This window comes from Hemiscyllium ocellatum, unplaced genomic scaffold, assembly GCF_020745735.1.
Source record: "Hemiscyllium ocellatum isolate sHemOce1 unplaced genomic scaffold, sHemOce1.pat.X.cur. scaffold_444_pat_ctg1, whole genome shotgun sequence".
Lineage (NCBI taxonomy): Eukaryota > Metazoa > Chordata > Chondrichthyes > Orectolobiformes > Hemiscylliidae > Hemiscyllium > Hemiscyllium ocellatum.
The window spans coordinates 351809-423897 of NW_026869060.1; the positions used below are offsets into that span (position 1 = coordinate 351809).

General features: G+C 44.8%; 2 long non-coding RNA genes across 2 annotated transcripts; both read right to left on the bottom strand.

The window, feature by feature from the left end:
- Nucleotides 1-4948: 4948 nt before the first annotated feature.
- LOC132813709 (uncharacterized) lies at nucleotides 4949-39401 on the bottom strand. Its single transcript, XR_009644142.1, has 4 exons — nucleotides 39298-39401; nucleotides 34997-35131; nucleotides 6945-7079; nucleotides 4949-5039 (listed from the first exon to the last, which is right to left on the bottom strand). It is a non-coding gene; the product is annotated as an uncharacterized LOC132813709 (long non-coding RNA).
- Nucleotides 39398-49414, bottom strand: LOC132813710 (uncharacterized). The gene is made up of 3 exons (XR_009644143.1): nucleotides 49352-49414; nucleotides 45309-45437; nucleotides 39398-39486 (listed from the first exon to the last, which is right to left on the bottom strand). It is a non-coding gene; the product is annotated as an uncharacterized LOC132813710 (long non-coding RNA).
- Between the last annotated feature and the right edge of the window lie 22675 nt (nucleotides 49415-72089).

The following is a 72089-nucleotide window of genomic DNA, read 5'->3' on the forward strand; positions in this document are numbered from 1 at the left end:
CTCAATTTTTCCAAGTGTGGTCTCACCAGGATGCTATAAAGATGCAGTAAAACCTCGCTGTTCTAAAATCAATCCCCTTGCTAAGGAAAGCCAACACAAATAATGCTTTTTAACAACCCTATCAATGTGTGAGGCAACTTTGAGGGATCTATGGACATGGACCCCTTAATCTCTCTGATCCTCCACACTGCCAAGTGTTGTGCCCTTTCACACTGTATTCTGTATTCAATTCCACCTTCTAGAATAAATCACTTCACACTTTTCCAGCTTGAACACCATTTGAGATTTCCAGCCCAGCTCTGTGTCCTGTCAATGTCCCATTGCAACCTACAACAGCCCTCCACATTACCCACCACCCACCACCAGATATGGCAAATTAACGAACCCACTCTCCAACATCCACATACAAGTCATTTATAAAAATCACAGAGAGCAGCGTCCCAAAGCCGACTGTTACAGACCCCACTGGTCACTGAGCTCCAGGCTCAATACTGTCCATCTGCTGCCATACTCTGTCTTCTCTGGCCATCCAAGCATGTATCCAGACAGATAGATTTCCCTGTATCCCATGCCTCCTTATTTTCTGAATGAGCTTCAACATATTCTGCCATATCTTCAAAGAAATCAATAAGGGTTGTGATGCATGACCTGCCCCTCACAAACCCCTGCTGACTGTCTAAAATTTAACTAAGATTTTCCAATCAGTCTGTCAGAGTCCTCTCCAATAATCTGCACACCACAGACATTAGACCAAATCTGCAATTCCCAGGATTCTACCTCCGTAACATCCCGACTCTACAAATCTTCCCTCCTCTGCCATGTTCCAAAAAGGGCACTGAGGGTGGTGGGGTTACAGAGATCTGGAAGAATATAAGGACAGGAGTTTTGCAGACCGTAGGAGGGTTGCAGTGCAAAAGGAGAATTCAGTAATTGTGTGGTTACATGGTAATGAACGCATTTGAGGAGGGGAGGGAGGAGGAGATTGTAGCGAATTGAAAGCTTTCAAAGTTAAGGTGTTTTATTAGGACTGCAAGAGGTTACTGAGTTGGGGAAGGTTTAAGTACTGGTGGATAATACAGAAAATGTCGTTTTGATTGCAATTTCAGGAAGAGATGCAGGAAGCTGGAGAGTATGGGGTCTGAACGAGGTTACACAAATGAGAAGAGTTGTCAGGGTGGAGGTGTTTACAGAGACAGCAATGGTCTGATCTGAAGCAGAGGAGCCAGATTGGGAGGGATGTGGGGACTGCAGGTGGTTGACAGGGAGGGAGGACCATAGGCGCACAGGAGGTTGCAGAAATGTGGAGAGCTGTAGGGCCTGCAGGAGTTCATGGAGATGAGGAGGTTGGGAGGATGGATCAGTTTACAAGGATAAGGATAGTGGAGGACAGTGCTGGTTTATACTGACAGGTACTATTATTAGGAATGGAGCAGATTACAGAGATAATGTAGTTTCTAGGCTGGAAGAAAAAAAAACACACATATGGAGGGTAGTCGTGACTGAACAGGTGGAGAGATGTCGAAATTCTTAGGTTCTGGTGTTATTTTAGACATGGAGGATGTGGAATCGGACAGATTTTTCCTGGAGATGAGAACAGCAATTTTGATGGAGACAGTTACACAGAAAAAGGAGCATTAGTAATCTCCTCCATTTGGCCTAAGTGGGCAAGTGTTGTAGGGGAGGTTATCGTTAACACAGATAGGTGTAAGAGTTGGAGAAGTTTATGCAGATGAGTAGATGGTGAAAATACTGGAAAAGCTTACACTGACAGGGTAGGTGATAGTGATGAGAGCATGTTACACAGACCGCAGTTCCTTTAGGAACTGAATTGGAACAGTCACAGGGCCTGGAGTGGGTTCAACAGATCGATGTGTGGCATAGACCTGATAGGGTCTCCACAGATTGATTCTGTCTTTAGGGCCGGAAGAGGTTCGGTAGATACGGAAACCTTAAACCCAATGTAAACCATCTTCAATTGCCAGATCAGAGCCTCAATATCCGTCATCAGCCAGGGATCCCTAAACCTGCCATTTTCCTTTAACCCTAACAGGTACATACTGACCGTGGATTTTCAGTATCACACTTTTAAAAGCCTCCCATTTTCCAGTCGTTTCTTTTCCTTCAAACAGACTCACCCACTCAACTCTGCTAGATCCTGCTTCATGGCCCCAAAACTGCCAGTGTTTCAGCATAGCTCCTTAACTGTGGACCTCTCCTATCATTTTCTGTAGTTATGTTAAAACTAACACAGTTGCGGTCACTGGACCCAAAGTGCCCCTCCGACTGACACTTCAGTCACTTGCTCATCTTGTTTTCTCAGGGATGCTCAATGTTGCGCCCAACTGAATAGAGTAGGACAGCCTATATATTGGTCAAGGAAACTTTCTTGACCCATTTGACAAATTGTTACCCATATGGTATTCTGAGGTCCCAAGTAAATCCAGGGAAATTAAAACCTCCAATCAATGCTACTCTCTTATTACTTATTCCAACACCTATCTACAATCTCTCTACACATCTGCACTTCTCATACCCGCTGACTATTTGTGAGTCTGTAATACAGTCCCAACAAAGTGACCACCCCTTCTTTCTAACTCCCAACCATATGGCCTCATTTGATTACTCTTTAGGAGTATCCTCTCTGAGCACTGTTGTTATGCTCTCATTTATCAAAAGCGCACTCCCCCTCCTCAATTACTTGTCTTTCTGTCACACTTGTACCTTCTGTATCCTGGAACACTGAGCTGTTATTCCTGCCCTTCTCTCAGCCATGTTTCTGTTATGGCTATAACATCCCAGTCCCCAGAGCCAATCCATGCTCTGAGCTCGTCTGCCTTACCAGTCAGGCCTCATGAAATAAATGTACTTTAAACCAGAAGTCTTTTCCCTCCCTTGACTGTGCCCCTGGATATCCTGAATAGGAAACGTGCTCTCGGTGGCTGGTGGATTTTCCTCTGACTGGCTGATGGTCTCTTTATTTTCATAATCCCCATTGTCCAGGTCACTTCTACCTCAGAAAGACCCCAATGATCCAAGACGTAAAAACCCTTCCCCCTCCACCAGCTCCTCAGGCACTCATCCATCCGACTCGTCTTTTTATTTCCATATTCACTACGAGCGGCACTGGGAGTAATCTGGGGCTCACTACCTTTGTAGTCCTGCTTTTTACCTTCTTACCTAACTCCTAATACTCACTTGATCAGATCCCATCCAACTGTATCTAGTCATGTGTACTGATGTGCACAATTACCACTGGTTGCTTGCCCTGTCCCTGGAGAAAGTGGCAAAACCTGACCTCCCTTTGGGAACAAGGCAGGGAAAGGGACTGAGGTGTAAGTTGGGAAGCACTTTGACAAAGTGACCACAACTGTATTAATTTGAAAACAGTTATGGAAAATGACAGGCCTGATCCACAAGTGAAAGACCAAAATTGGTCTGCTCCAATCCAGACGGTATTGGGCAAGAACTTTTAGCAGTTGATTGTGGAGAGTATTTGCAGGTAAATGGACCTCAGGCAGGTGGGAAACTATCAAAAGAAAGATAAAATGAGAGTTCAGTGTGAGGATATTTCTGTTAGTGCGAAGGACAATGCTGATTACAAGAAGGAAATTCTGGATGATTGGGGTATTGAGGTTCTGGTCAAGATAAAGGCGTCCATGTCATATATGGCCAGCTGGATTCCTCAAAGAACATTGTGGGTTCAGTAATACACTGAAGAGGGAGAGCAGGAGGGCAAGCAGGAGACCTGAGAAACCTTTGGCTGATAATGCTGAGGCAAATCCAAAGGAATTCGACATGAATACTAACGAGAGACGATTAACTAGAGACAGAATATGTCCCTTGAAGATCAATGGGATAATCCATTGTGAACCACAGGAGATGGTGAGATTCTTGACGAAAAATTCACATCAGAACTTAAAGACTGGGGAAGTCAGGGAAATGAAGTCTTCAAAAGACTCCGCATAACAAAACGGGAGGTGCTGGAAATTTTAAAACGCCTAAAAAAAGTCAAATTCCTGAGCTAATCATGTATATCTGAGGACACTGGGGAAACTCTGGAAGAATTGTCCCTTAAAGAGATATTTATATCAGTGACAGCCACGGGTGATGAGCTGGAAGCCTGGAGGGTGTTCACGTTGTGCCATTTATTTAAAACTTTTGCGAGGGAACTCAAGGCACCTAAAGACCAATTGGCTTGATGTTAGTGGTGCGTACGGTGTTGGAGGGGCTCTGAGGGACAGTAGTTACATGCATTTCGAACGGCGAAGGTTGATTAGGGACAGTTGACACAAAGTACACAAGTAGAGTCTCACAAACTTGCCTGAGTTTGTTGTAGAGGTGACTAAGAAGATAGAAGAAGACAGAACAGGAGACTGTGTCTATACTGACCACAGCAAGGCATTGGACAGGGTTTAGCGTGGAACACTGTTTAGTAAGGTTAGATCACATGGTTCAGGGAGAACTAGCCAACTGATACAACATTGGCTTGACAATAGGAACAGAGTGGTGGAGAGCGTTGTTGTGCAGACTGGGGGCCTATGACCAGCAGTGTGCCATAAGGAACAGTGCTGGGTCCACTGTTATGCATCATTTACAGAAAACATTTCAGTAAGAGCATAGGAGTCATTGTTAGTCAGTTTGTTGATAAACGTCCGGATAGAACACGGGTTATAGTGGTCAGGGAATACAGTTCTTGAAGGGGATCTCGAACAACTGAGCCAGTGGCCAAGGATGACCGATGGAGCTGAATTCAGGTGATGGATTCTGTCAAGACAAACCAGGGAGGACTAACACAGTTAATAGTCGGGCCCTGGGCAGTGCTGTCGAACATAGATAGACCAAGAATGCAGTTCCTTGCATGGTGCATCACAGTGGACAAGGTGGGGAAAGTGGAATTTGGCACACTTGCCCTCATGGGTCAGAGAATTGAATACATACGTTGGCACATCATGGTACGGCTGTACAAGGCATTGCTGGGTCCCCAGTTGGAGTACTGTGGAGAATTCTGATCATCCTGCTTTAGGAAGCATTTCCGGAAACTGTAAATAGAGCAAGGATTGACGAAGATGTTACTGATACAGGAGGGTTTTAGAGAAACGGAGAAGCCGATAAAGCTGGAAAGCAAAATGGGATGAGATAGCTTTGGCAGATAAGGTTAAGGAGATTGCAAAAAATTCTACAGCACACAAGTACAAAAACGCAACTAGAGAGACAATAGGCCCTGCAAAGATCAATAAGGCCGTCCATGTGTGGAAACCACAGGAGATGGGTAAGACCCTAAATGAACATTTTGTCAGAAATTACTGCAGACAAGTCAGTTAAAGAGACAGTGATGGCTTGAAAAGAGTTCCCATTATAGAAGAGGTAGTGCTGGAGGTCTTCAAACACAAAGGTAGAGAATGCCTTAAGTCCTGAATAAGTGTATCCCAGAACATTGTGATAAGTAGTGGCAGGGACAAGAGCAGACTATTTGTATCATTGTCCTTCGATGATACAAGTCGCAGGACGATGATTAAAAACACGAGGGATACAGGTAAGTGATTAGCCAGGGCAGTGGAGTCCATAACTAGATTGAATTGAAGTACAGAAAGGGGGAGGTGTTAGCAATTCTGCAAAGTCTAAAAATAGATAAATCTATTGGCCGGATGGGATTTATCCTCGGATTCTCTGGGAAGCCACGAAGGAGATTGCCAAGCCTTTGATTTTGATCTTTTTGTCATCATTGTTTACAGGAATAGTGCTAGAAGGCTGGAGGATAGCAAATGTTGTCCTTAGATTAGATTACATCCAGTATGGAAATAGACCCTTCGGCCCAACAAGTCCACACTCACCACATCTGATGAGATTTATTAGAAAGTTACCTGGTACGGAGGAAAGGTCTTATGAGAAAGGCTGAGGGACTTTAAGCTGTTTTTGTTCAAAAGAATGTGTTTGAAGTCAATTAATAGAGACATATAAGATAATCAGCAGGTGAGATGGGTTGGACAGTGAAAGCCTTTTCTCTTGGGTGGCGATGTCTACCAGGAGGGGAGATAGCTTTAAATTTAGTTGATGCTAATATTAATAAATAGATATGGGACGGATGCCAGAGGTAGGTTCTTTTTTCAGAATAGTCGGGGCATGGAATGCATTGCCTGCAACAGTGGTAGACTCGCCAATTTTAAGGGCATTTAAACGGTCGTTGGATAGGCATATGGACATGAATTTGAATAGTGTTGGCTACTTGGGCTTCAGATTGGTTCCACAGGTTGGTGCAAAATCGAAGGCCGAAGGGCCTGCATTGCGCTGTCATGTTCTGTGTGCTAGTGGGCATAAATATGAGATGGGAGAGAAGCACTTAAAAGAGATTTTAGGAGAAAATTTTCTACACAGACGATGGTGCAGTTATGGAATGAGCTTCCAGGGGAAGTGGTAGAGAAAAGTACAATTACAACATTAAAATACATTTGGGCAGGTACTTGGGAGGAGAAGGTTTGAAGGGATCCGGTCAAATACAGGAAACGTGACTTGTTCATGGACTCTGGTCAGCATGGACTAGTTGGATTGAAGGATTGTGCTGCATGCCTCTGTCTCCAGTTATTGGAGGAGGAGACTACTAAGATAAGGCATGTTGTCGACACTGAAGCAAGTTACAGCGATAGGATGGTAGTCTGGAATGCAGTACATTTCAAATATATCGAGGGACTATTGAGATAGGAGGAGGTTACAGAGATATAAACTGTTATAGGAGTTACAAATTATTGAAGACACTGGTACAAGACATGCCATAGATAGTGATGCAGAGTAGTGAGTCTTAGTACAACAGAACTTAGAATGGGCGGTGATTGAGCCTGGGGTGTGTGAACTGTGCTCACCCTCCAGCACTGTATCAGTGACATATATTGTCTGCCGATGTTTGGAGCCCTCTCGTTGCTCTCTGCTCTGTGCACTGTGAGTGATCTTACCTCACTGCAGGATTTATTGAAGGCTGCAGATCTCCCTCTCTTTTGTCTCTCTGGCTGACCAACTATCTTCAATGTGATGATGGACGAGACACCCAGCAGCTGGGAAGTTAATCGAGTCTGAACCTTCCTGAGTACCTACACGAGACAGGAATAGGCAGAATGGGAATTGTGCTGCCTCGTCTTTCTTCAGAAGAGTGAAACAGACAGAGACAGAGACAGAGTCAGAGACAGACAGAAAGCAAGATCCTAAGTGATATCACCAGAGTGCTGGGAGATATCAGGATCACACAACTGTGTTGGATTGACAGGTTTTGCTTCATGATGCACTGGTATAACCGATCAGGAATGAGCAACCTGTGAGCAGGTGAAGTGATGGCCTCGTGGTATTATTGCTGGAGCATGTATCCCAAACCTCAGCTAATGTTCGGGTGATACAGGCTGGAATCCCAGCATCAACAATGGTGGAATTTGAAATCACTAATTTTAAAAAATAGTAATTAACAATCGACAAGTAAGTATGAGACCATTGCTGATGACCAAAAAACCCAAACACTTGCCCTTTCGAGAAGGACATCTGCCCATCCTCACCTGATCTGCACGACATACCCACAGCAAAGTGTTTGCCTCTCACTGACCCGCTGAACTGGCTGAGAAAGATATTCAGCTCAAGGGCAGCTCCGGCTGGGCAAGAAAGGTTGGTCAGCCAGAGATACTTCATCCCATGCCTGATTTTAAATATAATCCTTTTGGATGGCCCCACTGGAACGGTGCTGGACCATTGTCCTGGCCGATCATGTCGGTAGGTTAATGGCCAAGGGTTTAAACTGCCAGAGAGGATGCAGGGACAGCGTTCAGGTGAAAGGAACTTTCCGAATCTAAAGGGAAAATGTGACACACGAAAACAGCATGGGGATCTGGCTGAAGATAAGCAAAAAGGAACAGGATGGGACAGAGTTTAAGTAAAATTGTACGTCAGTGAATAGATTTGTGACAATAAATTAAGGAAAGGAATACTTTTAATTGAATGGACAAAGTCGATGCAATAAGGTGGATTTGTGACAGAGATAAAGAGATTTAGACACCAGGGAAATATGGATACAGTGTGAACAAAAATATTCAGTGGTTTACAACCTTGCCGATACTCGGGCAAAATGTGTAATGCTAACAATAATGGATAACGAAGACATCACAAAGAAAGCATTTGGCATCAGAGCATGAAGTCGAGTCAGTCTGAATGTAAATTCTGGCTACTACTTGCCAAGGACACAAGCAGCAGAACAATTTTAGCCAACGAACTTTATTCCATTGCTCATCACTGTATTACACAGGAACTCATTGGATTTTAATAAAGGCATTGTGATAATTTTGGAAAACTTCAATATTTGTATAATCTGGACCAATCACACGGAGAACATTGATATTGGAAGAGGAGTTCGGTTATTTTTTTTTCAGTGTTTCGCTGTGCAACAGGCTAGGGATGTAACTATGTCAGAGCGACCGTGTGATGAACTTAGTGAATGTGTAACGTCACCGGGAGATCCTTCGGGAAATTGTGATAACGTACAGCTAAATACACAAAATGTTTTAAAGTGAATCACAGAAAGGACGAGCTGCAACTAGAAACAAAAATAGCCAATTACATGAATTTGAGAGGAGAACTGACCAAGGTAAACAGCCTAAACAGACTGAAATATGTGTTTGTAAATGGACAGTGGAAAAACATTTCAAGGAACAGTATAAAACACTCAACAGAAGGACATTCCATTGAAACAGTAAAACCCTCAGCAAGAAATCCCCACTGGTCCCTCACTCAGGACAAAAGGGATCATACTAGATTATGAGGCTGAGAAGATCAGCACAAAATACTTAAAATCTTGAAGTGAGAGAGTGCTTTAGGAGTAAATGTTAAATGGATTGCAAAGGGTCTGGTAGCAGGAGGAGGGCAGTGGAAGGGGAATCATTGTCAGGGTTTAATGACACGATAGGAACTGGGAGAGGTGAAGGTGGGAGGTGGTGAGAGTGTTATAGAGAGTGGTCAGGTCTAGAATGGTGTTACAAAACCAGTACGGATTGCTGCAGCTGGACTTGTTTCCAGAGGTACGGAAGTGCATAGGTCTTTTTATTTATTCATTCGTTGGATGTAGTTGTCACTGCCTGGACGAACATTCTTTGACCCGACTGCTAATTACCTAGAGGTAGCTCAGAGTCAGCCATATTGCTGTAGGTCTGGATCAGATTCCTAAAAGGAGGTAAGTGAACCAAATGAGTTCTTCTTACTGAACAACAATATTTTTATGATAGCCTCACCAATGTATTTTACAGATGCACCATTACATGCCAACTCTTACTCTCAATGCTCTCCCCAATGAAGGTAAACATCCCAAATGTCTGGTTCACCAGCCTGTCTACCTGTGACAACACATTCAAAGAACTGTGTACCTGCATCCCTCGGTCTCTGACTGACAACACCACCCAGGGCCCAAACATTAACTGTACAGGTCCCACCCTGGTTTGTTTCACCAAAATAGAACACTTCACATTTATCTAATTAAACTCCATCTGCTATTCTTCAGCCCACTATCCCAGCAGTACTGTTCATCATGTTGTAATATATACGATCTTCTCCACGAACCACTTTACCTCCAATGTCAGTGTCACCCAAGAAGCTTACTTACCAGGAAACCAATATTCCATCCAAACCATTTATCCAAATGACAAACAACAGGGGACCCACTACACCGCTGGTCACATGCCTCCAGTCAGAAACACATGTCTCCCATCACCCGCTGTCTCCTACCATCAAGCCAATTTTGAATCCAGTTCACTAGCTCCTCCTGAATGCCATATCATTTTACACTGATCTGAGTTTATCACCCAGCTTATCATACAGAACATTGAACGCAGAACAGTTCAGCCCAACACCCTTCGGCCATGATTTCATGCCAACCTTTTATCCAACTATAAGATCAAAATTACCTACATACCCTTCATTTTACTATTATCCATGTGTCTGTCCAAGAGTCTATTAAATGTCCCGAATGTGTCTAATTTTACTACCACCATTGGCAGTCCATCCAACCACCTACCATTCTCTATCCTCTTATCCATCCTCCATTCACCTTAAAATTATGCCGCCTTGTTACAGCCATTTATTCCATAAGAGGAAAAGTCTCTGACTATTCACTCTCTGTGTGCCTATCATCATTTTGTTCACCTCTACAGGGTTGCCCCACCCCCTTCTTCACTTCAATGAAAAAAGCCTTAGCTCCCTCAAACTTTCTTCATGAGAAATGTTCTCCATTCCAAGCAGCACCCTGGTAAATTTCTTGTGTACCCTCTCTGAAACTTGCACATCCTTCCTGTAAACAGGGGGCCGGAACTGAACACAATATTTCCAAGTGTGGTCTCACTAGGAGGCTATTAAGATGCACTAAAACCTCACTGCTCTTAAAATCTATCCCCTTGCTAAGGAAAGCCAACACAATATATGCCTTTTTAACAACCCTACCAACGTACGTGGCAACTTGAGGATCTATGGACATAGACCCCATGGTCTCTCTGTTCCTCCACACTGCCAAGTATTCTGCCTTTTAACCCTGAATTCTGTATTAAAATTCAATCTTCCAGAATGAATCACTTCACACTTTTCCAGATTTAACTCCATCTGCAACTTCCAGGCCAGCTGTGTCCTGTCAATGTCCCTATGCAATCTACAATAGCCCTCCACATTACCCACCACTCCAACAATCTTCATATGATTAGCAAACTTACATAAAACATAGAAAAATACAGCGCAGTACAGGCCCTTTGGCCCTCGTTGTTGCGCTGATCCAAGCCCACCTAACCCACACTCGTCCACTATCCTCCATATGCCTATCCAATGCCCGTTTAAATGCCCAGAAAGAGGGAGAATCCACCACTGCTACTGGCAGGGCATTCCATGAACTCACAACTCGCTGAGTAAAGAATCTACCCCTAACATCTGTCCTATACCTACTACCTCTTAATTTAAACCTATGCCCCCTTGTAATAGTTGACTCCATACGTGGAAAAAGGTTCTCATGGTCAACCCTATCTAAACCCCTAATCATCTTATACACCTCTATCAAGTCACCCCTAAACCTTCTTTTCTCCAATGAAAACAGCCCCAAGTGCCTCAGCCTTTCCTCATATGATCTTCCTACCATACCAGGCAACATCCTGTAAACCTCCTCTGCACCCGTTCCAATGCCTCCACATCCTTCCTATCGTATGGCGACCAAAACTGCACACAATACTCCAGATGCGGCCGCACCAGAGTCTTATACAACTGCAACATGACCTCAGGACTCCGGAACTCAATTCCTCTACCAATAAAAGCCAGTACGCTATATGCCTTCTTCACAGCACTATTTACCTGGCTGGCAACTTTCAGAGATCTGTGTACATGGACACCAAGATCCCTCTGCTCATCCACACTACCAAGTATCTGATCATTAGCCCAGTACCCCATCTTCTTGTTACTCTTACCAAAGTGAATCACTTCACACTTAGCTACATTGAACTCCATTTGCCACCTTTCTGCCCAGCTCTGCAGGCTGATCTATATCCCGCTGTAACCTGCCACATCCTTCCTCACTGTCAACAACTCCACCGACTTTCGTATCATTCACAAACTTGCTCACCCAACCTTCTAGCCCCTCCTCCAGGTCATTTATAAAAATGACAAACAGTAATGGTCCCAAAACAGATCCTTGCGGAACACCGCTAGTAACTACACTCCAAGATGAAACTTTACCATCAACTACTACCCTCTGTCGTCTTCCAGCCAGCTAATTCCTAATCCAAACCTCCAACGCACCCTCAATGCCATAACGCCATATTTTTTGCAGTAGCCTACCATGGGAACCTTATCAAATGCCTTACTAAAATCCATATACACCACATCTACTGCTTTACCCTCATCCACCTCCTTAGTCACCTTCTCAAAGAATTCAATAAGGTTTGTGAGGCACGACCTGCCCTTCACAAAACCATGCTGACTATCCTTGATCACATTATTCCTATCCAGATGTTCATAAATTCTATCCCTTACAATTCTCTCTAAGACTTGCCCACAACAGAAGTGAGACTCACCGGACTATAGTTACTAAGGTTATCCCTACTCCCCTTCTTGAACAAGGAACCACATTTGCTATCCTCCAGTCTTCTGGCACTATTCCTGTAGACAACGAGGACATAAAAATCAAGGCCAATGACTCTGCAATCTCCTCCCTTGCTTCCCAGAGAATCCTAGGATAAATGCCATCAGGCCCAAGGGACTTTTCACCCTTTCCAGAATTTCCAACACCTCTTCCCTACATACCTCAAAGCCATCCATTCTAATTGTGACTCAATATTCACTTCGGCAACAATGCCCTGTTCCTGAGTGAATACTGACGAAAAAGTATTCATTCAGTATCTCCCCAATCTCTTCAGCCTCCACACGCAACTTCTCATTACTATCCTTGACTGGACCTATTCCTACCCTAGTCATTCTTTTATTCCTGACATACCTATAGAAAGCCTTTGGGTTTTCCCTAATCCTACCAACTCAGGACTTTTCATGTCCCCTCCTTGCTGCTCTTAGCTCTCTTTAGATCCTTCCTGGCTACCTTATAACTCTCAATTTCCCCAACTGAACCTTCACGCCTCATCTTTACATAGGCCGCCCTCTTCCCTTTAACCAGGTAACCAATTCCATATTAAACCACAGCTCCCTCACATGACCCTTTCCTCCCTGCCTGACAGGTACATACTTATCAAGGCCACTCAATAGTTGCTCCTTGAACAAGCTCCATATATCGATTGCACCTTTCTCTTGAAGCCTATTTTTCCATCCTAAGTCATGCCTCACCGCACATAATTTCCCTGCCCCCCAGCTATAACTCTTGCCCTGCAGTGCACACTTATCCCTCTCCATCACCAGATTAACAGTCACCGAATTGTGATCACTGTCCCCAAAGTGCTCACCTACCTCCAATTCTAACACCTGGCCTGGTTCGTTACCCAGAACCAAATCCAGTATGGCCTCACCTCTTACTAACCCACTCTCCAAACTCCACATCCAAGTCATTTATAAAAATCACAGAGAGCAGAGTCCCAGAGCCGACTGTTACAGAACACCACTGGTCACTGAGCTCCAGACTCAATACTGTCCACCTGCTGCCACCCTCTGTCTTCTCTGGGCCATCCAATCCTGTAACCAGACAGACAGATTTCCCTGTATCCCATGCCTCCTTATTTTCTGAATGAGCCATCAACGTATTCGCTCATATCCTCAAATAATTCAATAAGATTTGTGAGGCATGACCTGCCCCTCACAAACCTGTGCTGACTGTCTCTAATGAAACGATAGTTTTCCAAGTAGTCATAAATCCTGTCTTTAGAGTCTTTGCCAATAATCTGCAACCCACAGACATTAGACTAAATCTGTAATTCCCAGGATTGTACCTCTGTAACATGGCCCGGACTCTACAAAACATCCCTCCTCTGCCAGGTTCCCCAGAAGGGCACTGGAGGCTGGTGGGGGTTACAGAGACAGGGAGGGATATCAGGACAAAAGGATTTTGCAGACATTAGGAGGGTTGCAGTGCCAAAAGGTGACTTCAGTGATTGTGAGGTTTCATGGTGATGAAGGTAGTTGAGGAGGGAGGGAGGGAGATTGTAGGGAATTAAGAGGTTTCACAGTTTAGGTGCTTTGTTAGGGCTGCAAGTGGTTACTGAGTTGGGGAGGTTTAAGCACTGGTGGATATTACATAAACATGTGGTTTTAGTTGCAATGCAGGAAGAGGATTCAGGAAGCTGGAGAGTATGGGTCTGAACGAGGTTACACAAATGAGAAGAGTTGTCAGGGGTGGAGGTGTTTACAGAGACAGCAATGGTCTGATTTGGAGCAGAGGACCCAGATTGGGAGAGATGTGGGGACTGAAGGTGGTTTCACAGGGAGGGAGGACCATAGGCCCACAGGAGGTTACAGAAATGTGGAGAGCTGTAGGGCTGACGGGTTCAAGGAGTTGGGAATGCTGGCAGGGATAGAGAAGTTTACCAGGATAAGGATGTTTGTACGACAGGGCTGGATCACACAGACAGGGACTGTTTTAGGGAACTGAGCAGATTACAGAGATAAAGAGGTTTGTAACATCTGGCGGAACAAACAGAGATATGGAGGTCATCGTGACTGAAGATGTTTATAGATATAGGAAGGCTTAGGTTCTGGGGGTTAAGGAGGGTGTGGAATCTGGATTCGTTTTTCAGAGATTGGGGGTAGCAAGTTTGGTTGGAGACAGTATCACAGATAAGGGAGTATTACACAAACAGGAGGAAGTTCCTGCGGTAGGGAGGGTTCGAGTGGAGAGTGATGTTTACACAGATAGGGGTGTAAGAGCTGGAGAAGGTTATGGAGATGCGTAACTGGATGGAGATACAGGAGGAGCTTACATTGACACGGTGGGTGATAGTGACGGGAGAATGTTACATAGTTAATGAGTCTTGTAGGAAAGGACCGGGTGAAACACAGGCATTGGAGTGGGATCTACAGATCGGGAGTGTTGCAGGGACCTGAGAGGATAACACAGATAGGGATGCTGGTAGGGACTCCACAGACTGATGGCATTTTAGGGACTGGAAGAGGTTTTGTACACAGGGAGGGCTGTAAGACTGCAGGAGCTTATGGAGAATTGAAGATTTGGAGCAGTTCACAGAGGGAGGGTTCTCCGACAGGAGTAGGTCACAGATAGTGAGGGTTGTGTTGCCTGAGTAAGTTAAAGAGAGGGGAGTTTTCGGGTCCAGAAGAGATTACACTGACAGGGACAGTTGAAGAGAATGAAGCAAAAATGCCTGGAGAAGGTTACACAGATAGGGAGGTGAGTAGGGACTGAAGGTGAATACACAAACATGGAGGGTTATATTGTTAGACGGAGCTTAGAAGGATAGGGACTGGTGTCGGGATTTACACAGATAGGAAGGTTGTGTTTTTGGAGAAGGTTACAATGACACAGACAGTGGGAGGGAGTGTTAATGGACTACAGAAGAGCTCAGAGAGAATGAATTCTGGGAGTGGAATAGATTACAGACACAGAGATGGCTGGCGGGTTGAAGAGAGCTTCTCCAGATCCTCAGTGCTGTAAGGCTGGAGGGAGGTTACAATAATAAGGGTTTCCTACACTTAATGACGTTTTTGATATAGAGAAAGTCTCAGAACGGGACTGTCAAAAGGAGGTACACACAGTCCAGATGGGTTTACAGTGATATAAATGTTTTTTGGGGGGGGGTGGGGGGGGGTTCAGGATGGAACAGTGATTGGGAGTGATGTAACCAATGACAACAGTTATAAGGATTGTTCTAAAAGCAGGAAGAGGTGGCAGTCATATCGATCATGGTAAGGACTGGAGAAGCTGACATCGCCAAGGAGTGTTTTAGAGACTGTTGGAGATTACACATATAAGGAGAGTATTGGGGATGAGGCAAGGTTCAAGAGACAGGGATGGTTGACAGGACTGGACAATAACCTGAATAGAATCTCCACAGTGTGGAAAAAGGCCATTTGGCCCAACAAGCCCACACCAACCCTCTAAAGAGATCCTAACCAGACCCATCCCTCTCCCTGTCCATTAAACCCTGCATTTCTCATGATGAACTCACCTAAAGCACACTTTCCTGAATACTACGGTCAATTTATGACCGACAATCACGTATCGTGCAAATGTCGAGCTATGGCAGGAAACTAAAGCACCCGGAAGAAACCTACACAGTCAGCGGGGAGAACATGCAAAGTCCACACAGACAATCGGCCAAGGCTGGAATTAAAGCCAGGTTCCAGGCACAGTGAGGCTGATTATACAGAGCACTGCAGAGATTGGACTAGGTCACAAAGTTCACAAGGTTTATTGGAACAGGAAGAGAATATAGTCAGGGACAGGATAAGGTTCCATAGATGGTGTCCATGAGAGGGACTGGAGGAGGTGAACGCAATAGGGAGGGTTGTGGATTCTCTCTACAATTAGAGTTAGGGACAGTTGGGGAGACTGGATGAAGTTAGTCATACTCAGAGTTGTACACATTGGGTGAGGTTACTGAGTTAGCAAGGATTCTTTGGACTGGCTGAGGTTATCGACAGAGGCAGTTGTGAGAATGAGAGTTGTTACAACAACTGAGAGGATATTTCAGGTACATGGATGGTTTTAGTGGCTGCAGGATGTTCGAGAGCTAGGAAGGCTAGTACTGACTGGAGGTGGTCAAAGGTACGGAACATTGTAGTGTTGGGAGTTAGTCACAGAGACAGAGAAGATTGAAGAGAGAGAGAGAGGGGCATGGTTACAGATCTCGGGAGCGGTCAGGAAGCTTCAGAACATTACATAATGGGAGGGTTGGTAGGAAACGCTGTACAAACAGTGAGGTGAATTGGATGATGGAAGGTTAGAGATAATGAGGTGCTGTAGGACAGGATGGAGGACTGCTGTTGGGATTGGAAAAGGTTACAGCAACGTGATTGGGCTTAGTGCTGGACAAGATGACAGACATAAGTATTTTTAGAGTGTTTCGGTGATAGTAGTCCTAACACTAGCTTTCAAAGTCATTTTGGTAAAATAAGGATAGGGCAGAAGTGAAGACGCCAAATTTGTGGAAGCCCCATCATCATTAGAATATTACTGTCACTGGGCATTATCACTACCACGAGACAGGATCTGGCAAACACAGACCGGGAGGAACTTTTTGCTGTTGGGTTCACACTCAGAAACAGGAAGTATGTTAAATTGATACAGGGAGAATTCAAGGCCAGTGTGTTCTGCGAAGAGTGAATGACAAAGGCAGTAACTCCAGTGAATACTGGTCAAGCGATATCCTGAGCTTGATGAAGGAAATACAAGGCGATGAAAACAGGCAAAGACCGACCAACATATAGATAGTGCAAGGCAATCCTTAAAATGACGGGCAAATAATGGGCATGAAATATCCTTGGCAGATACTGTTAAGGAGAGGCCACAGGGAATTTAATGAGTACAGTTCGAGGAAGAGGATTCCCAGGTAAACAGCGAGGCTTGTTAGAAACCAAAGGGCCAATCTGTAATGGAGCCAGTGGAAATCGGTGAGAACTTCAATGAATACTTCCCATCTGTATTCACACAGGAGAAAGACATTGTCACCGGGGATTTCAGTTGGGACGGTGAGGTTCGAGAACAAGAAAAGATGAATAAGGAGGAGGTATTAAATGTTTTCACAGGCATAAAGGTGGAGAAATCCCCAGTGCCTCATGAAATGTATCCCAGGCTGCTATGGGAGGTAAGGGAGAGATTGTTGGGCCCCTGGTGGATATATATAAAACTTCGCTGGCCACAGGTGAAGTGTTGAATGACTGGAGGGTCGCTAATGTGGTTCTTTTGTTCAAGAAGGGCAGCAGGGATAGGCCAGGTAATTACAGAGCAGATAGTCTGACAGCAGAGGGAGGGAAATTATTGGAATGAATTTTGAGGATGAATCAACACTTCCAAAGGCAAGGATCACCTCTGCAGCAGCATCACAGATTTGGAAGAGTGAGATACTGTCTGAGGAATTCAGTTCAGTTTTTTTTGAAATGGTGTCGAAAAATATTGATGAGGGCAGTGCAGATGATGTGGTTTACATGGACTTGAATAAGGCCTTTGACAAGGTCCCTCGTGGAAGGCTGGTCCAAATGTAAAGAGCCAATGGGATCCAAGGCAAGTTGGTAATGTGGATTAAAAAAAACAGTGGATAGACTTCTCGTGTTTGGAATTCTTTCATCAGTGGGTGCACCACAGGGATCTGCGCAGGAAGCATTGCTGGTTATTTTGTGGAATAATAACTCCGATGTAAAAACAGAAGGAATCATTAGTAGGTTTGCAGATGACATGAAAGGTGAGGGATGGTCTCAGGGTGCAGTCAGATATCAATCAGATGATAAACTGAGCAGAGTAATGGCAGATGGAGTTTACTTCTGATCACTGTGAGGTAATGCACTGTGGGAAGTCTCATAAGTGAACGATATACATCATGAATAGTAGGTCCTCCTGGAGTACTGAGGAACACAGGGACATTGGTGAACAAGTTTCTGGACGTCTGAAGGTGTCAGCATAAGTGGACCTGAACTGGGAGCAGGAGCGGGACCCATATCCTGGTGGGGCGATTGTTAGAGCTGCTTGAGAGGATATAATCTGATCTGGCAGGATGTTGCAACTTAAACAGTTGGAAGGCCAGAAAGAAGATTGAGGTTGGTGCACAAGTTAAAGAGAGCAATTTCAGCAGACAAGGCAGGCACGAATCTAGCAAGAAATGGGGGAGGGGTGGAAACTGATGATTAACCTGCATTTACTTCAACGCAAGGGACCTGATAGCTAAGGAGAATGACCTCACGGCATGGATTGGAACATGGGACTGGGAGATTATAGTTACTACAGAAACACAACTGAGGGAGGTTGAGGACTGGCAGCTCATTGTTTCAAGTTGGAGATGCTACAGGAAGCTTCGAAGGGGAGGCAAGAGAGGACGTGTGGTGGTGGGTTTTGATTGCATGAATCATCCCAGTAGTACTTAGAGAGGATATTCCGATGTTATCACCCAGTGAACCTATGTTTGTGGAACTGAGAAATAAGAATGGGTCATCACTCTGACACGATTGTCCCACTGACCCCGAATAATCCGTGGCAGAGTGAAGAATAAATATATCAGGAGATCTCAAATATCAATCATAATAATAGGACTGTTATGGTTGGGGTTTTCAAATCTTCCAAATCTAGACTGGGACTGTCAGTGTTCAGTGTTTGCAAGGGAGGAATTTGGTAATTGTGTTCCAGAAACTCCCAATTAATATGAAAATGGTCTGAAAAGAGAAAGGGGCAAAACCTGACCTTCCCTTGGGTATTAAGGTCGGGAAAGGGACTGAGGTGTGAGTGGGAAAGCATTTTGCCAAAGTGACCACAATTCTATTAATTTGAAAACAGCTTCGGAAAGGACAGGCCTGGTCCACAGGTTCAAGTCATAAAATGGGGCCTGACCAATCTTGATCGTGTTAGCCAGGAACGTTCAAAAGGTGATTGGGGAGTCTATTTGCAGGGAAAGGGAAGTCTGGCAAGTGCGAATATTTCAAGATTGAGACAAATTGAGCGATCACCACCAGCAGGTTCCTGTTTGTGTGCAACTCAATGCTGACAGCATTAGGAGACACTGGCTGTCTATTGAGGGTCTGGTCAAGGAATAGAGGCTACGTGTCAGGTACAGCCAGCTGGATCAAGGGAACCTCTGAGGATCACAGGGGCTGTAGGAATATACTTGGGTGGAAATCAGGAATGCAGAAAGGGTACATGAAATAGCCTTGGCAGATAATGAGAATAAGAATCCAAAAGTGATTGTATTAATATATTGAGTAAAAGAAAACTCGAGACAAAATATTGCTCCTTAAAGATCAATGAGGGCATGGATGTGTGGAACAGCAGGATATGGCTAAGACATTAAACACATTTTTTACTCCAGAACTTACTGTGGACAAAAACTGGGGAACTCAGGGAATAAGAGTAATACTTTAGTCCATATTTGGAGTTCGCTGCAATTCCAGTATCCCCAAGATAGGAAGGATGTTGTGCAATTTGAATGTGTTCAGAAAAAAATCACAAGATGTTGACAGGGTTGTTGCTGAATAAGTTGTGGTTATTTTCTCCGGAGCGTCGGAGACTGAGGGGTGACCTGACAGAGGTTTATAGAAACATGAGGGGCATGGATTGGGTAAACATTCAAGGTCTTTGCCCAAGGGTTGGGAAGTCCAAAACTAGAGGGCAGAGGTTTAAGGTTAGAGGGGAAAGGAATAAAAAGGGACAGCCTTTTCATGCACATGGCGATGTGTGTATGGAATGGGCTTAGAGAGAAAGTAGCAGATATTGATACTATGACAACTTTTAAGAGATATCTGGATGGGTTTATGAATAATAAGGGTTTAGAGGTACATGGGCCAAGCGCTGTAAAATGAGATGGATGTACTTACATCTTCTGGTCAGCATGGGCGAGTTGGACTGAAGAGTCTGTTACTATCCTGTACATCTCTATGCCTTGAAAAGAGGGCATGTTATAGAAGAGGTGGTGCTGGAGGTTTTAAAACACAAATTTATGGAAAGCCCCAGGACCTGATTAAGTGTATCACAGGACATTGTGTGATGGCAGGGAATAAATTGTGAAGCCCCGAGCAAAGATATTTGTACCACTGACAGCCCTGTGTGATGGGCTGGAAGGCTGGAGGGTGGCATTGTCAGCAGTGAAGGAGGTTTTTTGAGATTACAAAGGGATCTTGATGAAATGGGTGAATGGGCTGAAAAACTGTAGATGGAATTCAATCTGAATAAATGCAAGGTAAAATAAACAATTGCAGAGCTTATACAATTAATGTTAGGGCCTCGATTAGTGTTTTAGAGCAGAGGGACCTCTGGGTTCAGGTACATAATTCTTGAAGTTTGCATCACAGGATGGATAAGACAGTGCTTGGCATGCCTGACTATTGCTCAGTCCATTGAGTGTAGGATTTGGGACGTCATGTTGAGATTGCACAGACATTGGTGAGGCCTGTTCTGCAATACTCTGCCCAGTTCTGGTCGCCCAGTTATAGGGAGGATATTATTAAGCTGCAGGGGATTCGGAAAAGATTAACCAGGGCGTTGTTGATATGGAAGGCTTGAGTTCTGAAAAATGATTGGATTGGGTGAGTCTTTTTTTTTTACAGGAGTCTGGATGTTGAGACGTGATGTTATAAAAGTTTATTTTAAAAAATGAGTTTTTTAGATCGATTAAATGGTAATTGTCTTTTCTGTAGGATGGGGGAGTCTCAAAAGGAGAGACCACAATTTAAAGTTTAGAAGAGTGAGATGTTCAAAAAAAAGGCATGGGGGCAAATTGTTACACAGAGGGTGTTTTGATTGTGGAATGAACTTCCTGAGGAAGGGTGGATGTGGGTACAATTACAACGGTTAAAAGACAGAGATACTAAACGAGTATTTTTCATCAGATTTTACTGTGGAAAAGGATATGGAAGATATAGAATGGATGGTGACACCTTGCAAAATGTCCATATTACAGACGAGCAAGTGTTGGATGTCTTGAAATGCATAAAGGTGGATAAATTCCCACTTCCTGATCAGGTGTAATCGAGAACTCTGTGGGAAGTTAGAGAAGTGATTACTGGACCTCTTGCTGAGATATTTGTATCATAGATTGTCATAGGTGAGACGCCGGAAGACTGTAAGTTTGCAAACGTGGTGCCACTTTTTAAGAAGAGTGGAAAGGAAAGCCAGGGAATTGCAGAGCAGTGAGCCTGACCTCGGTGGTGGGCAAGCTGTTTGGAGGGAATCCTGAGGGAGAGGATGTACATATATTTGGAAAGGCAAGGACTGATTAGGGATAGTCAACATGGCTTTATGCATGTTTCACAAACTTGATTGAGTTTTTTGAAGAAGTAACAAAGAGGATTGATGAGGGCTGAGCGGTAGATGTGATCTATATGGACTTCAGTAAAACGTTCGATAAGATTCCCCATGGGAGACTGATTCGCATGGTTCGATCTCATGGAACACAGGGAGAACTAGCCATTTAGATACAGAGGTAAAAACAATGACTGCAGATGCTGGAAACTAGATTCTGGATTAGTGTTGCAGGAGGAGCACAGCAGTTCTGGCAACATCCAAAGTGCAGCAAAGTCGACGTTTCGGGCAAAAGGCCCTTCATCAGGAATAAAGGCAGTGAGCCTGCAGCGTGGAGGGACTCCCTGAGATTCTTGCAGAGAGAGAGGAAAACTTCTTCAAGGCAGGCATCCTTGCAAGAGGATTCGCAGTCCGTTAAAATCAATGAGGTAAAAACAATGACTGCAGATGCTGGAAACCAGATTCCGGATTAGTGGTGCTGGAAGAGCACACAGCTTCCATGTCTTTCTCCACAGTAAATCCGAACACAAAATATTTGTTCAGTATCTCCCCCATCAGCAGTGATTCCACACAGACAGCCGCATTGACCTTTCAGGGCCCGATTCTCTCCCGAGCTCATTTTTAGCCCTTGTTGAAACTTATCGAAATTTCAAATATCCCTCTACTGCAACTAGCCTTCCCTACCCTTATCTATTCTGCATTTATGGTCACACCAAAATGCAGAATCCAACAGATTTAAAATATTCCCTTTTTCTAAAATCATGTGTCTCCCATTGTTTCTAAGCATCCAGTTATCATTTGTTGTCATATCCTTTAAAACACATTCCAGCACGTTCCCGACTTACTGTCAGGCTAACACTATTTGGTTTCAGATTGACAGCAGAAAGGGGTGAGGGAGTTCTTGTTTATCAATCTGAAAAATGTAGCTTACGGATCAGCAGGTAATAGAGAAGGCAAATCAAATGGTGGCACTTGTTACAGAGGGAATGTCTGAAAATAGGGAGGTCTTGGTAAAATGATGCAAGGTACAAGTCAAACCACACCTAGGTTATAATGAACAGTATGCGTGCCCTAAGGAAAGACATTCTTGTGTTGGAGGCAGGCCAGGGAAGGTTCACTCGGCTGATCCTGAAGATAGTGGGATTTTCCAATGAGCAGAGGTGGAGAAGATTGACTTGGAACCCATTGGGGTTTTGTAGAATAGGAGAGAAATTGAATGAAACATCCAGGATTGTGAGGGGCTTTGACAGGGTAGATGCCGTTAAGTTAGAAAATAGAACAGTACAGCACAGTAATAGGCCCTTCGGCCCACCATGGCTGTGCTGACCATGATGCTATTCTAAACTAATCCCACCTGCCTGCACATGGGCGATATACCTATATTCTCTGCCTGTTCATGTTTCTGTCTAAATGCCACTTCATAACTTTGCTCTCATTGCCGCCTCTCCCACCTCCTGAGCAGCTTCCACCCTCTCGGTAAAGAAAACTGGCCTCATTCATCTCACTTAAAACTTCTCACTCTCACCTTAAACCGAGGCGCCCTGGTATTTGATATTTCGACATTGGAAGAAGGAGTCCAACTATCCACGCCTCTCCTAACGCTATATACCTGTACCAGGTCACCCCTCATTCTCTGATATTCTCGCACAACAATTCAATGGGTCCAACCTCCTTACAGTAAACACATTCTCGTTCAGGCAACATGCTGCCAACCCTCTGCTGCAACCTCCCCAGAGCCTCCACATCCTTCCTGTAGTGTGGCGATGAGAACAACACGCAACCTTCCAAACATGGCCGAATGAAGTTTCATTCAGTCACAACATGACATGCAAACGTCTGCACTCAATACTGTGACCAATGAAGGTAACCATACCATACTCCTCCTTTACCACCACATCCTCCTGTGTTGTTATTTTCCGGGAGCTACGGATTTCCATCCAAGGTCATCTGTTTATCAATGTTTCCAATTAGTCAATTAGTGTTCCTCTCTCTTCCATTTGACTTGATAAATGTATCACTTCACACTTGTCCCGATGAAATTTGATTGGCCATTTCTCTGCACAGCGTTCCAGCTGACCTACACACTGCTGCAACCTTTAACACTCCTCCTCACTATCCACAATTCCCCTAACTATCCCTAATCATTACATGCCTTTCCAAATGTATTCTGCAAAATTCGAATCAAACTGTTGACCTTTTCATCTGAATCACAGATATAAATTACACACAGACATCGCAGCACTGATCCTTGTGAAACACCATTGGTCACAGACTTCTAATTAGAAATTGATCACTCCACATGCCTCTGTCTACTATCACCAAGACAATATTGCATCCAACTTACCAACGAGCATGGATTGTGATTTGTTCTTCCAGATGCCCCTTGCTATTTGTAAGCTGTCCATTCAAAATGACTCTATGTTTTGATTCCCAGATTAAATTGGCTGTCTCACTAATGCACTGATTGCATCCTTTCTTCACAACAAAATGGGACATTGTTTGGTTTTTTGTTGATCTGCCTAAATCCGTACAACCCCTTCAATAATCACATTGCTGTCATGGTCATTGTGCAGCCACCGCTCACAATAACAGTTCGATCATATCTGTTCTCTTCTGTTAATGCTGTCGTTCCATCTGCCTTGTTGCAAATGCATGGCGCGTGTCACCGAGAGAGGGCCTTGGAGGGATGGATAGAGGTCACACAGTGGGAGAGATGTTTGGGGCACGACAATGTTGCAGGGTTAAACATAGTTACAGTTGCTACAGAAGGTTTGCAGGAGAAAACATTTCATTGTTTGGAGGAAGTTAGAGAGATAAAGCGTCTTTGATTAGACTTCAGAGAAAGGGATGTGTGTAGGGTTGTGGATCGTTACATGGACTTTGTTGATCAGGGTGTAGAAACATTCACATGATTCCAGGATGTCATACATTTAACGACAGTTGTGGGATCTGGAGAATATCGCAGTGATAGGGAGGGTGGTATGGACTGGAGAATGTTACAGGGAAAGGGAGGGTGGTATGGACTGGAGAATGTTGCAAGCACATGGAAGATGATACAAACAGGAGAATGTTGCACGGATATGGAGGAAGCTGTAGACCGAATAAACTTAGAAGGAGAGGTAATTTTATGCACTGGAAGGTATGTCAGAGAGAGTGAGTGGTGTGCATGCTGCAAAACACTACAGGGATAAGGAAGCTTGTAGAGACTGGAGGAGAGAGTCATAGAGAGGCTTGTGAGAGACCAGCTTCACTTATGAGCATAGGATGTGCTAGAGTAAGCAGAATCTTTTGCAGATATAAACGACGATACAATGGCCACAAAGCAGTCACACCTATACATAGGTATATAGGAACTGAAGGACTTAAAGAGGTTACACAGACTGGGAGTGTTGTATGCAGTGGAGGAGATTAAACTGATAGGGACGGTTTTAGAGATTCAACAATGTTAGGAAATAATGAGAGTTGCAATGGTGATAGCAGGTTTCAACAATTCAGAGGATATAGATCTGAAGGAGCTTTGTCAGTTAGTGATGGTACAGTAAAGGGATTGTAGTGGCTTCCCTTTCATAAGCAATCCATAAGCACTTAAAACAGCCTGTTTGACATGTGCATTATCTCTCGACCATTCATCAGACAGCACTGCAAATACTTCACTGCCTCCGCCTACCAGCTTAGACTGAACTAGCATTACCCAGAAGACCTCGGGCCACTCTATCTGTCTGTGCAATTTTTCAAATGAAATACAGAGTTCCTTGACAGTAGAGTCACAGGAAGTCACTTGGTATGCATTCCTTTACTGGTCAGAGTATTGAATACAGGAGTTGGGAGGTGATGTTGCGGCCGTACAGGACAGTGGTCAGGCAACTTTTGGCATACTGCATGCAACTCTGTTCTACTTCCAATCAGAAGAATGCTGTGAAAATTGAAAGGTTTCAGAAAAGATTTACAAGGATGTAGCCAGGGTTGAGCTATAGGGAGAGTTGAACAGCTGATGGTTGTTTTCCCTGGAGAGTCGGAGGCTGAGGGTGACCTTATAGGGGTTTATAAAATCAAGAGGGACATGGATAGGGTAAATAGACAAAGTATTTCCCCTGGGGTGTGCGAGTCCAGAATTGTAGGGCAAGGTTTAGGGTGAGAGGAGAAAGATATAAAAGAGAACTAAGGGGCAACTTTTTCACGCAGAGGATAGTACATGTATGGAATGAGCTGCCAGAGTAAGTGGTGGAGGCTAGTACAATTGCAACATTTAAAAGGCACCTGGATGGGTGTATGAATAGGAAGGGTTTAGAGGGAGATGGGCCGGGTGTTAGCAGGTGGGATTACATTGGGTTGGGATATCTGATCTGCAGGATGAGACCGTGAATGGGTTGTGGAACCTGGATGATGTTATGATTTGAACAACAGGTAACTTTTGATTGGATCTTTCAGCCAATCTTACAGATGGTACAATTGCAACATTTAAGAAACGTTTGGATGGATATGTGAGTAGAAATAGTTTGGAGGGATATAGGCCAGGTACTGGCAGGTGGGACTAGACTGGGTTGGAAAATCCTGTTGGCATGGATGCGCTTGACTGAAGGGTCTGTTTCCATGCTGTACGTCTCTATAACTGTAAGATCGGCTGAATGCTCCATTCAAAAATTACCTGTGGTTCAAATCATAATACCCTCCAGGTTCCAAAACCCATCCTCGGTCACATCCTGAGGTTCTATGAATCCCCCAACCTCCTGCAGGTCCCAAGTCCCTTCCTACATTTGTACCACCCTCCAGGTTCTGCAGCCCTTCATACCTCGTAACATGGCCCAGACTCTCCAACTCCTCCTTTGTATGCAATGTTCCGCAGAAGGGCATTGGAGAATGGTGAGGGTTAGAGAGATATGGAGGGACATCAGGATTTTGCAGACATTAGGAATGTAAGGACCTGAGGAGGTTTCACGGTTTATGAGTGTTGTAGGGACTGGAGCAACTTACAAAGGTAGGGATAGTTTGAGATTGAGGATTCTGAAGAAAACCTTTATGTGGTTAAAGGCAGAATTCTTAGCAGCGTGCAGGTACAAAGGGATCCTGTGTCCTTCAGGACACCACCCAAGTTGACAGGGTGTTAAGAAGGCGGATGGTGGGTTGGCTTTCATTAGCAGGGGGATGAGTTTAAGAGATGCGAGATTTTGCTGCAGTTCTACAGAACCCCAGCTAGACCACACTTGGAATATTGTGAACAGTTCTGTTCGCTTCATTATAGGAAGGATGTGGAAGCTTTAAAGACGGTGCAGAGGAGATTGAGCAGGCTACTGTCTGGACTGGAGGGCATGCCCATAGAAGGTAGGTTGTAGAAGCTGGGGCTTTTCTGATCAGAGTGAAGAAGGAAGAATGGTGACATGATAGAGGTGTACAAGGGAATGAGAGGCATAGATGGAGTGGATAACCAGAGACTGTTTCCCATGGAGAAATGGCTATCACAAGGGGACATAAGTTTAAGGTAATTGGCGGAGTATTTAGCTTAGCTATCAGAGGGATACGGGCCAGGTGCTGGCAGGTATGGGTTGGGATATCCTGTCGGCATGGACAGGACTGGTATGTTATTACACAGAGTGTGATGGGTGCATTGAATGGATTGCCAGCCGTGGTAGTAAATTGCAGACACATTACAGACATCTAAGCAACTCTTGGATAGGCACATCAGTGACAGTAAAATGTCAGGTATGTAGGTTCGCTTCGTCTTCAGAGTAGGATAAAAGGTCAGCACAATATTGAGGGCTGAATGGCTTGTACCGGAATGTGCTATTCCTTGTTCTAAATAGCAAGGGTTATGATGGCAGCAAGAGGTTCCGGGAAGTGGGAGAGGATGTGATCTGAATGAAGTGACACAAATAGGAGGCGTTGCTAAGGTTGTATGGGGTAACAGAGACAGCAATGGTCTGATCTGGAGCAGATGACCAGACTGGGAGGTGCTTTCACAGGGAGGGAGGAGCACAGAGCCACAGGAGGTTACAGAGATGTGGAGAGCTGGCGGGCCTACAGGAGTTCATGGAGATGGGAGGTTGGGAGGAATGGAGCAGTTTACAGGGATAAGGATAGTGGTAGGATGGGGTGTTTTACACAGACAGGAACGTTTCAGGTGAATGGAGCTGAGTACAGAGGTAAAGTGGGTTGTACAGATTGGAAAAACAAATAGACATATGGAGGGTAGTCGTGACTGAAGATGTTTATAGATACAGGAAGGCTTAGGTTCTGCCAGTTATTTAGATAAAGAGGGTGTGGAATCAGACAGATTCTCCAAGTGACAAAGACAGCAATTTTGGTTGGAGACAGTTTCACAGATTAGGGAGCATTAGTAACCTCCTCCAGTTTGGTCAAAGTGGGAAGGGTAGTAGGGGAGGGTTAGGTTTACACGTGTAAGAGCTGGAGAAGATTATGGAAATGAGTAGATGGATGGAGACACTGGAGGAGCTTCCATTGACAGGGTGGGTGCTGGCAATGAAAAGATATCACATAGATAGTGGGTTTTGTAGGAACTGGATTGAAAGGGTCACAGGCATTGGAATGGCTTCTGCAGACTGGGAGTATTACAGGGACTGAGAGGATTGTAGGGTCTCCACAGATTGATCATGTCTTTAAGAATAGAAGAGTTTATGTAGATATGGAAAGCTTAAACCCAATGCATGCAGTCGTCATTTCAAGACCAGACCCTTATTATCCCTCACCAGCCAAGGATCCCTAACCCTGCCAGCTTTTCCCTTTATCCCAATGGGCAGACTGGTCCTGGATTCTTGAGATCACACTTTGAAAAGCCTCCCATTTGCCAGTTGTTCCTTTTACTTCAAACAGACTCACCCAATCGACTGGAATCATAATATGGAGGTGCTGGTGTTGGACTGGGGATGTACAAAGTTAAAAATCACCCAACACTCGGTTCCAGTCCAACCGGTTTATTTGAAAGCACTAGCTTTCAGAGCACTGCTCCTTCATCAGGTGGTTGTGAAGCACAATCCTAAGGCACAGAATTTATAGCAACAGGATGGCAGGGTCATGGAATATAATATCAAACAAATTTAGTTGAAGCCTTTCATCTGTTACGGTGATCACCAGCGCTTCCAAAGCGAGTTGGATTATAACTGGGCATTGTGCAATTTTAAATTCACAGCATTGACGCTGGCCAGATCCTGCAGAATGGTCCCAAACCTGGCCCTGTTCCAGTTTTCCTCTTCAATCTGGGGACCTGCTGATCCTTCTCCATAACTATGTTAAAAAGAAGACAGTTGTGGGCACTGGACCCAAAGTGCTCTCCGAATGACACTTCAGTCACTTGCCCGACCTCGTTTTCTGATGTGGGGGAGGTCCAGTGTTGCACCTGCCTGAGTAGAGTAGGGCCCTCTGCATATTGGTTTAGGAACCTTTCTTGGACATATTTGAAAAATTGCACTCTGTCCAGATCTTTTATACTCTAGGTGGCCCAGTCAATACAAGGAATATTAAAATATCCAGCCTGTACTTCTCTATTATTCCTATAGTTATCTGCAATCTCTACACACATCTGCTCCACTGGTACCTGTTGGGTCTACAACAGTCTACAATACAGTCCCAACAAAGTGACCACCCCTCTTCTTCTTTCTAACTTCTAACCATGTGGATTTTAAAGGAGTATATGTTTTGAAAATTGGAATAAACATTTCATAAATAAGTATTGGTAAATATCCAAACACTTGACCTTCAGGGAAAGACAACAGTTCACTCTCACGTGGTCTGCACGACATACCCACAGCAAAGTGATTGCCTCTCAATGACCCTGTGAGATGGGCGAGCCAGCTGCTTAGCTCAAAGGCAGCAAGGGACGGGCAATAAAGGCTGGTCAGCCAGAGACACCCGCCTCCCAGACCTGATTTTAAAAAAAAATCCATTCAGATTGGTCCCAGCACAGTTCCAGTGGAACAATGTCCTGGCCAATCACGTCGGTAGGTTTATGGACAGGACTTTAAACTAACAGAGAGGATACAGTGACAGGCTTCATGTGAAAGATGTTTTCCAAATCCAAAGAGGAAACGTGAAGCATCAGAGTAGCGTGGGAATGTGACCGAAGACAACAGAAAGGAACAGGATGGGACAAAGTTTAACTAAAACTGTAGATCAACAAAACCATTTGTGACAGGAAATTGTGGGAAAGAGTAAATTATGTTTTTTATTAATGGACAAAGTCCCTGCAACAAGGTAGATGGATTTGTGACACAGAGATAAAAGAGATTTTGACACCAGAGAGATGTGGTTACAGGGTGAACAAAAGGTGGAACATAAATATTCAATGTTTCACAACCTTGCGGAAATTCAGGCAAAATGGGTAACACTAACAATAATGGGTAAGAAAGGCATTACAGAGAAAACATTTTGCATCAGATCATGAAGTAGAGTCAGTATGAATGTAAGTTCTGGCTACTACTTGCCAAGGACACAAGTAGAAGAACAGTTTTAGCCACCGAACAGCATTTCATTGCTCATCACTGCATTAAACAGGAACTCATTGGAATTTTTAATACAGGCATGGTGAACATTTAGTGAAACGTCAATATTCGCAAAGTCTGGGACAATCACACTGACAACAGTGATATTGGAAGAGGAGTTCAGAGAATTTTTTTTCAGTGTTTCATAGAATAACACATTGTGCAACTGGGTAGGGATGTTACTGTCTCAGAGCGACTGTTGTGTGTTAAAACTTAGTGAATGAGTTAAGTCACCTGGAGTGATCCTCTGGGAAATTGTGATAAAGTGCATTTTAAAGAAATATAAAGTTTTAAAGTGAAACACAGAAAGGACAAGCTACAACTAGAAAAAAAATAGCCTATTACTTGGTTTTGATAGGAGAACTGAACAAGGTAAACAGGCTGAGCAGACTGAAGTATGGGTGTCTGGAAATGAACAGTGGAAAACATTTGAAGGAACAGTGTAAAACACTCAACAAAAGGACATTTGACTGAAACAGACAAAAACTCAGCAAGAAATCCCCACCGGCCTCTCATGCAGGACAAAATGGATCACATCAGATTATGAAGCTGAGAAGATCACCAAAAAGTACTTAAAATCCTGAAGTGAGAGAGAGTTTTAGAGTAAGTTAGGAACAGGGAGAGATGAAGGTGCTGGAGGTGGTGAAAGAGTTACAGAGAGTGGTCAGGGCCTGAACGGTGTTACAAAGCCTATACGAATTGCTGCAGCGGGAAGGGTTTGCAGAGTTAGGAAGGGACATCTGTATTTTTATTTATTCATTCATGGGATGTGGGTGTCACTGCCTGGACCAGCATTCTTTGACCCCACTGCTAATTACCCAGAGATTGTTGGGCCCCTGGTGGATATATATAATACTTTGCTGGACACAGGTGAAGTGCTGAATGACTGGAGGATCGCTAATGTGGTTCCTTTGTTCAGGAAGGGCAGCAGGGACAGGCCAGGTAATTACAGAGCAGATAGTCTGACAGCAGGGGGGAGGGAAATTAATGGAATAAATTGTGAAGATGAATCGACACTTGCAAAGGTAAGGATCAACTTGGTTTAGTCATCACGGATTTGGCAGAGGAAGGTACTGTCTGAGGAATTCAGTTCAGTTTGTTTTTTAAATGGTGCTGAAGTATATTGATGAGGGCAGTGCAGATGATGTGGTTTACATGGACTTGACTAAGTCCTTAAACAAGATCCAACGTGAAAGGCTGGTCCAAATGGACTGGGTTCCAAGGCAGGTTGGCAAATTGGATGCAAAATTGGTGTATACAATACTTTCACCAGCGGGTGTACCACAGGGATCTGTGCAAGAACCATTGAACATTAATAACTCGGATATGAAAGCAGAAGGTATCATTAGTAGGTTTGCAGATGATATGAAAGGTGAGGGTGTTATCCACAGTGAGGAGGATGGTCTCCGTCTGCTGTTCGATGTCGATCAGATGATAATCTAAGCAGAGTTTAGTTCTGATCGAAGTGAGGTAATAGTCTGTGGGAGGTACGATAAGCGAAGGACAGACATAATGAATGGTAGGACCTTGCGGAGTACTGAGGAATACAGGGATCTTGGTGGACAAGTCCATAGATCCCTGAAGGTGTCAGCACAGGGAGACAGGGTGGGAAAGGCACCTCAACTGGGAGCGGGAGAGGGACCCACATCCTGCTGGGGTGAATTGCTCGAGCTGCTTGAGAGGATATAACCTAGTCTGGCAGGGTGTTGGACCTTAAATAGACGTAAGGCCAGAAAGAAGATTGATGCTGGTACATGAGTTAAAGACAGCAATTTCAGCAGACAAGGCAGGCAACAACATAGCAGGGAATTGGGGAAAAATGATGATTAAACTGCATTTATTTCAATACAAGGGGCCTGACAGCTAAGGAAGATGAGCTCAAGGCATGGATTGGAATATGGGACTGGGATATTATAGTTATTACAGAAACACAGCTGAGGGAGGGGCAGGACTGGCAGTTCATTGTTTCAAGGTAGAGATGCTACAGGAAGGGGAGACAAGAGAGGAGGTGTGGTGGTGGGTTTTGATTCCATGAATCATCACAGCAGGATTTAGAGAGGATATTCCTGTGGATCGCCCAGTGAAGCTATGTTAGTGGAACTGAGAAATAAGAATGGGTCATCACGTTGATACGATCTGACTGCTGACCCCAAATAATCCGTGGCAGACTGAGGAACAAATGTATCGGGACATCTTAAATATCAACCATAATAATGGGCTGTTTTGGTAGGGTTATTGAACTTTCCAAACCTAGACTGGGACTGCCAGTGTTCAGCGTTTGCAAGGGAGGAATTTGGTAAATGTGTTCCAGAAAACTCCCAATCAATATGTCAATGGTATGAAAAGAGAAAGGGGCAGAACCTGACCTCCCCTTGGGAATCAAGGTAGGGAAAGGGTCTGAGATGTGAGTGGCAAAGCATTTTGCCAAAGTGACCACAGTTCTAGTAGTTTGAAAACAGCTTTGGAAAAGTACAAGCCTGGTCCACAAGTGCAAGTTATAAAATGGAGCCTGACCAATCTTGATCGTATTAGCCAGGAACTTTCAAAATGTGATTGGGGAAGGGAATTATTTACAGGGAAAGGGAAGTTTGGCAAGTGAGAATATTTTTAAAGTGAGATAAACTAATCGATTAGCGCCAGCATTTTCCTGTTTGTGTGCAGCTCAATGCTGACAGCATTCGGAAACACTGGCTGTCTATTGAGGGTCTGGTCAAGGAAAAGGGGGCACATGTCAGGTATAGCCAGCTGGATCAAGGGAATCCCTGAGGATATACAGGGGCTGTAGGAATACACTTTGAGTAGAAAACAGGAATGGAGAAAGGCTCAATGAAATAGCCTCAGCAGAGAAGGAAAGGGGAATCCAAAAGTGATTGTATCAGTATATTAAGAGTGCATAAGGAACTCAGGACAAAATAGTATCCATTAAAGATCAATGAGGCCATCGATGTGTGGAACTGCAGGATATTTGCTAAGATCCTAAACAATTTTTTCACTCCAGAACTTTCTGTGAACAAAGACTGGGGAACTCAGGGAATAAGAGCAATACATTAGACCACAATTGGGAGTCCTCTGCAATTCAGGTCTCCCTGCTACAGGAAGGGTGTTGTGAAACTAGAAAGTGCTCAGAAAAGATTTACAAGATATTGCCCGGGTTGTTGCTGAATAAGCTGGGGTTACTGTCACTGGAGAATCGGAGACTGAGGGATGACCTTACAGAGGTTTAGAAGAACATGAGCAGCATTGAGATTGCACAGACATTTGTGAGGCCTGTTCTGCAATACTCTGTGCAGGGCTCTGGTCGCCCAGTTATAGGGAGAATATTATTAAGCTGCAGGGAGTTCAGAAGTGATTTACCAGGATATTGCTGGGTATGGAAGGCTTGGGTTCTGAAAAATGGCTGGATAGGCTGAGTCTTTTTCACTGGAGCCTGGAGGTTGAGACATTATACTATAAAGGTTTATGAAAAAAATGAGGTATATAGATCAATTTAATGGTCGTTGCCTTTTCCTCAGGATGGGGGAGTCTCAGGAGTAGGGACCACATTTTTAAGGTTAGAGGAGAGAGCTGTTCAAAAAAAAGATATGGGGCAATTTGCTACAGCGAGGGTGGTTTGAGTGTGGAATGAACTTGCTGAGAAAGGGGTTGATGCGGGTACAATTACAACATTTAAAAGATATTTGGATAATCAGGTGAATAGGAAAGGGTTGGAGTGATATGGACCAGCAACAGGCAGCTGGGAAGAGTTGAGTTTTAGATGATGGTGGGTATCAGCTGAAGGGTCAGTTTCCATGCTGTTTTGCTTTATGACAAGAATATGGTTTTATTCCATTATTGAAGAAGGATCAGGGCTGGGTCCACTGATGTGCATCATCTATATAAATGATTTGGTTGAAAATATAGGAGTGATTGTGCGAAAGTTTGTTGATGATCAAATTAATGGTGTAGTGGGCAGTAAATACGGTTATCAAAGGGGATCTTGACCAACTGGGCCAGTGGACCAGGCAATGAAAGATGGAGTTTAATTCAGGTGTTGGATTTTGTAAAGACAAACCAGGGAGGACTAATACAGTTAATGGAAGGGCTCTGGCCAGGGTTGTCGAATAGAGAGAAGAGAGAGAGAGAGAGAGAGAGAGACCAGGGGTGCAAGTTTCATTGTTCCTCGGAAGTGGCATACCAGGTGGACAGGGTGGGAAAAGCGACATTTGGCACATTTGCCGTCATTGGCGAGCACTTTGTTACATACGTTGGAGATATTTGTAACATTGTCGTCAATATTTCCCTTGGGCTGAGGAATCCACGGGGTGACCCTAAGAATGGTGAATAACCAAGGGTAGGTGAGTCCAAAACTAGAGGGTATAAACAGTAGGTGACAGCGCAAGGATTTAAAGAGGGAGCTGAGGGGAAACGTTATCCACAGAGGATGGTGCATAGACGGAATAGGCTGCCTCAGGCACATGGGAGAAACGTGAACAATTACAGCATGGAACAGACATTTGGGAGGTACATGGAGAGGAGAAGGTTTGAAGAGATAAGGGCCAAATGCAGGCAAATGAGACTCATTCAGTTTAGGTAACATGGGCAGTATTGAGGAGTAGGACCACAGGTTCTGTTTCCGTGCTGTATCACTCTGTATCCAGTTAAAGAGGATTAGTGTACCAAAATAAGGCATGTTGTAGACACTGAAACAAGTTACAGCGATAGGGATGGTAGTCTGGAATGCAGTACATCTCAACTATGTGGAGGGACTATCGGGAATGGAGCAGGTTACAGGGACAACTACTGTGCACAAGCCATGCCACAGATACAGTGTTGCAGAGTTGTGAGTCTTAGTACAGTGTTGGCGGGAGAACACAGAACAGAAAGATCCCAGGCAGCATTCCCAACCTCTTGTCGGAGGCCTACTCTCCCCTCTGTTGTACTGATGCTCACTAAGACATCACAGGACTGGATTGATAACTATGAACTCCCGATGTGTCTCAGTGCAACTAAAGTTAAAGTAGACGTGGTGATTGAGCATGGGGTGTGTCTATACTGTGCTCCCCATCCAGCACTGTATCTATATCATGTATTGTTAGCCAATGTTTGCAGCCCTCCCATTGCTCTCTGCTCTGTGCACTGTGAGTGATCTTACCTCACTGCAGGATTTATTAAAGGCTCCAGATCTCCCTGCCCTTTGTCTCCCTGGCTGACCAACCATCTTCAATGAGGTGATGGATGAGACGCACAGCAGTTGGGAAGTCTATTGAGTCAGGAACTTCCCGAGTACCTACAGGAGACAGAGAAATGGACAGAATGGGAAATTAGACTGATTCAGTGAGGGTTATACATGGAGAATGGAAATGAGCCCCACAGATATCTGGAAAATCCCAAACTCCACCCCTGGCCTGTGCTGTTGCGTCTCTCTGGAGTGGAGAATTCTGTTGGCCCAGGATCTGGAGTAGCTGCAAGAGTGAGAGACACTGACAGAGGCAGCAATTAGACCCACACAGGAGGGATACCACATGGACAGATACTGAGTGATATCACCGGAGTGCTGGAAGGCTTCAGGATCACACAGTCATGTTGGAAGAATGGGTTTAGCTTCATGTATCAGTGTTCAGGGATGAGCAACCAGTGAGCAGGTGAAGTGATGGCCTAGTAACATAATTGTTAACGCATTTGTACAAAACCTCAGCTAATGTTCAGGGGAGGCAGGTTTGAATCCCATCATAAGATATGGTGGAATTTAAAATCAATAATTTTAAAAATAGCAATTAACAATCCATAAATAAATATGAAACCATTGCTGATGTACAAAAATCATAATCCCTTAGATTAGATTCCCTCCAGTGTGGAAACAGGCCTTTCGACCCAACCAGTCCACGCCATCCCTCCGAAGAGTAACCCACTAATACCCATCTCCCTCGACCTAATACACCTAACATTATGGGCAATTTAGCATGGCCAATTCGCCTGACCTGCACGGCTTTGGACTGTGAGAGGAAACCGGAGCATCCGGAGGCAATTCACGCAGACACAGGGAGAATGTGCAAACTCCGCACAGTCGCCCAGGGCTGGAATCGAACCTGGGACCCTGGTGCTGTGAGGAAGGAGTGCTAATCACTGAGCCATCCCGTGGCGCCCACTTGTCCTTTCGACAACGAGATCTGATCATCCTGACGTGGTCTGCACGACATCCCCACAGCAAAGTGTTTGCCTCTCAATTACTCTCTGAAATGGTCGAGCAAGCTATTCAGTTCATGGGCAGCTCGGGATAGGCAATAAAGGCTGGTCAGCCAGAGACACCCACATCCCAGACCTGATTTATATAAAAAATCCAAGAGGATGGTCCCCCTGGAACCGTGGTGGGACCAATGTCCTGGCCAATCATGTCGGTAGGTTTATGGACAGGGCTTTAAACTGACAGAGAGGAGGCAGGGACAGGGTTCAGGTGAAAGGAGCTTTCCAAATACAAAGAGAAAAGGTGAAGCATCGGAACAGCATGGGGATGTGGCTGAAGGCAACAGAAAGGAACAGGATGGGACAGAGTTTAACTAAAACTGTACATCAGTGAGTAGGTTTGTGATAAGAAATTTTGGGAAAGAGTAAATTATGGTTTTGTTTGAATGGACGAAGTCTAATCAACAAGGCAGATGGATTTGTGACACAGAGATAAAAGAGATTTAGACACCAGAGAGATGTGGTTACAGGGTGAACAAAAGGTGACATAAATATTCAATGGCTCACAACCTTGCGGAAACTCAGGCAAAGTGGGTAACGCTAACAATAATTGAGAACAAAGGCATTACAGAGAAAGCATTTGGCCACAGATCATGAAGTAGAGTCAGTCTGAATGGAAATTCTGGCTACTACTTGCCAAGGACACACGCAGCAGAGCAGTTTTAGCCACCAAAACAGCATTTCCTTGCTCATCACTGCATTAAACAGGAACTCATTGGAATTTTTTAACAAACACATTGTGATAATTTTGGAAACATCAATATTCACAAAATGTGTGACAGTCACACCGACAACAGTGATATTGGAAATGGAGTTCAGATAATTAGTTTTCACTGTTTCTTAGAATAACACATTGTGCAACTGGCTAGGGACATAACTATCTCAGAGTGACCATTGTGTGATGAAACTTAGTGAATGAGTAATGTCACCGGGAGAGATCCTCAGGGAAATTGTGATAAAGTGCAGTTTAAAGAAATATAAAGTTTTAAAGTGAGTCACAGAAAGGACCAACTACAACTAGAAACAAAAATACCAATAACATGAGTTTGAGAGAAGAACTGACCAAGGTAAATAGGCTAAACAGACTGAAATATGTGCCTGTAAATGAGCAGTGGAAAACATTTGAAAGAGCAGTGTAAAACACTCAACAAAAGGTCATTCCCTTGAAACAGACAAATCCTCAGCAAGAAATTCCCATCGGTCCCTCACTCAAGTAAAAAGGATCATATTAGATTATCAGGCTTAGAGGATCACCGAAAAGTACTTAAAATCCTGAAGTGAGAGAATGTTTTAGGAGTTAGTTTTAAAGGGATTGCAAAGGGTCTGCTCGATGGAGGTCAGATAGAAGACGGAATAATTGTCAAGGTTTTATGTCACAAAAGGAGCTGAATGTACTGGAGTTGGTGAGAGTGTTACACAGAGTGGTCAGGGCCTGAACGGTGTTACAAAGCCAGTACAGATTGCTGCAGCGGGAGGGGTTTGCAGAGGTAGGGAGGGACATAGGTATTTTTATTTATTCATTCATGGGATGTGGATGTCACTGATTGGACAAACATTCTTTGCCCCACTGCTAATTACCCAGAGTATAGCACAGAGTCAGCCATATTGCTGTGGGTCTGGTGTCCCGTGCAGGCCAGACCAGGTTAGAATGTCAGATGTTCTTCTCTAAAGGACGTAAGTGAACCAGATGAGTACTTCCTACTGGTCAACAATGCTTTTATGTAAAGCCACAACATGACATCCCAACTCCTACTCTCAATGCTCTGCCCAAAGAAGGTAACCATCCCAAAGGCCTGCTCCACCAACCTGTCTACCTGTGACACCACTTACAAAGAACAGTCTAACTGCATCCCTGGGTCTCTGACTGACAACACTACTCAGGGCCCGAACATTAGCAGAACAAGTCCCACCCTGGTTTGTTTCACCAAAATGGATCACTTCACATTTATCGAGTTAAACTCCATCTGCTATTCTTCAGCCCACCGTCCCAGCAGTACTGTTCATCCTGTTGTATCTTGGATAAATTTCTTCACTATCCATATTATCAATTTCAGTGTCACTCAAAAAAACGTACTTACCACAAAACCGATATTCCCATTCAAACCATTTATCCAAATGACAAACAACAGGGGACCCACTTCACCGCTAGTCACATGTCTCCAGTCAGAAAAACAACATGCCTCCCATTGCCCTCTGTCTCCCACCATCAAGCCCAATTTTGTATCCAGTTGACTAGCTCCTCCTGAATAGCATATCATTTTACATTGATCTGAGCTTATCACCTAGTTTACCAAACAGAACACAGAACACAGAACAGTTCAGCCCAAGACCTTTCGGCCATGATGTCATGCCCATCTTTGACCCAACTGTAAGATCAAACTAACTTACATAACCTTCATTCTACTATCATCCATGTGCCTATTCAAGAGTCTGTTAAAATATCCCGTTCTACCCACCCACCACTCTCTGTGTAAAGGACCTACATCTGAAATCTCCCCTTACCCATCCTCCAATCGCCTTACAATCATGCCCCCTGGTACCATGTATGCCATGGGATAAAGAGGTCTCTCACTGTTCACTCTCTCTTTGCCTCACACCACCTTGTTCACTTCTACCAAATCACACCACACTCTTCTTCACTCCAATGAGAAAAGCCTTAGCTCCCTCGACCTTTCTTCATAAGACATGCCCTCCAGTACAGGCAGCATACTGGTAAATCTCCTCTTTACCCTCTCTCAAGCATCCACATCTTTCCTGTAATGAAGGGATCAAAACTGAACACAATATTCTAATTGGGATCTAAACAGGGCTGTATAGAGCTGCAGCATAACCTCATGGCTATAAAACTCAATCCTCCAGCTAATGAAAGCCAATGCAACATATTCTTTCTTAACAACACTATCAGCTTGGTGGCAAATTTGAGGGATCTCTGGTCATGAAATCCAAGATCCATCTGTTGCTCCACACTATCCAGTATTCTGCCTTTATCCCTGTATTCTGCATTCAAGTCTCACCTTCCAAAATGCATCACTTCACACTTTTCCAGATTTGACTTTATCTGCCACTTCTCAGCCCAGCTCTACATCCTGTCAATGTCCCATTGCAACCTCTAGCAGACATCCACACTATTCACCACTCCACCAACCTTCGTCTCATTGGCAAACTTACTAACCCACTCTTCCACTCTCAAATCCAAGTCATTCATAAACTCACCAAGAGCAGAGGTCCTGTAACCTCTCCGTGCAGAAAACCACTGGTCACCGAGCTCCAGGCTGAATGCTTTCCATCTGGCATCACCCTCTGTCTTCTATGGGCCAGGAATTCTGTATCCAGACAGACAGGTTTCCATGTATCCCATGCTCTGTACTTTCTCAATGAGCCGTAAATGGGTTTTGTCACATTCTCAAAGGATTCAATAAAATTTGTGAGTCATGACCTGTCCCTAACAAATCCATGATGACTTTCTCTAATCAAACTATGGTTTTCCAAGGAATCATAAATCCTGTATCTCAGAGTCTTCAATAATCTGGACATCACAGACAGAAGACTGACAGGTCTGTGATTCGCAGGATTATCTCTATTCCCTTTCTTGAACAACGCATGGCTGATTCACCTAACCTGCACATCTTTGGGCTGTGGGTGGAAACCGGAGCACGCGGAGGAAACCCACGCAGACATGGAGAGAATGTGCAAACTCCACACAGACAGTCACCTGACGCTGGAATTGTGATCGCGCCCCTAGTGCTGTGAGGCAGCAGTGCTAACCACTGAGCCACCGTGCTGCCCCATGTAACTCTCTAGAGCCCTCCTTCTGATCCTTGGTTCCTCAACCTTAAGTCAGCTTCCTTCTTCCTCTTGACTAGATGTTCTACATCCCTTGGAACCTTGTCAAATGCTTTGCTGAAGTCCATGTAGACAATGCTTGACTGCTCTGCCTTCATCTATCTCTTGACTCGAAGAGTCAATCCAGTTTGTGAAACACGGTTTCCCACTCACAAAGCCATGCTGAATATTTCGAATCAGCCCTTGCCTTTCCAAATATATGGAGCTCCTTTCTTTCAGAATCTCCTCCAACAACTTACCCAGCACTGGCTCACTGGGCTGTGATTTCCTGGCTTTTCCCTGCAGCCCTTAAGTGATGGAGTAACATTAGCCACCCTCCACTCTTCCGGTAACTCATTGTGTCTGTTGATAATATAAATATCTCTGTTAGGGACAATGCAATCTCTTCCCTAGCTTCCCATGAATATTCAGGCATAGACCCAATGAGCTACTGAGGATTAATTAACCTTTAATTGTTTTAAGATTCCAGCACTTTCTCTTCTCTGGAGAGGATTCTTTCCAAGACATCGCTATTTATTTCCCCAAGTTCCCGAGATTCCATGTCTTCCTCCACAGTAAATTCTGACATCACTATTTTGTATAATATCTCAACCACCTCCAGTTATGGTGCCCTATTCTCTCCCAAGTTACTCTTTAGCCCTTATTGAAACTTGTGTAAAGGTTTCTGAAAATTCAAATAAATCGTATCTTCGGTACAGCCACTCCTACACCTGTATCTATCCTGCCATTTATGCTCACACCAATAAAAATACAATCCTACAGGCTCAAAGCAACATTCTCTTTTTATTAAAAGTGTTTCTAAGGGTCCAGTTATTGTTCACTGACATATCCTTTCAAACACATTTTAGCTCCCGACCTACTATCAGGCCAACACTGTTTGGTTTCAGACTGGCAGCAGAAAGGGTTATGGGAGTTCGTGTTTAACAATCTGAAAAAGGGAGCTTACAGGTTCAACAGGTAATAGATGTTTTGGAAATAAGGAGGGTCATGGGGACTGAAGGGACATTATGGAGATAGGGAGTGATGTGGGGACTGTATGAGATTATGGACATAGAGAGAGCAGTGGTGACTGAAGAACATCATGGAGATAGGGAGTGCTGTGGGGCCTGAAAGAGAACAAAGAGGTCGGAGGGCTGTTGGGCCTGAAGCAGGTTGCACAGATCAGGAGGATCATGGAATTGAAGGAGGTTACTCTGAATGGGAGGGTCGTTGGGTCAGGATGAGATTATGGAGTTAGGGAGGTTTGTGGGAAGGATTCAGGTTACATTGATAGGAAGAGTCATGGGGACTGAAGGAGTTTATGGAGATAGGGAGGACTGTGGGGACTGAAGGAGGTTATATAGATAGTAAGTTTATAGAGAACCACAGGAAAGAAGAGCAGATATCGACCATTTGACACAGAGTCGGTCCCACCATTCAATATGATCAGGACTGATATCTAACCCAGTCCAGTGTTCCTGCTTTGACACCTAACCCTGATATTATAGTGACTACTGGCATTCAGTGATACAGCAGGCTGTAGTAACTGGGACGGTGTGTGTGGGGGGGGGGGGTCTTACAGAGATAGGGAGGGTTGTGGAAGCTGGAACAGATGACAGATACAGGGCGGGTTTTAGGAATGGGAGGACTTTACACGGATTTGGAGGAATGCAGGGATGGAACATGGTAACAATCACAGGGAGGATTTTGAGAGCTTGATCTGAGACAGGTACAGCTGAGAACAGAAGTGAGTCAAACAGTCAGGACAGGCAGGGACAAGGTAGGATTAATAAATTAAATTGCATTTATTTCAATGCAAGGTGCCTAACAGGGAAGGCAGATGAACTCAGGGCATGGATAGGAACATGGGACTGGGATCTCATAGCTATTACAGAAACATCGCCCAGGGATGGGCAGGACTGGCAGCTTAATGTTCCAGGATACAAATGCTACAGGAGGGTTAGAAAGGGAGGCAAGAGAGGAGGGGAGTGGCATTTTTGATAAGGGATAGCATTACAGCTGTTCTGAGGTTGGATATTCCCAGAAATACATCCAGGGAAGTTATTTGGGTGGAACTGAGAAATAAGAAAGGGGTGATCGCCTTATTGGAATTGTATTATAGACCCCCCAATAGTCAGAGGGAAATTGAGAAACAAACTTGTAAAGCGATCTCAGCTATCTGTAAGAATAAGAGGGTAGTTACGGTAGGGGATTTTAACTTTCCAAACATTGACTGGGACTGCCATAGTGTTAAAGGTTTAGATGGAGAGGAAATTCTTAAGTCTGTACAAGACAAGTTTCTGATTCAGTATGTGGATGTACCTACTAGAGAAGGTGCAAAACTTGACCTACTCTTAGGAAATAAGGCAGGACAGGTGACTGAGGTGTCAGTGGGGGAGCACTTTGGGGCCAGCGACCATAATTCTGTTTGTTTTAAAATAGTGATGGAAAAGGATAGACCAGATCTAAAAGTTAATGTTCTAAATTGGAGAAAGGCCAATTTTGACGGTATTAGGCAAGAACTTTTGAAAGCTGATTGGAGGCAGATGTTCGCAGGTAAAGGGATGGCTGGAAAATGGGAAGCCTTCAGAAATGAGATAACAAGAGTCCAGAGAAAGTATATTCCTGTCAGGGTGAAAGGGAAGGCTGGTAGTTATAGGGAATTCTGGATGACTAAAGAATTGAGCGTTTGGTTCAGAAAAGGAAGGAAGCATATGTCAGGCATAGACAGGATCGATCGGGGGAATCCTTAGAAGAGTATAAAGGAAGTAGGAGTATACTTAAGAGGGAAATCAGGAGGGCAAAATGCATACATGAGATAGGTCTGACAAATAGAATTAAGGAGAATGCAAAGGGTTTTTACAAATATATTAAGGAGAAAAGGGTAACTCGGGAGAGAATAGGGACTCACAAAGATCAGCAAGGCGGCCTTTTTGTGAAGCCACAGAAAATGGGGAGATATTAAATGAATATTTTGCATTAGTATTTACTGTGGAAAAGGATATGGAAGATATAGACTGCAGAGAAATAGATGGTGACATCTTGCAAAATGTCCACATAACAGAGGAGGAAGTGCTGGATGTCTTCAAACGGTTAAAGGTGAATAAATCCCCAGGAACTGACCAGGTGTACCCGAGAACTCTGTGGGAAGCTAGAGAAGTGATTGCTGGGCCTCTTGCTGAGATATTTGTATCATCGATAGTCACAGGTGAGGTGCCGGAAGACTGGAGGTTGGCAAACGTGGTGCCACTGTTTAAGAAGGGTGGTAAAGACAAGCCAGGGAACTATAGACCAGTGAGCCTGAACTCAATGGTGGGCAAGTTGTTGGAGGGAATCCTGACGGACAAGATGCACATGTATTTGGAAAGGCAAGGACAGATTAGGAATAGTTGACATGGCTTTGTGCGTGGGAAATCATGTCTCATAAACTTGATTGAGTTTTTTGAACAAGTAACAAAGAATATTGTGGAGGGCAGAGTGATAGATGTGATCCATATGGACTTCAGTGAGGTATTCGACAAGGTTCCCTATGGGAGACTGATTAGCAAGGTTAGAACTCATGGAATACAGGAGAACTAACCATTTGGATACAGAACTGGCTCAAAGGTAAAAGACAGAGAGTGGTGGTGGAGGGTTGTTTTTCAGACCGGAGGCCTGTGACCAGAGCAGTGCCACAAGGATCAGTGCTGGGCCCTCTACTGTTTGTAATTTCCATAAATGATTTAGGTGCAAACATAAGAGGTACAGTTAGTAAGTTTACAGATGACACCAAAATTGGAGGTGTAGTGGACAGCGAAGAGGGTTACAACAGGATCTGGACCAGATGAGACAATGGGCTAACTGGCAGATGGAGTTTAATTCAGATAAATGTGATGTGCTGCGTTTTGGGAAAGCAAGTTTTCGCAGGACTTATACACGTAATGGTAAGGTCCTAGGGAGTGTTGCTGACCAAAGAGACCTTGGAGTGCAAATTCACAGCTCCTTGAAAGTAGAGTTGCAGGTAGATAGGATAGTGAAGGCGGCATTTGGTATGCTTTTCTTTATTGGTCAGAGTATTCAGTACAGGAGATGGAAGGTCATGTTGCGGCTGTACACAACATTGGTTAGGCCACTGTTGGAATATTTTATGCAATTCCGGTCTCCTTCCTATCGGAAGAATTGTTGTGAAACTTGAAAGGGTTCAGAAAAGATTTACAAGGATGTTGCCAGGGCTGGAGGATTTGAGCTACAGGGAGTGGCTGAACAGGCTTGGGCGGTTTTCCCTGGAGCTTCGGAGGCTGAGGGGTGACCTTACAGAGATTTACAAAATTATGAGGGCATGGATAGGATAGGATAAATAGACAAAGTCTTTTCCCTGGGGTCAGGGAGACAAGAACTCAAAGGCATAGGTTTAGGGTGAGAGGGGAAAGATATAAAAGAGACATAAGGGGCAGCTTTTTCACGTAGAGGGTGGTACGTGTATGGAACGAGCTGCCAGAGGATGTGGTGGAGGATGGTACAATTTCAACATTTAAGAGGCGTTTGGATGGGCATATGAATAGGAAGGGTTTGGAAGAATATGGGCCGGGTGCTGGCAGGTGAGACTAGATTGGGTTGGGATATCTGGTTGGCATGCACAGGTTGGACCGAAGGGTCTGTTTCCGTGCTCTACATCTCTATGACTGTATCACTCATGGAGGTTATAGAAATAAACTGCGTGGTCGCGTCTGGAAGAGATTAAAGGTAGAAAGGTTTGTAGTTACTAAAGGAAATTACATCAATAGGGACCAGCAGAGTTTACAGAGACTGAGTGTGTCTTAGAGACAGGAAGAGTTTATAGTCATCATTAGAAATGCAGAAACTAATTTTGAGAGAAGCAGGGTCACTCTGCTTTGTGCCCAGAGACAAGGAGGAGTCTAACAGCTGGAGGAGGTTACTAAGGTACAGAGCTTTTTTGTTGGCGTGACGGGAAGGTTACAGAGATCATGAAGGTAGCAGGAGTTCAAAAAAGTCACAAAGACAGGGAGGTTTTTCAGGTCTGGAAAGGACTACACTGACAGGGATGGCTTAAGGAACTGAAGAGTTAATTTTCTTCAGTTAAGGAGAGATGTGACAGAACCCAGGATTAAAGACAAAGGCAGAAACTTGGAGAGTTTTACTGATATGAGGAGCTTACAGGGATAAGCAGGATTGTAGGGGCTGATAGAGATAGGGAAGGTGGTATCGATGAAACAGACAGTGGAGAAAATGGCAGACATAAGGAGGGTTCTGTGGAACAGATGAATTTACAGACAAGATGGTGATAATGAAGCCTGAGATTTTTCTCATGTTCCTTGTCCAGCATTATTCCTACATCATGCCCTCAGGTTCTGAATTAAAGCCAATGAACTCCTCCCTGTGCTGTTTACTGTGAGTGATCTTACTGGCTGCAGGATTTACTGAAGGCTCCAGATCTCACTCTCCATCTCTCTCTGGCTGACCAACCGTCTTCAATGTGGTGATGGACGAGACAGGAATTGGGAATTGTGCTGAGTCAGGGACATCAGGAATACCTACAGGAGACAGAGAAATAGACAGAATGGGAAATTAGACTAATGCAATGAAGTCCCACAATGAACATAGAGAATGGCACTGAGTCCCACAGAGATATGGAAATTCCCAGTCTCCATCCATGGCCTGTGCAGTTGCTTCCCTCTGGAGTGGGGAATGCTGTTGGCTCAGGATCTGGAGTAACTGCAAGAGTGAGAGACACTGACAGAGGCAGCAATTAGACCCACACAGTGAGGGATATCACATGGACAGAGACTGAGTGATATCAGCAGTGTGCTGGAAGGTGTCAGGATCACACAATGGTATCATTAGAAGTGGTTCTGACCAGTGAGCACTCAGGGAGGACTGAGCTATTTCATTGGGATAGGCTCCTCTGGTACCAGGATTATGCAGTGTGCTATAAACGGACACAGATGAGGAGGGGGACAGGTCTCAGGTGAATGGAAATTCCCAAGACCAAAGAGAAAGGTTGAAATATTGGAACACCATGGAGATGTGGATGAAGACCAACAGAAAGAAACAGTAAGGGACTGAGTTTAATTAAAATACGACATTATCAAATAGATTTGTGACAGGAAATTATTGGTTAAAATAAAGTAAATGCCATTTCCGCCCCTTACAATTCCTCATACACCACAAGTGACAACACTTCCGTCCCTCACATCATCGCTGATGTCACACACTCAGTGACTGCCGCTCCCCCCACTGCCCGTGTTTGCCAACACTTCTGTCCCCACCAACACCACTCACCTGCATTCTGCTGACACCACTCCCAGGTCCCACCGTCACCATCCCCGCCCCAGAACCCTGAGGGGAACACCACTCCTGCCCATGACTCCATCCCCATTCCCCCTAACACCACACCCACACCAGGTACAGGCTCCGTCCCCTCCCCCAGCTCCACACCTACGCCTGGTCCCAGCTCCCACTCCTGCCGAGTTTTCACCATTCCCCCTGACCTCCCCCTCACTGAGGACGAGTGATCAGTCCTCAGCAAAGGCCTCACCTTTATCCCTCTCCGTCCAAACATTAATTAATTTAATACACACCGTGACATCGAACACTCCTTCCACTGCCTCCGCCTCAAAGCTTACTTTTACAATGAACACTCCCACCTATTTTCTGAGAACCCCTTTTCCGGCCTCCAATACACTCCATCCACCTGGACACCCCAAGCTGGCCTATTACCTGCCTTCGATCTCTTCATTTCCAACTTCCACCGACACATTAACCGCCTCAACCTATCTACCCCCTCCCCCACTCCATCCTCTCACCCTCACAACGTGCAGCCCTCCACTTCCTCTGCTCCAATCCCAACCTCACCATCAAACCAGCAGATAAAGGGGGTGCAGAGGTAGTTTGGTGCACTGACCTCTACACCGCTGAAGCCATGATGCCAACCCAAAGACACCTCCTCCTACCACCCCCTCTACCATGACCCACCTCCCATCACCAAACCGTCATCTCCCAGAGCATACAGAACGTCATCACCTCAGGAGGAGATCTCCCACCCACAGCTTCCAATCTCATTGTCCAGAATCACCCACTGCCCGGTTCTACCTCCTTCCCAAGATCCACAAGCCTGACCACCCGGCCGACCCATTGTCTCAGCATGCTCCTGCCCGACCGAACTCATGTCTGCCTACCTCGACATTGTCCTATCCCCCAGTCCATGAACTGTCCACATACGTTCGAGACACCACCCACACCCTCCACTCCTCCAAGACTTCCGTTTCCCTGACCCCCAACGCCTCATCTTCACAATGGATATCCAATCCCTCTACACCTCCATCCACCATGACCAGGACCTCTAAAGCCCTCCGTTTCTTCCTCTCCCGACGTCCACAACAGTACCCTTCCACCGACACTCTCATTCGTTTGGCTGAACTTGTCCTCACCCTTAACAATGTTTCCTTCAAATCCTCCCACTTCCTCCAGACCAAAGGGGTAGCAATGGGCACCTGCATGGGCCCCAGCTATGCCTGTCTCTTTGTTGGCTACGTAGAACAGTCCATCTTCCGGAGTTACAATGGCACCACTCCCAACGTCTTCCTCTGCAACATTGATGACTGCATTGGCACCACCTCGTGCTCCCTCGAGGAAGTTGAGCAATTCATCAACTTCACCAACACATTCCATCCTGAACTTAAATTTGCCTGGAACATCTCTGATACCTCCCTCCCCTTCCTGGACCTCTCCATCCCCTTTAATGACAACCGACTTGACACTGACATTTTTTTTACAAACCTTCCGACTCCCACAGCTACCTAGATTACATAACTTCCTACCCTACCGTCTGCAAAATTCCCAACCCCTATTCCCAATTCCTCTGCCTCCGCCGTACCTGCTCCCAGGTGGGCCAGTTCCACCACAGAACACACCAAATAGCCTCCTTCTTTAGAGATCGGATTTTCCCTTCCCACCTGGTAAAAGATGCCCTTCAACGCATCTCGTCCACATCCCGCACCTCCGCCTTCAAACCCCACCCCTCCAACCGTAACAAGGACAGAATGCCCCTGGTTCTCACCTTCCACCGTACCAACCTTCTCATAAACCAAATCATCCGCCGCCATTTCCACCACCTCCAAACTGACCCCACCACCAGTGATATATTTTCCTCCCCATCCCTCTCCACTTTCCACAAAGACCATCCCTGCGTGACTACCTGGTCAGTTCCACGCCCCCCAAAAACCCACTCTCCCTTCCTGGCACCTTCTCCTGCCACCGCAGGTATTGCAAAACCTGCACCCACACCTCTCCCCTCACCACCATCCAAGGCCCCAAAGAGCCTTCCACATCCAACGTTTTACCTGCACATCCACCAATATCATTTATTGTATCCGCTGCTCCCGATGCGGTCTCCTCTACATTGGGGAGACTGGACACCTCCTAGAAGAGCACTTTAGGGAACATCTCTGGTACACCTGTTCCAATCAACCCCACCGGCCTGTGACCCAACATTTCTACTACCCCTCCCACTCTGCGAGGACATGCAGGTCCTGGGCTTCCTCCATCGCTGCTTCCTCACCACCCGACGCCCGGAGGAAGAACGCCTCACCTTCCGCCTCGGAACACTTCAACCCCGGGCATCAATGTGGACTTCACCAGTTTCCTCATTTCCCCTTCCCCCATCTCACCCCACCTCCAGCCTTCCAGCTCAGCACCGCCCTCATGACCTGTCCTAATGGCCTATCTCCCTTCCCACCTTATCCACTCCATCCTCATCTCTGACCTCTCACCCCCATCCCCACCCCCATTCACCCATTGTACTCATTGCTACCTTCCCCCATCCTCCACTCTGACCTATCACCTTCTTCCCCACCCCATTCACCTATTGTACTCTATGCTACTTTCTCCCAATTCCCACCCTCTCTCATTTATCTCTCCACTCTGCAAGCTCCCCGCCTCTGTTCCTGAGGAAGGGCTTTCGCCCGAAACGTCGATTTTCCTGTTCCTCGGATGCTGCCTGACCTGCCGTGCTTTTCCAGCACCACTCTAATCTAGACTCTGGTTTCCAGCATCTGCAATCCTTGTTTTTACCTTATTGGAGGAGAAGATTACCGAGATAAAGCATATTGTAGACACTGAACAAAGTTACAGGGGTTGGGATGGTCATCTGGAATGCAGTACATTTCAAATATGTGGAGGGACTATTGGGAAGGGAGGAGGTTACAGCGATAGGATCTGTTACAGGAATTAAAAATTATTGAAGACACTGGACTACAAGACATGCCATAGATACAGTATTGCAGAGTAGTGAGCTTTAATATAACAGAAGTTGCATTGGGGCGGTGATTGAGTCTGGGGTGTGTGTGTACTGTGCTCGCCTCCAGCACTGTATCTATGTCATGTTGTGTTAACAGATGTTTGGACCCCTCTCACTGTTCTTTGCTCTGTGCACTGTGGGGGGCCTTACCTCACTACAGGATTTATTGAAGGCTCCAGATCTCCCTGCCCTTTGTCTCCCTCTGGCAGACCAACTGCGTTCAATGTGGTGATGGACGATCCACCCCGCAGCTGGGAAGACTATTGAGTCAGGACTTTCCTGAGTACCTACAGGAGACAGAGAAATAGACAGAATGGGAAATTAAACAGATGCAGTGAGGGTTACACATGGAGAATAGCACTAAATTCCACGGAGATCTGGAAAATGGAGCGATATTAAGTAATAGTCCCAGATTGCTGGAAGATGTCAGGATCACACAGTCATGTTGGAAGAATGGGTTTAGCTTCATGATGCCCTTGTATCAGTGCTCAGGGATGAGCAGATGAAGTGATGCCCTAGTGCTATTATTGTGAGAGAATGTATCCAAAACCTCAGCTAATGTTCAGGGAGACAGGTTTGAATCCCGCCATCTGAAAAGGAGACATTTGAAATCAATAATTTTAAAAACAATTATTAACAATCCACTAATAAGTATGAAACCATTCCTGAAGTACAACAAATCCAAACACTTGTCCTTTAGATACGAATATCTGCCCATCCTGTCCTGGTCTGCATGATATACCCACAGCAAAGTGTTTGCCTCTCAATTACCCTCTGAAATGGCCGAGCAAGTTACTCAGTTCAGGGGATTCTAGGATTGAGCAAGAAAGGCTGGTCAGTCAGAGACACCCACATCCCCAAGCTGATTTTAAAATGAAAGCTACCAGGATGGTCCCCCTGGAACTGTGCTGGGACCTGTGTCCTGGCCAATCATGTTGGTAGGTTATTGGACAGGGCATTAAACTGGCAGAGAGGATGCAGGTGAAAGGAGCTTTCCAAATCCAAAGGGAAAAGGTGAAGCAATGGAACAGCATGGGAATGTGGCTGAAGACAAACAGAAAGGAACAGGATGGGACAGAGTTAAACTAAAATTGTACATCAGCAAATAGATTTGTGACAGAAAATTGTGGAAGAGAGGATATTATGGTTTTTTTTGAATGGACAATGTTGCTGCAATAAGGTGAATGGATTTGTGACACAGATATAAAAGTGATTTAGACACCAGGGAGACATGGATACAGGGTGAACAAAAATATTCAGTGGTTCGTAATCCTGTGCAAACTCAGGCAAAATGGGCAACGCTAACAATAATGGATAACAAAGGCATTACAGAGAAAGCATTTGGCCGCAGATCATGAAGTAGAGTCAGTCTGAATGTAAACTCTGTCTACTACTTGCCAAGGACACAAGCAGCAGTTTTAGCCACCAGACAGCATTCCATTGCTCATCACTGCATTAAACAGGAACTCATTGGAATTTTTTAACAAAGGCATTGTGATAATTTTGGAAAACTTCAATATTTGTATAATCTGGGACAATCACACGGACAACATTGATATTGGAAGTGGAGTTTGGTTAATTTTTTTTCAGTGTTTCTTTGAAAAACACATTGTGCAACTGTTAAGGGACATAACTATCGCAGAGCAACCGTGTCATGAAACTTAGTGAATGAGTAATGTCACCTGCAGAGATCCTTCGGGAAATTGTGATGAAGTGCAGTTTAAATAAATATAAAGTTTTAAAGTGAATCACAGAAAGAACAAGCTACAACTAGAGTTTGAGAGGAGAACTGACCAAGGTAAACAGGCTAAACAGACTGAAATATGTGTCTGAAAATGAACAGTGGAAAACATTTGTAGGAACAATGCAAAGTACTCAACAAAAGGACGTTCGATTGAAAAAGTAAAATCCTCAGCAAGAAACTCCCACTGATCCCTCACTCAGGACAAAAGGGATCATACTAGATTATGAGGCTGAGAAGATCACCATAAAGTCCTGAAGTGAGAGTGTGTTTTAGGAGTAAATGTTAATGGATTGCAATGGGACTGCTCGCAGGAGGAGGGCTGTGGGAATGGGAACCACGGTCTGGGTTCATTGACACGATAGGAACAGGGAGAGGTGAAGGTGCTGGAGGTGGTGAGAGTGTTACAGAGAGTGGTCTGGGTGTTACAAAGCCAGTCTGAATTGCTGCCGCTGGAGGGGTTTGCAGAGGTAGGGAGGGACATAGGTATTTTTATATATTCATTCATGGGATGTGGGTGTCACTGCCTGGAACAACGTTCTTTGTCCCCACTGCTAATTACCCAGAGGGCAGCTCAGAGTCAGCCATATTGCTGTGGGTCTGGAGTCAGGTTAGAATGTCAGATGTCCTTCACTAGAGGAGATTAGTGAACTAGATGAGTTCTTCCCACTGATCAACAATGTTTTTTACTGTGGCCCCACCAATGTCTTTTACAGCCACAACATGACATCCCACCTCTTACGCTTAATGCTCTCCCGAATGAAGATAACCACACCAAACGCCTGCTTCACCAGCCTGTCTACCTGTGACACCACTTTCAATGAACTGTGTACCTGGGTCACTGGATCTCTGACTGAAAACACCACCCAGGGCCCGAACATTAACTGTACAGGTCCCACCCTGGTTTGTTTCACCAAAATGGAACACTTCACATTTATCTAATTAAACTCCATCTGCTATTCTTCAGCCCACTATCCCAGCAGTACTGTTCATCCTGTTGTATCATAGATAACCTTCTTCACTGTCCACTTTACCACCAATGTCAGTGTCACCCAAAACAATTACTTACCAGGAAACCAATATTCCCATCCAAACCATTTATCCAAACGACAAACAACAGTGGACCCACTACACCGCTGGTCACATGTCTCCAGTTAGAAACACAACATGTCTCCCATCACCCTCTGTCTCCTACCATCAAGCCAATTTTGTATCCAGTTCACTAGCTCCTCCTGAATGCCATATCCTTTTACACTGATCTGAGTTTATCACCCAGTTTACCAGACAGAACACAGAACGCAGAACAGTACAGCCCAAGACCCTTCGGCCATGATTTCATGCCAACCTTTTATCCAACTGTAAGAACAAAGTAAACTACATACCCTTCATTTCACTATTATCCACATGTTATCCAAGAGTCTATTAAATGTCCCGAATGTATGTAATTTTACTACCACCATTGGCAGTGCATTCCAACCACCTACCATTCTCTACCCGCTTATCCATCCTCCATTCACCTTAAAATTATACCGCCTTGTAATAACCATTTATTCCATAGGAGGAAATGTCTCTGACTATTCACTCTCTCTCTCTCTGTGCCTCTTATCAACTTGTTCACCTCCACAAAGTCGCCCCGCCCCCTTCTTCACTCCAATGAAAAAAGCCTTAGCTCCCTCAACCTTTCTTTGTAAGAACTGCCCTCCACTACAGGCAGAATCTTGGTAAATCTCGGGTGTACGCTCTCTAAAACTTGCACATCCTTCCTGTAAACAGGGACCAGAACTGAACACAATATTCCAAGTGTGGTCTCACCAGGATGCGATAAAGATGCAGTAACACCTCACGGCTCTTACAATCAATCCCCTTCTTAGGGAAGCCAACACAACATATGCCTTTTTAACAACCCTACCAATGTGCGTGGCTATTTTGAGGGATCAATGGACATGGACCCCATGGTCTCTCTGTTCTTCCACACTGCCAAGCATTCTGCCTTTCACCCTGTATCCTGTATTCAAATTCGACCTTCCAGAATGAATCACTTCACATTTTTCCAGATTGGACTCCATCTGCCACTCCCAGCCCAGCTCTGCGTCCTGTCAATGTCCCACTGCAACCTACAACAGCCCACCACATTCCCCACCACTCCATCAACCTTCATGCGATTGGCAAACGTACTAACCCACAATCCGAGTCATTGACAAAAATCACAAAGAACAGAGTGCCAGAGCCGATTGTTACAGAACCCCACTGGTCACTGAGCTCCAGGCTCAATACTGTCCATCTGCTGCCACCCTCTGTCTTCTCTGGGCCATCCAATCCTGTATCCAGACAGACAGATTTCCCTGTATCCCAATCATCCTTCTTTTCTGCATGAGCCATCATCGTATTCTGTCATATCCTCAAAGAATTCAATAAGGTTTGTGAGGCATGACCTGTCCCTCACAAACCCATGCTGACTGTCTCTAATTAGACCATAGAACATAGAACAGTAGAGCACAGAACAGGCCCTTCAGCCCACCATGTTGTGCCGACCATTGATCCTCGTGTATGCACCCTCAAATTTCTGTGACCATATGCATATCCAGGAGTCTCTTAAATGTCCCCAATGACCTTGCTTCCACAACTGCTGCTGGAAACGCATTCCATGCTCTCACAACTCTGTGTAAATAACCCGCCTCTGACATCCCCTCTATACTTTCCTCCAACAGCTTAAAACTATGACCCCTCATGTTAGTCATTTCCGCCCTGGGAAATAGTCTCTGACTATCGACTCTATCTATGTCTCTCATTATCTTGTATATCTCAATTAGGTCCCCTCTCCTCCTCCTTTCGTCCAATGAAAAAAGTCTGCTCTCAGTCAACCTGTCCTCATAAGATAAATCCTCCAGTCCAGGCAGCATCCTGGTAAACCTCCTCTGAACCCTCTCCAAAGCATCCACATCTTTCCTATAATAGGGTGACCAGAATTGGATGCAGTATTCTAAGTGCGGTCTAACCAAAATTTCATAGAGCTACAACAAGATCTCACGACTCAAACTCAATCTCTCTGTTAATGAAAGCCAAAACACCATATGCTTTCTTAACAACCCTGTCCACTTGGGTGGCCATTTTAAGGGATCTATGTACCTGCAACCCAAGATCCCTCTGTTCCTCCACACTGCCAAGAATCCTATCCTTAATCCTGTATTCAGCTTTCAAATTCGACCTTCCAAAATGCATCACCTCGCATTTATCCAGGTTGAACTCCATCTGCCACCTTTCAGCCCATCTCTGTATCTTGTCAATGTCCCGCTGCAGCCTACAACAGCCCTCTATACTTTCAACGACACCTCCAATCTTTGTGTTATCTAAAAACTTGCTGACCCATCCTTCAATGCCCTCATCCAAGTCATTAATAAAAATTACAAACAGTTGGAATGCTACGAGTGATTGCGGAGTTTACAGGGATAAGGTTGTTGGTAGGACAGGGCTAGATTACACAGTCAGGGACTGTTTTTGGCAGCTGAGTAGGTTACAGAGATAAAGAGGTTTGTAACATCTGGCGGAACAAACAGAGATATGGAGGGTCATCGTGACTGAAGATGTTTATAGATCTAGGAAGACTTAGGCTCTGGGGGTTATTTAGACATGGAGGCTGTGGAATCTGGGTTCGTTTTTGAGAGATTGGGGTGGCAAGTTTGGTTGGAGACAGTTTCACAGATAAGGGAGCATTACAAAAACAGGAGGAAATTCTTGCGGTCGTGAGGGTTCGAGTGGAGAGTGATGTTTACACAGATAGGGGTGTAAGAGCTGGAGAAGGTTATGGAGATGGGTAACTGGATGGAGATACAGGAGGAGCTTACATTGACACGGTGGGTGATAGTGACGGGAGAATGTTACATAGTTAATGAGTCTTGTAGGAACAGGACCGGGTGAAACACAGGCATTGGAGTGGGATCTACAGATCGGGAGTGTTGCAGGGACCTGAGAGGATAACACAGATAGGGATGCTGGTAGGGTCTCCACAGACTGATGGCGTTTTAGGGACTGGAAGAGGTTATGTACACAGGGAGGGCTGTAAGACTGCAGGAGCTCATAGAGAGTTGAAGATTTGGATCAGTTCACAGAGGGAGGGTTCTCCAACAGGTGTAGGTTACAGATAGTGAGGGTTACGTAGACTGAGAAAGTTAAAGAGAGGGAGAGTTTTCAGATCCGGAAGAGATTACACTGACAGGGACAGTTGAAGATACTGAACAAAAAAGAACATGGAGAAGATTACACAGATAGGGAGGGATGTTGGGACTGAAGGTGAATACACACACGGAGGGCTGTATTGTTAGGCGGAGCTTAGAGGGATAGGGACTGGTGTCGGGATTTACACAGATAAGGAACGTTGTGTTTTTGGAGAAGGTTACACTGATGCAGACAGTGTTAGGGAGTGTTTAATGGACTACAGAAGAGCTCAGAGAGAATGTATTATGGGGAGTGGAGGAGATTACAGACACAGAGATGGCTGTCGGTTTGAAAAGAGTTTCTACAGATCCTCAGTGCTGTAAGGCTGGAGGGAGGTTACAATAATAAAGGTTACCTACACTTAATGACTTCTTTGATATAGAGAAAGTCTCAGAATGGGACTGTCAAAAGGAAATATAGACAGTTCAGATGAGTTTACAGAGATATAAATGTTTTTGGGGTTTTCAGGATGGAACAGTGATTGGGAGTGATGTAACGAATGGCAATAATTTTAGGGATTATTCTGAAAGCAGGAAGTGGTGACAGCCATATCGATTGTGGTAAGGACTGGAGAAGCTTACATCGCCAAGGAGTGTTTTAGAGACTGTTGGAGACTCCACATATAAGGAGAGTATTGGGGATGGTTGACAGGACTGGGCAATAACCTGAATAGAATCTCCACACTGTGGAAAAAGGCCATTTGGCCCAACAAATCCACATCAACCCTCTAAAGAGCATTCTAACCAGACCCATCCCTCTCCCTGTCCATTAAACACTGCCTTTCTCGTGGTGAACTCACCTAAACCACACGTGCCTGAATACTACAGTCAATTTCTGATGGCCAATCCACGTATCGTGCAAATGTTGGGCTATGGCAGGAAACCGGAGCACCCGGAAGAAACCCACACAATCAGAGGGGAGTACATGCAAAGACCACACAGACAGTCGGCCAAGGCTGGAATTGAAGCCAGGTTCCAGGCACAGTGAGGCTGATTATACAGAGCACTGCAGAGATTGGACTAGGTCACAAGTTCACAAGGGTCTCTTGGAACAGGAGGAAAATATAGTCAGGAACAGGAGAAGGTTACATAGATGGTGTCCATGAGAGGGACTAGAGGGGGTTAACGCAATAGGGAAGGTTGTGGATTCTCTCTACAATTAGAGGTAGGGACAGTTGGGGAAACTGGATGAAGTTAGGCATACTCAGAGTTGTACACACTGGGTGAGGTTACTGAGTTAGCAAGGATTCTATGGACTGACTAAGGTTATGGACAGATGCAGTTGTGGGAATGTGAATTGTTACAACAATTGAGAGGATATTTCAGGCACATTGATGCTTTTAGTGGCTGCAGGATGTTCGAGAGCTAAGAAGGCTCGTCCTGACTGGAGGTGATCAGAGGTAAGAAACATTGTACTGATGGGAGTTAGTCACAGAGACAGAGAAGATTGAAGAGAGAGAGAGGGCAAGGTTACAGATCTCAGGAGCTTTCAGGTGGCTTCACAATGTTACACAAAGGGAGGGTTGGCAGGAAACGCTGTAGGAACTGGAGGACTCTGTACAGACAGTGAGGTGAAATGGATGGTGGAAGGTTAGCGGTAATGAAGGTGCTGTAGGACAGGATGGAGGAGTGCTGCTGGGACTGGAGAAAGTTACAGTGACATCATGTGCTGGAGAGGCTGGAGGAAGGTACACAGGTGGGCAGGTCAGTAAGGGCTGGATGTTACAGACAGAGTGGGCTGTAGGTGCTGGACAAGATGACAAACGTAAGGATTTTTATAGTGTTTTGGTGATGGGGGTCATAACAGTTGGTTTCAAAGTCATTTTGGTAAAATATAAGGACAAGGCAGAGGTGAAGACGCCAAATTTGTGGAAGCCCCCTAATTGTTAGAATATCACTGTCACTGGGCATTATCACTATCACGAGACAGGATCTGGCAAACACAGACCGGGAGGAACTATTTGCAGTTGGGTTCATATTCAGAAAGAGGGGGTATGTCAAAGTGATACAGGGAGAATTCAAGGCCAGTGTGTTCTGCGAAGAGTGAATGACAAAGGCAGTAACTCCAGTGAATACTGGTCAAGCGATATCCTGAGCTTGATAAAGGAAATACAATGCGATGAAAACAGGCAAAGACCGACCAACGTATAGAGAGTACAAGGGGATCCTTAAAATGATGGGCAAATAATGGGCATGAAATATCCTTTTCAGTTACTGTTAAAGAGAGGCCACAATGTGTTTAATGAGTATAGTTAGAGGAAGAGGATTCCCAGGTAAACAGCGAGGCTTGTTAGAAACCAAAGGGACAATCCGTGCATGGAGCCAGAGGATGTAGGTAAGGTCTTCAATGAAAACTTCCCATCTGTATTGACACAGGAGAAAGGCATTGTAGTCGGGGATTTCAGTGGGGATGGTGAGGTTTTAGAACATGATAAGATGAATAAGGAGGAGTTATTAAATGTTTTCACTGGCATAAAGGTGGAGAAATCCCCAGCCTCATGAAATGTATCCCAGGTTGCTATGGGAAGGAAGGCTGGAGATTGCTGGGGCCCTGGTGTATATTTTTAATACTTTGCTGGCCACAGGTAAAGTTCTGAATGACTGGAGGATCGCTAATGCGGTTCCTTTGTTCAAGAAGGGCAGCAGGGATTGGCCAGATAATTACAGAGCAGACAGTCTGACAGCGGCGGGGCGGGGGTGGGGGGGGGGGGGAATTATTGGGAACAATTGTGAGGATGAATCGACACTTGCAAAGGCAAAGATCACCTCGGCAGCGTCATCACGGATGTGGTAGAGGATGATACTGTCTGAGGAATTCAGTTCAGTTTTTTTGAAATGGTGTCTAAAAATATTGATGAGGACAGTGCAGATGATGTGGTTTACATGGACTTGAATAAGACGGTTGACAAAATCCCTCATGGAAGGCTGGTCCAAATGTAAAGAGCCACAAGGCAAGTTCGCAAATTAGATACAAAATTAGCGGATACACTTCTTCGTGTTTGAAATTCTTTCACCAGTGGGTGTACCACAGGGATCTGTGCAGGAACCATTGCTGGTTATTATGTACACTAATAGCTTGGATGTGAAAGCATAACTTATGGGCGGCACGGTGGCAGAGCGGTTAGCACTGCTGCCTCACAGCACCTGAGACCCGGGTTCAATTCCCGACTCAGGGTGCTCCGGTTTCCTCCAACAGTCACAAAGATGTGCGGGTCAGGTGAATTGGCCATGCTAAATTGCCCGTAGTGTTAGGTAAAAGGGGTAAATGTAGGGGTATGGGTGGGTTGCGCTTCGGCGGGTCGGTGTGGCTGATATCGATCAGATGATAAACTGAGCAGAGTAATGGCAGATGTAGTTTACTTCTGATCACTGTGAGGTAATGCACTGTGGGAAGTCTCATAAGTGAAGGATATACATCATGAATGGTAGGTCCACCTGGAGTACTGAGGAACAAGGGACCTTGGTGGACCAGTCTCTGAATGTGTGAAGTTGTCAGCACATGTTGACAGGGTGGGGAAGACATCTGAACTGGGAGCAGGAGGGGGATCCACATCCTGGTGAGGCGTATTGTAGGAGCTGCTTGAGAGGATATAAAACAGTCTGGTAGGGTGTTGCATCTTAAACAGTCCTAAGGCCAGAAAGAAGATTGAGGCTGATGCACAAGTTAATGAGAACAATTTCAGCAGACAAGGCAAGCAAGAATATAGCAGGAAATGGGGAGAAACTGATGATTAACCTGCATTTATTTCAATGCAACGGGCCTGACAGCTAAGGAAGATAAACTCAGGGCATGGATTGGAACATGGGACTGGGACATTACAGTTATTACAGAAACAAAGCCAAGGGAGGGGCAGGGCTGTCAGCACATTGGTTCAAGGTGGAGATGCTACAGGAAGCATCAAAGGGTATGCAAGAGAGGATGTGTGGTGGTGGGTTTTGATTGCATAAATCATCACAGCAAGATTTAGAGAGGATATTCCTGTGGGATTGCCCACTGAAGTTATGTTAGTGCAACTGAGAAATAAGAATGGGTCATCACTTTGATACGATTGTCCTACTGACCCCGAATAATCAGTGGCAGACGGAGGAACAAATATATCAGGAGATCTCAAATATCAATCAGAATAATAGGGCTGTTATGGTTGGGGTTTTTCAACTTTCCAAACCTAGACTGGGACTGCCAGTGTTCAGCATTTGCAAGGGAGCAATTTGGTAATTATGTTCAAGAAATTCCCAATCAATATGTAAATGGTCTGAAAAGAGAATGGGGCAAAGCCTGACCTTCCCTTGGGAAACAAGGTCGGGAAAGGGACTGAGGTGTGAGTGGGAATGCATTTTGCCAAAATGACCACAATTCTTTTAGCTTAAGAATAGAGATGGAAAAGAACAGGTCTGGTCCACAAGTTCAAGTTATGAAATGGGACCAGACCAATCTTGACACTATTAGACAGGAACTTTCAAAAGGTGATCAGGGAGTCTATTTGCAGGAAAAGGGAAGTCTGGGAACTGAGAATATTTTAAAAGTGAGATAAATTGAGCGATCACCACCAGTATGTTCCTGTTTGTGTGCAGCTCAATGCTGACAGCCATCGGAAACACTGGCTGTCTACTGGACAAGGAAAAAGGGCAGCTGGATCAAGGGAATGCATGAGGATCAAGGGGCTGTAGGGATACACTTTGGGTGGAAATCAGGAATGCAGAAAGGGTACATGAAATAGTCTCGGCAGGAAAGGATAGGGAGAATGCAAAAGTGATTGTATAACTATATTGAGTAAAAGTGTAACTCGAGACAAAACAGTGTTCCTTAAGGATCAATGAGATCATTGATGTGTGGAACCGCAGGATATGGCTAAGATTTTAAACACATTTTGTGACTCCAGAACTTACTGTTGACAAAGACTGGGGAACTCAGGGAACAAGAGTAATACGTTAGACCATATTTGGAGTTCGCTGCAATTCCAGTATCCCGCTGTAGGAAGGAGGTTGTGAAGCTTGAAAGTGTTCAGAAAAGATTGACAAGATGTTGCCGGGTTGTTGCTGAATAAGCTTGGGCTATTTTCACTGGAGCATCAGAGACTGAGGGGTGACCTGACAGAGGTTTATCCATGAGGGGCATGGATTGGGTAAGCATTCAAGGTCTTTTACCAGGGGTTGGGGAGTCCAAAACTACAGGGCATATGTTTAAGGTTAAAGGGGGAAAGGTTTAAAAGGGACTGAAGGGTCAGGTTTTTAAGCACACGGTGATGTGTGTATGGCATGAGCTGAGGGAGAAAGTAACACATACTGAAACTATGACAACATTTAAGGGATGGATGGGTATGTGAATAATAAGGGTTTAGAGGTACATGGGACAAATGCTGGTAAATGGGATGGACTTATTTAGATCTTCTGGTCAACATGGGTGAGTTGGATCGAAGGGTCTGTTTCCCTTGTACATCTCTATGGCTTGAAAAGAGGGCATGTTATAGAAGAGGTGGTGCTGGACGTTTTAAAACACAAAGGTATGGAAAGCCCCAGGACCTGATTAAGTGTATCACAGGACATTGTGGGATGTTGGGGAAGGAACTGTGGAGCCCCGAGCAAAGGTATTTGTACCATTGACAGCCATATGTGATGGGCTGGAAGGCTGGAGGGTGGCATAGCGGACAGTGAAGGAGGTTTGCTGAGATTGCAAAGGGATCTTGATGATATGGGTGAATGAGCTGAAAACCTGTAGATGGAATTCAATCTGAATAAATGCGAGGTCGTGCACTTGGTAAAACAAACAATTGCAGAGCTTATACAATTACTGTTCGGGCCTCAGTTAGTGTTTTAGAGCAGAGGGACCTCCGGGTTCAGGTACATAATTCTTGAGTTTGCATCACAGGATGGATAAGGCAGTGCTTTGCATGCCTGACTATTGCTCAGTCCATTGAGTGTAGGATTTGGGACGTTATGCTGAGATTGCTCAGACATTGGCGAGGCCTGTTCTGCAATACTGTGTCCAGTTCTGGTCGCCCAGTTATAGGGAGGATATTATTAAGCTGCAGGGGATTCAGAAGAGATTTACCAGGGTATTGCTGGGTATGGAAGGCTTGAGTTCTGCAAAATGGCTGGATAGGCTGAGTCTATTTTCACTGGAGCCTGGAGGTTGAGACATGAGGTTATAAAAGTTTATTTTAAAAAATAAGGTATATAGATTGATTTAATTGTAGTTGTCTTTTCCACAGGATGGGGGACTCTCAAGAGGAGGGACCACATTTTTAAGGTTAGAAGAGAGCAATGTTCAAAAAAAAAGACATGGGGGCAAATTGTTATACAGAGGGTGGTTTGATTGTGGAATGAACCTGCTGAGGAAGGGGTGGATGTGGGTACAATTACAACGTTTAAAAGACAGAGATACTAAACGGGTATTTTGCATCAGCTTTTACTGTGGAAAAAGACATGGAAGATATAGATTGTCGGGAAATAGATAGTGACACTTTGCAAAATGTCCATATTACAGACGAGCAAGTGTTGGATATCTTGAAATGCATAAAAATGATTAAATATCATGACCTGATCAGGTGTACCCTCAAACTCTGTGGGAAGCTAGAGAAGTGATTGCTGGGCCTCTTGCTGAGATATTTGTATCATCGATAGCCACAGGTGAGGTGGCAGAAGACTGGAGGTTGGCAAACGTGGTGCCACTGTTTAAGAAGGGCGGTAAAAACAAGCCAGGGAATTATAGACCAGTGAGCCTGACCTCGGCGGTGGGCAAGTTGCTGGAGGGAATCCTGAGGGACAGGATGTACATGTATTTGGAAAGGCAAGGACTGATCAGGGATAGTAAACATGGCTTTGTGCGTGGGAGATCATGTCTTACAAACTTGATTGAGTTTTTTGAAGAAGTAACAAAGAGGATTGATGAGGGCTGAGCTGTAGATGTGATCTATAAGGACTTCAGTAAGGCGTGCGACAAGTTTCCCCATAGGACACTGATGATCAAGGTTTGATCTCACGGAATACAGGGAGAACTAGCGATTTGGATACAGAACTGGCTCCAAGGTAGAAGAGTGTGGTGGTGGAGGGTTGCTTATTAGACTGGAGGCCTGTGACCAGTGGAGTGCCACAAGGGTTGGGCTTTAGAATGGTGAATAGCCAAAGGTAAGGGAGTCCAAACAGGAGGTGAGAGAGCAAAGATTTAAAGAGGGAGCTGAGGGGCAAATTATACACAGAGGATGGTGCACAGATAGAACACACTGCCAGTGGCTCATGGGAGAAACAAGAACAATGACAACATGGAAAACACATTTGGGCAGGAACATGGAGAGGAGAAGGTTTGAAGAGCTAAGGGGCAAACGCAGGCAAATGAGACTCATTCAGTATAGGGAACATGGGCAGCATTGAGGAGCTGGACCACAGATTCTGTTTCCGTGCGGTATCACTCTGTATTTGGCTGAAGAGGATTACAGCACCGAAATAAAGCACGTTGTAAACACTGAAGCAATTTACTGCGATAGGGATGGTAGTCTGGAATGCAGTATCATTCAAATATGTGGAGGGACTATCGGTAAGGGAGGGGGTTACAGGGACAGGAACTGTTATAGGAGTTAAAACTTACTGAAGACACTGGTGCACAACCATGTCATAGTTACAGTGTTGCAGAGTGGTGAGACTAAGTACAGTGTTGGAGTCTGAACACAGAACAAAAAGATCCCAGGCAGCATTCCCACCCGCTCATGGGAGGCCTGCTTTCCCCTCTGTTGTCCTGATGCTCACTAAGACAGCACAGGCCTGGATTGATAACTATGAACTCCCAATGCTATGTCAGTGCAATGTAAGTTAAAGTAGACTTGGTGATTGAGCCAGGGGTATGACTGTGCTGTGCTCCCCCTCCAGCACTGTATCTATGTCATGTCTTGTTAGCGATGTTAGGAGACCTCACACTGCTCTCTGCTCTGTGCACTCCGAGTGATCTTACCTCAGTGCAGGATTTATTGAAGGCTCCACATCTCCCTGCCCTTTGTCTCTCTGGCTGACCAACCATCTTCAATGAGGTGTTGGTCAAGACAACCAGCAATTGGGAAGTGTATTGAGTCAGGAACTTCCTGAGTACCTACAGGATACAGGGAAATCGACAGAATGGAAAATTAGACTAATGCAGTGAGGGTTATACATGGAGAATGGAAATGAGCCCCACAGAGATCTTGGAAAATCCCACTCCATTCCTGGCCTGTGCTGTTGCGAGTCTCTGGAGTGGAGAATTCTGTTGGTACAGGATCTGGAGTAACTGCAAGAGCGGGAGGCACTGACAGAGGCAGCAATTAGACCCACACAGTGAGGGATACCACATGGAGGGAGACTGAGTGATATCACCAGAGTGCTGGAAGGCTTCAGGATCACACAGTCATGTTGGAAGAATGGGTTTAACTTCACGTTGCCCTGGTATCAGTGCTCAGGGATGAGCAACCTGTGAGCAGGCGAAGTGATGGCCGAGTGGTATTATTGCTAGAGCATGTATCCAAAACCTCAGCTAATGTTCAGGGGAAGTGGGTTTGAATCCCGCCATCAGAAATGGTGGAATTTGAAATCACTAATTTTAAAAATAGTAATTAACAATCCATAAATAAATATGAAACCATTGCTGATGTACAAAAATACCCAAACACTCGACCTTTAGATGAGGACATCTGCCCATCCTCACGTGGTCTGCATGACATCCCCACAGCAAAGTGTTTGCCTGTCAATCACCCTCTGAAATGGCCGAGCAAGTCATTCAGCTCGAAGGCAGCTCGGGCTGGGCAAGAAAGGCTGGTCAGCCAGAGACACCCACATCCCATACCGGATTTAATAAATAATCCATTAGGATGGTCCCCCTGGAACTGTGCTGGGACCAGTGTCCTGGCCAATCATGACAGTAGGTTTATGGATGGGGCTTTAAACTGACAGAGAGGATGCAGGGACAGGGTTCAGGTGAAAGCAGCTTTCCAAATCCAAAGAGAAAAGGTGAAGTATGGGAGCAGCATGGGGATGTGGCTGAAGACAAGCAGAAAGGAACAGGATGGGACAGAGTTTTACTAAAACTGTACATCAGGGAATCGGTTTGTGACAGGAAATTGCGGGAAAGAGTAAATTATGTTTTTTTTGGAATGGATAATGTCTCTTCAATAAGGTAGACTGACTTTTGACAAAAAGATAAAAGAAATTTAGAAACCAGAGAGATGTGGTTACAGGGTGAACAAAAGGTTGACAGGAATATTCAGTGGATCACAACCTTGCGGAAACTCAGGCAAAATGGGTAACGCAAACAATAATGGGTAACAAAGGCATCACAGAGAAAGCATTTGGCCTCAAATCATGAAGTAGAGTCAGTCTGAATGTAACCTCTGGCTACTACTTGCCAAGGACACAAGCAGCAGGACAGTTTTAGCCACCGAACAGCATTCCCTTGCTCATCACTGCATTACACAGGAACTCATTGGAATTTTTTAACAAACACATTGTGATAATTCTGGGAAACTTCAATATTCATATATTCTGGGACAGTCACACTGACAACAGTGATATTGGAAGAGGAGTTCAGAGATTTTTTTCCGGTATTTTTGAATAACAAATTGTGCAACTGGTTGGGGACATAACTATCACAAAGCGACCGTTGTGTGATAAAACTTAGTGAATGAGGAATGTCACCTGGTGAGATCCTCAGGGAAATTGTGATAAAGTGCAGTTTAAAGAAATATAAAGTTTTAAAGTGAATCACAGAAAGGACAAGCTACAACTAGAAACAAAAACAGCCAATTACTTGGGTTTAAGATGAGAACTGACCAAGGTAAAGAGGCAAAATAAACTGAAACAAGTGTCTGTAAATGAACAATTGAAAACATTTGAAGGAGCAGTGTAAATCACACAACAAAAGAACATTCCATTGAAACAGACAAAAACTCAGCAAGAAATTCCCACCGGTCCCTCACTCAGGACAAAATATATCATATTAGATTATGAGGCTTAGACAATCACCACAAAGTAATAAAAATCCTGAAGTGAGATAGTGTTTTAGGAGTAAGTGTTAAAGGGATTGCAAAGGGTCTGCTAGCAGGGGGAGGGCAGTGGGAAGGGGAATGAGTGTCAGGGTTTAATGACACAATAGGCACAGGGAGAGGTGAAGTTGCTGGAGGTGGTGAGAGAGTTACAGAGAGTGGTCAGGGTCTGAACGGTGTTACAAAGCCAGAACGGATTGCTGCAGCTGGAGGGGTTTGCAGAGGTAGGGAGGGGCATATGTATTTTTATTTATACATTCATGGGAGGTGGGTGTCACTGCTAATTACCCAGAGGACAGCTCAGAGTTAGCCATATTGCAATGGGTCTGGAGCCACATTTTAGTCAGGCCAGGATAGAATGTCAGATGTTCTACACAAAAGGAGGTCAGTGAACCAGATGAGTTCTTCCTCCTGATCAACAATGCTTTTATAGTGGCCTGACCAATGTCTTGTACAGATACAACACGACGTCCCAACTCCTACTCTTAATGCTCTGCCCAATGAAGGAAACCATCCCAAACGCCTGCTTCACCAGCCTGTCTACCTGTGACACCACATTCAAAGAACCATGTACCTGGGTCACTGACTGATAACACTACCCAGGGCCCGAACATTAACTGTACAAGTCCCACCCTGGTTTGTTTCACCAAATGGAACATTTCACATTTATCTAATTAAACTCCATCTGCTATTCTTCAGCCCACTATCCCAGCAGTACTGTTCATCCTGTTGTAGCACAGATAACCTTCTTCACTGTCCACTTTACAACCAATGTCACACAAAAAAACTGACTTAACTTATTAAACAACGTTCCCATCCAAACCATTTACCCAAATGACAAACAGCAGGGGACCCACTCCACCGCTGGTCACATGCCTCCAGTCAGAAAAACAACATGTCCCCCATCACCCTCGGTATCCTACCATCAAGTCCAATTATCTGTCCAGTTGACTTGCTCCTCAGGAATGCGATAACCTTTTAAACTGATCTGAGCTTATTACCCAGTTTACCATACGACACGTAGGACACAGAACAGTACAGAACAAGACACTTCGGCCATGATGATATGCCAATCTTTTATCCGACCGGAAGATATTTTAAAAAATGGCAGATAGAGTTTAATTCCGATAAATGTGAGGGGCTGCATTTGGGAAATCAAATCATGGCAGGACTTATACACTTAATGGTAAGGTGCCAGGGAGTGTTGCTGAACCAAGAGACCTTGGGGTGGAGGTCCATAGCACCTTGAAAGTGGAGTCGCAGGTAGATAGGATAGTGAAGAAGGTGTTTGGCATGCTTTCGTATATTGGTCAGAGTATTGAGTACAGGAGTTGGGAGGTCATGTTGTGACTGTATAGGACATTGGTTAGGCCACTGTTGGAATACTGCGTGCAATTTTGGTCTCCTTCCTATCGGAAAGATATTGGGAAACTTGAAAGGGTTCAGAAAAGACTTACAAGGATGTTGCCAGAGTTGGAGGATTTGAGCTGTAGGGAGAGGCTGAACAGGCTGGAGGTGTTTACCTTGGAGGGTCAGAGGCTGAGTGGTGACCTTATAGAGGTTTACAAAATTATGAGGGGCATGGTTAGGGTAAATAGGCACAGTCTTTTCCCTGGGATCGGTGAGCCCAGAACTAGAGGGCATAGGTTTAAGGTGAGAGGGGAAATATCTAAAAGAGACCTCAGGGGCAACTTGTTCACGCAGAGGGTGGTACGTGTATGGAATGAGCTGCCAGAGGAAGTGGTGGAGGCTGGTACAATTGCAACATTTAAGAAATATTTGGATGGGTACATGAATAGGAGGTTTGGAAGGATATGGGCCGGGTGCTGGCAGGTGAGACGAGACTGGGTTGGGATATCTGATCGGCATGGACAGGTTGGACCGAAGTGTCTGTTTCCATGCTGTACATCTCTCTGACTCTAACTTCCATATCATTAATTTTATTATCATCTATGTGCCTACCCAGAGGTATATTAAATGTCCCTAATGCATCTAATTCTACTGCCCACCTCTGGCAGTACATTCTACTCATCCACCACTCCGTATGTAACGATCCTACCTCTGAAATCTCCCCTTAACCATCCACTAATCACCCGAAAATTATACCCCCTTGTAATAGCTATTTATATGAGGGTGAAAAAAAATCTCTATATTCACTCTATCTATGACTGTCATCACCTTGTTCACCTCTGCCAAGTCACCCCTCACCCCTCTTCACTCCAATGAGAAAAGCCTTAGCTCCCTCAACCTTTCTTCATAAGACATGCTCTCCAGGACAGGCAGCATCCTGGTAAGTCTTCTCTTTACCCTCTCTCAAGTTTCCACATTCTTCCTGTAATGAAGGGACCAGATCTGAACACAATATTCCAAGTGGGGCCTAACCAGGGCTCTCTCTTATTCCTGATGAAGGGCTTATGCTCGAAACGTCGAATTCTCTATTCCTGAGATGCTGCCTAACCTGCTGTGCTTTGACCAGCAACACATTTGCAGCTGTATAGAGCTGCAGCATAACCTCACCGCTTTAAAACTCAATCCCCAAACTAATGAAATCCCACACAATATATTCCTTCTTAACAAGCCTATCAGCATGAGTGGCAACTTTGAGGGATCTATGGACTTGGAACTCAAAATCCCTCTGTTCCTCCACACTGCCAAAGATCCTGCCTTCAACCCTGTATTCTGCATTCAAATTCAATTTTCAAAATGAATGATTTCACACTTTTCCAGATTGAACTTTATCTGCCGTTTCTCAGCCCAGCTCTGCATCCTGTCAATGTCCTGTTGCAGCCTACAACAGCCCTCCACCAACCTTCGTGTCATTGGGAAACTTACTAACCCACTCTTCCACTCACACATCCAAGTCACTCATAAACTCACAAAGAGCAGAGGTTCTGTCACCTCTCCCTGCAGAAAACCACTGGTCACTGAGCTCCAGGATGAATTGTTTTTATCTATCATCACCCTCTGTTTTCTGTGGGCCAGTATTCTTGTATCCAGACAGACAGGTTTCCCTGTATCCTATGTCTCCGTACTTTCTGAATGAGCCATAAAGGTGTTTTGACACATTCTCAAAAGATTCAATAAGATTTAGAAGGCATGACCTGCCCCTTACAAAGCCATGCTGACTATCTCTAATCAAACTATGGTTTTCCAAGAAATAATAAATCCTGTCTCCCAGAGTCCTCTCCAATAATCTGCACACCACAGACATAAAACGGACAGGTGTGCAATTCCGAGGATTATCCCTATTCCCTTTCCTGAACAAGGGAATAATATTTTCCTGTATCCAATCATCTGGTCCGACTCCAGTGGACAGTGAGGGTGCAACGGTCATCACCAGGTGCGCAGCAATCCATTCCCTCGCTTCGTACAGTAACTTTGGACGCATCCAGTCTGGTTCAGCGACTTATCGATCCTTATCTTTTACAGAATTCTCAGCACATCCTCCTCCTTAACATCCACCTGTTCACATACATCAGCCTGTTTCACACTGTCCTCACAAACAACAAGACCCTTCTCAGCAGTGAATACTGAGGCATAGTATTCATTAAAGACCTTCTCTACCTCCTGTGACTCCAGACACAAGTTCCTTCCACTATCCCAGAGTGGCCTTATCCTCACTCTGACCATCCTCTTGTTCCTCACATAAGTGGAGAATGCCTCACAGTTTTCCTTAAGCCTTCCCAACAAAACTTTTTCATGCCGCCTTCTAGTTGCCCTAAGTCCATTCCTCGGGTCCTTCCTGGTACCTTCAGAGAATCCCTACAGTGTGGAAACGGGCCATTTGACCCAATAACTCCATATTAACCCTCCAAACAGTATCCAACCCAGCCCCATTCGCCCACCCTATTACTCTCCATTTGCCCTGACTAATGCGCCAAACCTACCCATCCGTGGACACTATGGGTAATTTAGCATGGCTGAGTCACCTAATCTGCACATCTTTGGGCTGTTGGGGGGAAACCGGAGCACCTGGAGGAAACCCACAGAGAGACTGTGCAAACTCCCCACAGACAGTCGCCTGAGGCTGTAATCGAAATGGAGTCCGTGGTGCTGTGAAGTCGCAGTGCTAACCACTGAGACACCGTGCCATCCAATATAACTCTCTGGAGCCCTGTCTGATCCTTGCTTCCTCAACCTTCAGTAAGCTTCTTTCTTCCTCTTGACTAGATGCTAAAGTTCATGTGGACAACATTGACTGCTCTGCCTTCATCTATCTCTTGGCCACCTCCTCGAAGAGTCAATCCGGTTTGAGAAACGTGGTTTTCCACTCACAAAGCCATGATGACCATCTCAAATCAGCCCTTGCCTTTGTAAATGTAAGGAGCTCCTTTCTCTCAGAATCTCCTCCAACAACTTCCCCATCACTGGGCTCACAGGGCTGTAATTTCCTGGCTTTTCCCTGCAGCCCTTAAGTGATGGAACAGCATTAGCAGCCCTCCAGTCTTCCAACACCTCACTGTGTCTGTTGATAATATAAATATCTCTGTTAAGGACACTGCAATCTCTTCCCTAGCTTCCCACAATATTCTAGTATCGACCCAATGAGCTACTGAGGATTGATCTACCTTTATTTGTTTTAAGATTCCAGCACTTTCTCTTCTCTGGTGAGGATTCTTTCCAAGACATCGCTATTTATTTCCCCAAGTTCCCGAGCTTCCATGTCTTTCTCCACAGTAAATACTGACAAGGCTATTTTGTCTAATATCTCACCCACCTCCTCTGGTTCCACACATGGGTGACCTTATTGATCTTTAAGGGACCCTATTCTCTACCAAGTTACTCTTTAGCCCTGACTGAAACTTGCACAAAGGCTTCTCATAATTCAAATACATGATATCCCCTCTCCCACGACACCCCGCCTACACCCTTACAATTCTGCCATTTATATTCACACCAACAAATTAAATCCAACAGGCTCAGAAACAAATTCTCTTTTATCAAATGTGTTTCTAAGTGGCCAGTTATTGTATATTGACATATCCTTTCTAACAATGTCAGTATGGTCCCGACTTACTGACAGGGTAACTCTATTTGGTTTCAGACGGGCAGCAGAAAGGGTTGTGGGAGTTCTTGTGTATCAATCTGAAAAAGGTAGCTCACAGGGTCATCAGGGAATAGAGAAGGCAAATCAAATGCTGGCATTTATTACAGAGGGAATGGAGTCTAAAAAAGGGAGGTTTTGCTAAAACGATGCAAGGTTCAATATTATGAACAGTGTGAGTACCTGAAGGAAAGATGTTGTCACATTGGAGGCAGGTCAGAGAAGGCTCACTCGGCTGATCCTGGGAATGGAGGGATTTTCCAATGAGAAGAGGTGGAGTAGGTTGAGGTTGAACCCATTGAAGTTTAGATAAGGAGAGAGAAATGGAATGAACCATCCATTCTGAGGGGCTCTGATCAGGCAGATGCTGGGAAGTTAGAAAACTGAACAGCACAGCACAGCAACAGGCCCTTCGGCCCACCATGTCTATGCAGTCCATGATGCTATTCTAACTCATACAATCTGCCTGCACATGGTCCATATCCCTCTATTCTCTTCCCGTTCATGTTTCTGTTGAAATCCCACTTCAAAACTTTACTCACATTTCTCTTTCTATGACCTCGCTTGGAAACTTCCACTCTCTGCAAAAAAAAACTTGCCTCACACATCTCGTTTAAATTTTCTCTTTCTCACCCTAAACCTCTACACTCTAGTATTTGAAACTTTCACATTGGAAAAGAGATGCTGACTATCTACATTATCTATCCCTGTCCTAATGTTATATCCCTGTACCTGGTCACCTGTCAGCCTCTGATATCCTTACAAAGCAATTCAACTTTGTTAAATTTCCTCTTAACACCGAACACACCCTTAAAAACCCAAACATAGGCAACGTGCTGATAAACCCCTTTTGCACCCTCTCCAAAGCCTCCCCATCCTCCCTATTGTGTGGAGATGAGCACTGCACACAGTTCTCCAAATGTGACCAAACAAACATTTTATACAATTACAGCATCAGATGCAAACCACTTTACCCAACGTTGTGAGCGATGAAGGCCAGTGCTCCATTTGCTTTCCTTCCCATCTGAAACACTTCTGTTGCCATTTTCAGGGAGTTACTGACTTGCACCAAGATCCTCCTGTATATCAATATCCCTCAGGATGAGAACTTTATTCCTGAATTTGACATCATCTCACACTTGTCCAGAATAAACCCAATTTGCCATTTCTGTCTATCTCTCTGACTGTTCTGTAACCTCCTGCAGATTTTAATGAATCAGGGAAACAAGGGTTTTGTGGAAAAGGCAGGAAAGTAGAGTTGGACAGTATCAGATCAGCCATGATCTGACTGAAGGGCACAGCATACTCAATGGGCCAAATGGCCTCATTCCCCTCCTACATCTCATGGTCTGAGCACAAACTCAATATGCCCTGCATAATATTATGGGTTTCTGCTCACAAAACTCCTTTATAATGGGATTATTGGATATTTATTCGTACACAGCACTTGATGTACAAATATGATATGATGTTATAGAAAACCATCTCACATACAATCCAGGATTCTATCCGTTACAGCACTGATACTCACTGCTGTATCAGTCGGCATGGAGATCACACCACTGTCACACACAGGTACTGTACTGCTCTTGCTACAAGTACATTCAGTGTCCTGACTGTAACCATATTGATATTCCCATCACTGGTTGGTGCCTACAATAGAATTCCTGCTAACGTTGCTGCTGCTTGCTTATTCTCAGCTCCACTCTTCATATTCAGATCCACATGTCTGTCTCATTAATGCATTAACCTCATCCTTCCTTCACAACTTGTTGGCTTTTTGCCTAGTCTGCCTATTGGGACGAGATTAGTTTGGGATCTCTGCTCAGCATGGATGGGTTGGACCGAAGGGCTGGTTTCCATGTTGTAGTACCTCTCTCTGACTCTATCCCAA